Below are 60,948 nucleotides of genomic sequence, written 5' to 3'. Positions count from 1 at the left end.
GGCAGAAAAAAATCTTCAGATGTCAGTCTTGTCCCATCACAGCGTTTAAAGATTAGAAGAACTGCCAGAGATATTTTTATTTAAACCAAGGAACACGGACTCAGGATTAATTATTTTGACACAGAATGAAAGACTCAGGCTTCATTTATTTATTAATTTATACACTCTGAAGAGTTCTTAAAAGAATTTCTAATATCTTTATTTCTTTAAAAATGTTTCATTAGTTTTCTAAATTATGAGAGTTAATATAACTGGAAAAAACCAAAACTCAAAGTCAATAAGGGTATAAAACTCATCTCCCCTCCTTCTGAAACCCCAATCTCACATCTGGGGTAATGGTGGTTAACAGCCTGTCTGTATCCTTCCAGATGTTTTTCTATGAGTACACAAAAATCTGACTGGACTTTACATCCCAGTCTTAGGAGAATCATGTGATCAAAATAAAAGCAAAAAGGACTGAAGGCTGCAAATCGAAACTTTCCCAGATCTGACTCCGAATTCCTGTTTCTAGAGGACCGCACCCATGTGGCTCAGTGCGTCCAGCAGTGCATCCACACCTGCTTTTCTTTTTCGCTCTGAGTTTGGATTAAGAGTAAGGGCCCATAGTTGAGTAGGCTGAGCTCAAAGGTGCCTGAAATTACTACTTTAGCAATTCCTTCTCTTTCAACTAATTCCGCCTCAGAAAGCCTTCTGAAAAATGCAAATAATTCAGGGTGTGGTGTTCTTAATTCCTTAGTCTGATTATCTAAAGGGGATTGCTTTCTTCTTGGAGAGATAAATACCAAGAGACGAGGAGCTTTCAAGTGCGCCTCTGGCCAGGCTTACCTCCCGGCGGAGCGCAAGGGAAACGAGCTGACTGCACTGCACTGGGCCTTTCAAGCCAGGGCAACCCCTCCATCCGGTTGCGCCGGGCTTACCTGGGGCCCTCAAAGTTGTGTCAACAGCAACTCGGACTCACCTAAGAATGCAGTGCTCTGGCGAGCCGGCGGGGGCGCTGGGATAGCAGGGTGCGTCGTGGTCCCCGGAATTCCAGCGGGTGGGTGTGGTTAGCGCCAAGTCCCCGTCCAGCGGGGGGAATGTATGTCACAGTTCAGCCATTAAGGCTGCACCTAGGTATCCGCCCTGTCCCTTGGGCCGCGGCGCGGGTTCGAGGCCCAGCGTCTGGGCACCTTGCGTTTCTGACTTCCCGAGACTCGCCTGGAACCTCGAGGAAACCCTCTGCAGGACACCACAAAGAGAACTAAAACTCCTCTCTCGCCATGTTCTGGGCGGCTTCATAAAACCGAAGATGGCGTGGCAGTGTCAAGTAGGTGTCATTTGGGCACCTAAGAGGTAGCGGCAGCTACTGGATGGGCAGAGAGCAATGGTCAAGTCCCATTTTGGTTCCCCCTAGCTACCCCCATCTTCCATGGTGGAACCCTGGGTTTTGCGGGGGCACATCTGCCTAAGCACTTGGCGGCCGGGGTTCGGTCTAGGACCCGTACAAACTGACTCCGGCCAGAAGACGCCACTGGAGTCCTCACCAGGCCATGTGCTTAGTTTCCCAACGTCAGATGTACTGCAAGAGGGGCGACAATAAGAGGGATTCAGGTTAGACTGGAGTTGGAAAATAGTTCTTTTGAACTTCGAGCCGCCCTTTTTCCCCGAGGGTCTAGTTCTTGGGGTCTCCTTCCCCCAGTTTAAGCCTTTGCTTTCCAGGTGAGGGCCCGGAGGGTCCCCGGATGCCAGGAGGAACACCAGCCTGGGCGGGTCCCGCGCGCCCACCGCCCGACCAACTGGAGCTGTGCCTTCCCCAAACTTGGGGCGCGGGGCGGCGGGCCGGGCGGGGCGGTGACGTGAGGGGCGGTGCCGGGCCTGATTGGCCCGTGGGGCGGGGGCGGGACCAGGACCGGGCCGGGGAGCCCCGAGGCGGCGACGGCGGCGCCGGGACCCGGAGCCGGAGCCGAAGCCGGGAGTGAGGCGCAGCGGCCGCGGCGGCAACAAGTGCCAGAGCTGAGCCGAGCCGGGGCCAAGCCGAGGCGGAGCCGTCCCGCCGCGGACACCACCCGGCCGCCCATCGCGGGCGCAACGCATGGAGCGAGAGCGGCGGCGGTCGCCGGGCTGAGCCGCGCGGAGCGGCCGGGACGTGGATGCAGCCGCGATCTCCCGCCCCCGCCCCGCTGAGCAGGAGCTGCTCCCGGACAAGGTAGGGCCGGGCGGGTGTGCACTCCCTCCGCCTCCCTCCTCCCCAGGCCAGCTCTGCGCCCTCCTAGCTCTCTGGTCCCTGGCTCCCCCTCCTCTGGCCCATCCTCTCTCCCTCCACAGCCCAGTTCCTCGCCGGTTCCGGCTTCGTACTGGCGCCCCAGAGCAGGAAACAGTCTCTAGGTGGCTCCTGCGGCGTTTAGGCGTCCCGGTCCTCCCCCTCGGCCCCCCGCCACCTTCCTTACCCTAGAGGAAGAGGATAACGCAACCCGCGGCAGCCTGTCTTTTGAGCTTCCTGCCCCACTCCACCCCCAACCCCGGGACCCGGGAACATCTCCGCCTCTCCGCTGCACCCCAACTTCCGGGGGAGCGCGCGACGGGGTGATGCAGGCGTTGGGAAGGGGCGTCTGAGGCCTGGCGTCCTCATCTGGGTTGCACAGGCGTTTTGGGGAGGGGGCCCTGCTGGATTTCGCGCTACACCCCCACACCCCACCCTCGCACTGCGCTGCCTCCCGTGCCGCATGGGGAGATCAGGTGTTCTGTGAGCTACAGGGCCGCCAGCAGTCGCTCCCCAGCCCCATCCGCCTGCCACTGCCACCTCAGGGTCCCTAAAGGCTGGTTTCTGTGAAACTTAGGAAGAACCTTTTGCTTTGACCTCTACAAAAATATTCCACACCGCCCGCGTTGAATGATTAACCCGGCTACTTGACCGAAACCTGGGGAGGGGGAGGGGTGGGTGCTGCGGGAGCGTGTCTAGCCGGCCTCTGCGAAACACCTGGAGTGGAGCGTGGACGTGGGGCTGCTCGGGGCGGACTCCTCGAGGGCTGCGGGCGCGGGTCCTGACGGCTGCCCCGGGACGGCAGGCGGACCCTTCTGGAGGCAATAAAACTGAGTCACCTTAATTTCTAGGCCACAGTGCTTTCCACTTAGGGCTGGGGAGCCCCAGAACCCACTGGCTCCCCATCAAGTGGGGAGGAGCAGCCGAGATACTCCCCACAAGTGTCACAGCGTGAAAGCTCATCTCTGAAAATAATATATACGTTTTAAACCTGGGTTGTCGAGGAGGCTCCCTCTCCTTCTTAAAAGGTAGGGGTGGTATGTTTGTCTTTGCTCCCCTGCCCCCCATGGTCTCCTGAACTTCCCCAACTTCGTAGAACGGTAGTTTGGAACAATTATACCATATTCTCTTGCTGCTCCCTTGTTGGAGCCTTGCTGTAGATTTCAGATTGCAAAGCCAGTTGGTGAATATGGGCTTCTACTTGTCGTAACAGATCCTTCCAGTGTAATTTTGCTCCGGGGAGGTAATAGGATGGTTAAAGAGGTGGCCGACAGGGCCAAGAATGGGACTAGGAAGGCGGGGACCCAGCCCAGTCCTAGGGCTCTCAACCCGAGCCATTGCGTGGTCTCCCCCATGTGTTATCTGACAGCTGCCCCAGAGGGAGGATAGGGCTGGGCGGTCACTTCTTCCCACTGCCCTAGTTCCCTCTTCTGTTTCTTTTCATTTATTTATTTTAAAATTTTATTTATTTATTTATATTTTTGGCTGCGTTGGGTCTTTGTTGGGGTGCGCCGGCTTCACATTGAGATGACTTCTCTTGTTTCGGAGCACGAGCTCTAGGCTCGCGGGCTCAGTTGTTGTGGCACGTGGGCTCAGTAGTTGTGGCTCGTGGACTCTAGAGCGCAGGCTCAGTAGTTGTGGCGCACGGGCTTAGTTGCTCCGCGGCATGTGGGATCCTTCCGGACCAGGGCTCGAACCGAAGTTCCCCGCACTGGCAGGCGGACTCCCAACCACTGCGCCACGAGGGAAGTCCTTTCTGTTTTTTTTGAATAGAGGTTATTAAGACTGGTGGAATTTGGGAGAATGTTACAGAGTCCCTGTGCTCTTAAACCAGATTGGATTTTAAGACCAGGGAAGTTCGGGAGCCCTATAGCACTCTACTTGAGTAAACCTTTTCCTACTGCCAAGCCTTTACAAATGTCTTTCCCTTTAGATCTGCCATTCGGAAGTACTTTTTCAGTTTGGGAATACTGCTTTTTCCCTTGGGAATCTTCCTGCAGTAGGGGCTCACTGCTCTTCATTTAGTTTTTGTGCAGATGGCATGTGTATGATGGCAGGCCTAATTCTCCATAAGAGTTCTGAGTTCCCACCTTCACTGTTCACTGGTCTTGATTCCGCCACATACTGTTCTGTGACCTTGGACAAGTTGTTTATCATCCCTGCCTCATTTTCCATGTCTGGTTTTGGGATGGTAGTGTCTTCTCTACAGGATTGTTTTTGAGGACAAATAGGATAATGTTTGCCAAACTCCTAGCTCTGCATCATGGCGGGGGTGGGGGGGGCGGGGGTTAAGAAGTGCTTAATAAGTGATGGTCATTGTGTAATCAATATAGAAGTTCCTCCAGGCACCAACTTCCCCTTACCAAAAACAGTAACCATTTAGATTTGTTGGAGAATGAAATCAGCCAAATTTGGCAGATGGCAGATAGTTTTTAAAATCCAGGGAATGAGGTAATCTTTTGAGGAAAATAAACATAATATGCTTGTAAAAATTATGAATTGTTTTTTTTTCCTGGGTTTCCTGGATGGAGAGTTGAGTATATATAGGTGGCTTGTAATTTTGAAAATTTCCTTGTTTTTAAAAAAAACCCACAATTTAGATTTCTCTAATTCTAAGATACTAAAGGTTTGCTAAAAATAGGAAAGTGGAACTGAGAATTCATGGTGGATTTTTCACTGTACAGTTTGCTCAGATGCATGGCTTAAAAAAAAAAAGAGTTACATTACGAAATGAATGAGAACCCAGAAAAGTTAATCATTTTGCTTTACCCGGTGCATTGCTGGTATAAAGCTAAGATGTTCTGGATACAAATGTGTGGGGCTTTTTCAGCTGATGCAGGGATAAGTGAATCCTTTGTTTCTCAAACTTTGAAACTGTAGGAGAGGAAAACTTTTCTCTTTTTCCCCTCCAAGTTCTTTGGCTGATCTAATAATTAAATTGACATAAGACAGATTAATTGGAGGAAAACAAATTTCATATGTACAAGGATAAAAATATGTGATTCAAAGAAGTGACCAAAGCAGGCAGCTTTCATACCTTTTAGACAAAGAAACAAATACATTTGTGAAGAATTGACGAAACAAAGGGTTTAGGGTGACTGATGAGTGAAGAAGTAACAAGGTTTGTGCAGGCTTCTCAGCGCTGAATTCCCTATCTCTGGTGATAAGAATGCCTTCTACCCTCCTGGTGCAAGGGAGGGTACCTTCCTACGGAAGATTTATCTCTTGTTTTCACGGGGACAAAGGGGGGTCAGAATGTCCTTACACTGGCTGTTTTCTCAAGTAACTTTAATTCAAAATAATCATTGTGTCAAAGTGACATATCTTGGGGTGGCATATTCTGCTTTCCTTCAAAACTTTTAAGTTTTAATGTTTTCTGACAATGCTGGGTTTTTTTGTTTTTGTTTTTGTTTTGTTTTGTTTTCCCCTCTAACCATAATTTAGGAATGCTGAACCAGGGCTGTGAATGTACTTAAAGCACACTCTGTTCTTAACATACTGGGTCAGTGCTTTTCATTCATTCTAGCTTGCTTAATAGCTACAATATTTGACTCTACTTAGGTTGTGTTTTTTTTTTTTTTGACAGTTTTATTGAGCAGTTTGTTAAGGACTTTAAAAATTAATAAATACAAATGGTTACTTTTATAAACATTGAAATTCTTGCATCTGGGATAATATTTGGTTATGTAATCTTGCGCATGCCCAATAGTGGTGCCTAAGTTATCAATGCTGAAAAATTCTCATAAAGGCCTTTTGGTCTTATATGCAAATGCTCAGGAGAAACTAAAATCATTTCAGTCAATTGCCTGGTACTTTTGGTGTGTACAGAATGTTAAAACATGAAGTAAACTGGGCTCTGAATTTGAAGGTTGGGTTTCTTGGCTTGCATACTCAAAAGCACCCAGTAAAGACCATACAACCAACAGGTGTGGATCCAGCTGTCCCTCCCCACTTCCCCAAAGGTGGTAAAACTGTAACTAGGTGCTTGCCAAATTTATCTCCAAATTGTGGATGAATAAATTCTTCTCTCAGGAGAGGCAATTACCGCTTGACTAAGATGTATATGTAGTGTGGGGTGAGGCTTTGAGCGAATTGATGTAATGATTTCATCATCACCAGCTGATGATGAGGCTTTGCTAGTCTGAACAAAGCTTTGGTGGGAAGAACTTGCTACTCAATGGAGAATTTGCTTACTGCTGGGAAAAGTTATTTGAGTTTTCTGTTTGTTACAACTCTGCTTTGAGGTTTTTACACTCACTGTGTTGCCTCTACTGTGAGATTTATGCACTTTGCCCACCAGCTTTGTCTTCTTGCCTTGTCTTAGTTTTTGTAACAAAATTCAAACTGCTTTTGAGGGTCAACATTGTTGATAAAGTTATAATGTATGTCTTGAAATATTTTATGTAGTTTTATTTAGGTACTTCCATAGATAACTCTTAAGAATTTTGTTACAAATTATTTTCTGTGCATCTATGAACATTTCTTTAGAGCAAGGTTTAAAATTATTTTTATTCTGATGTGGCTACAGACAGGAAATTCCCAGTAGCAAGGAAATTGATACTTTCTACTTTTCATTCTGTGGCATTTAAAAATAAGTTTATTGTTCAGTTGCCTTCACTCTGATGTGATTAGGATGTACTTCACTTAACCAGAATGTTTTTAAAAACTGATTATCCAAGAGAATCAATTCTAGAGTGTGGTCAGGTTCTGTCAAATAGTGGTATGATGGTTTAGTGGTTAAAGAACATGAACTTGGAGTCAATCAAATGAGGATTTTTTTTTTTTAAACTTGAGGCGTAGCATACAATAAAATGTGTAAAGTGCATTAATATTAAGCGTGCAGCTCATGAATGTGTGTCCACCACCAGATCAAGAAGAAAACGTTTTCAGTACCCCAGAAGGTCCCTGTGCCCCTTTCCAGTCAGTCTCCAGCCCCTAAAGGGAACCGTTATTCTGACTTGTTATATCATCTTAGATGTGCTGCATATCGTCAGAGATTGGTTTTTCCTGTTCTTGAACTTCATGTAAGTGGCATTTCCAGAATCAGAGTGTGTAGTCTTTTGTGAAGCAGACCTGGATTTGAGTTCCATTTTTGCCACTTACTGTGTGATGGTGGCTACTGTGTGATAAATTACTCTAAGCCTCAGTTTCCTCATTAGTGAAATAGGGGAGATAATCTAGCTCAGATTTGCTAAGAAAATTAATTTGATCATGCACCTAAAATACCTAGCACTGTGCCTGACATACACACTGTGCCTTTGCCCCCCTTTTATTTCTTTAAAAAGATGGTAACTAAAGCAACTGTATCTTCTGTGTTTTGTTTTTTTTTTTTAAAGTGACATAATTTTTTTTTAATTAATTAATTAATTTATTTTTATTTATTTATGGCTGTGTTGGGTCTTCGTTTCTGTGCGAGGGCTTTCTCTAGTTGTGGCAAGCGGGGGCCACTCTTCATTGCGGTGGGCGGGCCTCTGACTATCGCGGCCTCTCTTGTTGCGGAGCACAGGCTCCAGACGCGCAGGCTCAGTAATTGCGGCTCACGGGCCCAGTTGCTCCGCGGCATGTGGGATCTTCCCAGACCAGGGCACGAACCCGTGTCCCCTGCATTGGCAGGCAGACTCTCAACCACTGCGCCACCAGGGAAGCCCTCTTCTGTGTTTTAATATGCTATTTCACTATAAAAGTTGTGTAGGTCTTTTATTGAAAGTTAGAAGCCAAATCTTTGTTGAGTCAACACTTTTTTGATGTAGCATCAGCTTAAATAAGACATATTATTTGTTGATAGTTGATCCCCTGTTATTTTTAATTGACATTTCCTCTGTAAGTCATAAAATGACAGTCATTGAAATGTTCCATTTAGAGCTGATTGGTCACCTGTGTGATGTGAGCTAAGGTGCAGTGATGACAGCTAGTTTACACATGTTTATGAAACCCATGAAAGAGTTTAATTTAGATAAGAGGCATCAGTAAGTACCCAGGATGCCCAGAACAATGTTTTACTACTTTATGTTTTGTAAAATAATTATTTCAGAAGTGAAAACACAGGGTCAGTTGTTAATTACATGCTTCATACAACCCATTTAAAATGTTTTCAGTTTTTACAGTCTTCCTCTATAAGTGGTATTGTATATTCAGTGGTCTCATGTCTCCAGTGTATGTGGGTTTTGTTTTCTTTTTTTTAATACTTTTTATTTTTGGAACCATTTTTTAAATGTAACTTGATGGTACTATGGCATTCTTTCTAAGAGACTTTTTTCTTATGTTTATTTAGGGAAAAAAGTCAAGATAAAGTAAAAGAAAATAAAGTTAATTCCATCTCTTAATACTGTAATTACTGTTAACTGGGTTGAGATCCTTCTAGGTGCTTTTGTCTACATCTGTATACTTCTAGAATGAGACTAAGAAAAACATGTTGCCAACGCTTTAGGCAAATGTAAAGCAGATTGTATGGGCCTTCCTAGAGATACCTGGCTGAGAGGACAGAAGACTTTGAAGGTCTGGGTTCAGATCCATCCCCACATCCCTACTTGTGGCTGTACCATGGAGTCCCCAGGGGCTCCATCAGAGGGACTCCTGTCCTCCAGATTACAGTAGCCAAGGGGGAAAACCTGTCCTTGGACAACTCCGCCCACCCCTCCACCCCACAAGACCTCAAGAAGATATATAACAAAAGGGCCAATTTGTTCATTTAGCCAGCATGCGTTGATTGAGTGCTTAGTGGAAGTGTTGCACTGTGCTTGGCCCCTTGTGTATTCCTAGATGGGTCAGGCACAGTTCTTGCTGTCAAGGAGTTAGCAATCTGGTGGGAACTCTAACCAGGAACTGATGAAAGAGCGGTCTGGTAGAGGTGCAAGAAAAGTGCAGTGTTGGGGGCAGCCAGGAAAGGCTCCTGAGGAAGTTGTGTTTGGGCTTAGCCCTGATGGATGAATAAATAACTTTTAGGGGCAGAGAAAGGAGGGCAGAGGCAGTTGGGGATTGCAGGCTTGTAGCGATGTGTCAGGGGAACAGCAGGTGATCCTGTGGGTTTGGAGGGCATGGTGCTTAGGGAGGGGTAATAGGACACAGTGCAGCCTTGATGACCATGTGAAGAAGTGACACTTGATAGTTACGGAGGTGATGGGGAGCCATGGAAAGTTCTTGTGGAGAGGATGTGGTGACATATATCATGGTCAGGCCTGTGTTTAGGAGGATGACTTGAGCCAGAGAGGTGGACGTGAGGTGAGTGTGATCATGGCTCCAGGTCATTTTACGGCCTCCTAACGGGGCTCTCTGCTTCCTATTTGCCCCACAGCAGTCTATTCTCAGAAAGAAGCTGGGGGGATATTTAAAAACTGAAATTGCTTTACCTACTTCTCTACTCAGAATCCTCCACTGGCCCCTAGTCTCCCTCATGGTAAAGCCAAAGTTCTCTGTCACCTGTCAGGCCCTTGGCTCAGTTCACTGCCTCTCCTACCTCGCCCCCAGCTCAAGTCTCTGCAGCCACGCTGGCCTTTGAGCTATCCAGTCTCTGGCCTTTACACTGGCTGTTCCCTCTTCCTGGAATTGTCTCGCCCCCTTCCGTCCACCTTCCCTCTGAGAAGAGAGGCTTTCTCTGACTGTCCCCATCCTTATCCCCTGTACTGTGCTTTATATTTCCTCTAAGCCCTTAGCAACCTTATGATAATGGACCATATAACTTCATTCTTTGTGGTCTGTTTGAAACATTGCTTAGTTTAAGTAGGTGCTTGATATTTGTTGAATTAGGTCACTTCATCAGTCTTGCTGGGGGAAAACTGAGGGCCCAAACCAGGTCAAGGACGGTACAGGATTAAAATGGAATCTTAAAAAAGAAAAAAAAAACAATGGTTCTGAAGAACCTAGGGGCAGTACAGGAATAAAGACGCAGACGTAGAGAATGGACTTGAGGACAGGGGGAGGGGGAAGGGTAAGCTGGGACGAAGTGAGAGAGTGGCATGGACATATATACACTACCAAATGTAAGATAGATAGCTAGTGGGAAGCAGCTGCATAGCACAAGGAGACCAGCTTGGTGCTTTGTGACCACCTAGAGGGGTGGGATAGGGAGGGTGGGAGGGAGACGCAAGAGGGAGGAGATTGGGGATATATGTATATGTATAGCTGATTCACTTTGTTATACAGCAGAAACTAACACCATTGTAAAGCAATTATACTCCAATAAAGATGTTAAAAAAAATAAAGAGGATGTGGTACATAAAAAAAATAAATAAAGTGTATGTGTGCCTGTGTGTGTGATTTACTTGAAAGAGAGTGAGAGAGAAAAAGATAGTGGATGGGATGAGATTTGGAAACCAATTCAGGGAGGTGTGAAGGAAGTGAGCTACAGATAGGGGTACGTTGGGACATTTCTTAACCTCGGGACCCGGAGGCTGTAGTGTTGTGGAAGGAGGGTCCAGAGGTTGGAGTGTGGGGTGAAGGAAGACCCACCATAGGCTTGAACCCAGAACCGTGGAGAGTGCCCATTTTGGGGGATGGGGCCAGGAGCAAAGGCTGCCAAGATGCAAGAGAACCAGTAGAGAATTGGGGTTAGGGGATGGATGGTCTTGAACTTGGGGTGGGGGTAGGGATGGTGGCCAGCAGTGTTAGGTGCTCTGGGAAGTCAGGAGAGGCAGAGGACTGTGAAGATTCTAGAGGGGTGAAGGGGATTGGGAAGGTCAAGGCACAACAAAGGGGCGTGACAAGACATGGAACCTTTTCAAGAAGTTGTTGGAGAGGGAAAGAGCAGCCTGTGCCTGGAGCTACTGGAGAGGAAGAGCTTTGAGGTGGATGATGAAGTGGAGATCGCCGTTGATTCAGGACCCCAGGGGAGCAGCAGCAAGGGCTGTCCCAGGGGACAGTAATCTTGTGGGGGCTGGGGATTGACTTACTGAAAAGGGAGACTGGTCCATGTGGAGAACTTGAAGTAGATTTTGGTCCCTGAGCTGACATTAAATATCTTTGTAACCATGGCAACCCACTTAGCTTGTTCCCTCCTTATCCCCACCCCCTGCATAATAGGAAAAAACCTGCACAGACAAGCTCATATGTTGATTGTTTGAATCCACTGCAGTCATGAATATGGACCATATTTACGGTCCATGGACCATTAACTTGCTAAGGCTTATAATTTGTGCTTTAGAATTCTGTTGTTGTTTATTTTCTTTGAAAAACACTTAACATCCAAGTGCTTCTTGAAGTGCTTCTTGTTTTTTGAGTCCTGATCAGGGAGTAACACAGTTGTTTAAAAAAAACAAAAACCAACTTCAAGTCTGGGTCTAGATTGTTCAGTGAAAAGCCTGGTGATGTTTTCAGAATCAAATCTATTTGTCTTAACAGTGAAAGGGTCAAAGTGGGTTTGTTACAAATACCATCCTCTATAAATATTTAACCTTTGGGACTAATGACATGTATTTTACATTTATTATTTTATGGCTAAATTTGATGCTTGTTTATAAGGAACTTATGTAGCTTTTATTCTTTAAGTAAATGAGATGCAACCCTTTTATTTTTCTTCTCCCTTCACCACAAAAGGAATTATTTCCTTCAGATGAACTTAAAATATCTCTCATGAATAATCCTATTTTTAACTGACTGCTTCTGTCTTTGAATTTTTTTTCCTCAACGTTCTGATGGATCCTCTTTAGAAAAAAAAAAGCCTCCTTATAATGGAAATTTTTAATCAAGTGCAGATAACAGAGAGTGATATAATGAAGTCTCAGGTAGCCATCTCTGGTTTCAGCATGATGGCCTCTCTTTTTTTTGTCCCTGCCCCACACGTGACTAAGATGCTATGTGAACACCACCCAGAGTGGGAGGACAAGCTCATGCTGGACCTCCAGGTGTGTGTGTGGGAGTCATCAGTGTAGAGGTGGCAGAAGTTCTGGGAGTGATTGGACCCCCCGAGGGAGGAGGGAGTGGGCACAGTGTGCAAATGACACTGAGAGACACAGAGATTGCTGTGGTCCCCGATGTTTCCAAGGAGGTGATAATCTATGATATATGAAGGTGACATTCACAGAGACACTTAAAATTAGGTGATTTAAGAAAACAAATTTAGGGTTACCAGGGGTTAAGGGGGAGGAGGGATAAATTGGGAGATTGGGATTGACATATACACACTACTATATATAAAATAGATAACAAATAAGGACCTACCGTATTGCACAGGGAACTCTACTCAATACTCTGTAATGGCCGATATGGGAAAAGAATCTAAAAAAAGAGCGGATATATGTATATGTATAACTGATTCTCTTTGCTGTACACCTGAAACGTAACACAACATTGTAAATCAACTCCGATAAAAATTTTTAAAAGTAAATAAAATTAGGTGATTTAAACTGCTTGGTAAAAGAGGCCCAATTTCTAAGCTGCTCAGCAGTGTGCTCATATATTGAGCAAACAACATGTTCTCTTTTACTTTGACAACATAAATTTTTCTTGGCAGGTGGCCAGAGAAAGCGATGTTACTATTTCATCCCTTCCTTAAATATGTAGACGTAGAACAGTTTCCCCTTTAATAGAACATTTGGACAAAAAGCCAAAATGTCACTGTTTTGAGGATGTATATTTTAAATCCATGTGATTAATTTTGATATTTAAAAAAAAAATCTAAGAACAGTCCTCAAGCACCCATCTGTAACTTGGTGAAATTGAACAACATTTGAGAAAGGGAGAAGAGGCAGGAAAGGAATCTGGGAGATGGAGGCTGGGAGAGAGGGGAGCCACTCTGCTTGTTTGGTACCCCATCCTGAAGTTGCCACCCCAGGGTCACTTGTCACTAGAGAGGTTGTCTTCTGGGAGGAGGATGGCCTCTGACTCTGGAGAAGAGGTGGTCTCCCAGGGGGACGTATTTTCATCGGATACTCTGTGTGTGAAGAGCAGAGCCTGGTGGTCAGCAGTTGGGGTGCTTTCACCTCACAGTTACAGCCTGTGGGTTGGGGAGCCTCTTGGTCCTGCCTCCCTCCAGGGTGAGGAGAGTGGATCTCAGCTCACCGGGAACTGTTCGGGCTGGGAAGCATTGCTGGGGGTAGGGGGGCGTCTGGGTAACTAGCTCTTGGCAGTCCTTTTGAGGGGCTTCAGTTTGGGGAGTCCCAGGTGCTAGGAGGAGAGGATTAGATACAGTGCACTAGGGGAACCGAGGGTGTCCTTATGGAGAAGGCAGTGGGATTTGAACCTGTACCTTTAAGCGTGGGGGCAGGATTGAGAAGCAAGAGAATGGATGTCTCAGGCTGGGAGAGCCAGCATGAGCGATGGTGTGAGTGAGGACAGCAGTTGTTCTTAAGGGCTCCTGGGCCCCAGGAGGGGGTTTTGAGGGTGGCATACTTAGATCTAGGATGGGGTCTTTGTGAGAGCACTTAATGAGGACAGGGTGCCAAGCGCTCTTCCATCCTGGCTGTGCCATCCATGCAGTTCTCTCTGCCTGTCTTCAAGTTTGGCAGCAGCTGAGATGGACTTGCAGGCCGGGAGCTGCCCATTTGGGTTCCCAGTTCCTGCCCCCTCCCTCCACTGTCCATCTTGGGAACCTCAGACAAGTTTCTGGAAGCAGTTCACTTATCTGTAAAATGAGGAAACCTCAGTAACCACTGTGTGTGTATTCCCTTGGGCCTTTGGCACGATTCCTGGCACATGGACAAATGTTACCGAGTCCAAGCTTGTACAGCTTGCTGCATGACGGGCCAGTAAATCGAGAGATGAATTGTTGGGGCGAGGAGTAGGGGCTATATTCGGAAAGCCAGCAGACTGAGAAGATGGTGGACTGGCGTCCAAAAGAACCATCTTTCCTGGGTTAGGATTCAGGCTGCTTTTATACTAGAAGGGGAGGGGGTGTGGCTGGTAGTTGCAGACTTCTTGGTGTCAGAATCCTTTGTTCTTGCAGCTGTCCATGTAGGTGTCTAAAGGTCATGATGCTCCTGTAAACCTCCAACGAGACAAACGTTTTTCTCTGTTCTGCAGCTTTTTGTATGAATGGGAAAGTGTTATACCTTTAAAGGTCAGAGCCTTGAGAATGGACTGTCCTGTATATTGCAGGCTATAGGCAACATTCTTAACTTGTAGCAAAAGCAATAGAACACAAAGGTTAAAGTAAAAGAAATAGATTCAATATGGAGTCAGATTTCTTCTTCCCTATTACAAAAGCAACTGGTGAATGGGTAGAGGCTGGTGTGCAGTTGTTAATTTTTCTTGCTGTAAGGAGTGTCCCTGGTACCTCCACCCCATTTCTTCATTTCATTTCTTTTTTCCCCCTCTCTCAAGATGTCAGACCTGTTGATTCCTTTTATTTGAATACAGCATTATTTACATCTCTGCACATGCCAATTCTGTACAACTCTGTGATCCTCATGCATGTTTTTGAAAGAGTGAGTCAGGCAGTGATCTCAAAGCTGCTTCTCTAAGAGACTTCAAGTGGCTAAGCAGGGAGTCCTGGCGCCCGAGGCACGGCACTTTATGCTCCTTGGTGTCCCCTTGTGTCCCCTTTGTTGTACCCTTTGTTGTACCCAAGGGCAAATGCTCTTTAAGGAAATTTGTCACTGGAAACCTTCATCCAAATAGCCAAGAAATTGAGACTTCCCAAGGCAATTTATTAAATTATTTAAGAAAAACACAATGAATGTCACTGGTATTAATGCAATCCCAACTTGCAGCATGTTCAAACAATGTTTATTTTGGGAGATATATTTTTATTTTGGAAATAAATGTAAACAAACGTGAACTTTTATTTTGCAAGAGTTGATGGAGGTGCTCTCAAACCCTACATTTCATGGGGACAAGGATTATGAAATTTAATAGAATTGGGAAGGGCATTGGTGATTTGAAAGAGTTTGTAGAGTACCTTTCGGAAGTGACATAGGTGAATCTATGTCGGGGAAAATGACAGATTGAATTTGGCTGCCCAAGTGCTTAACATTAAAGTGATTGTTTTAAAATCTAAAAAAATTTACTTCTCTTTATGGTCATTTACTATAGGCCATGGAATTAAGTGGTGAGGAATGATGTGATTTTGAAAGTCAATCCTGAGCGCCTGCAGCGGCGCGGGTGGTCACGGGCGCGCAGGGGCTCGGTCGCGGGCTGCCAGGCCATGCCGCGCGGAGTTTGCGGCCGGCTCGCCTCAGCGCTGCGGGGGACACGCGCACAGCCGCCCGTGGTCGCCCAAAGGTGTGTGCACGCGTCGGTGTCGCGGCCGTCCCCAGAGCGAGCGGACGCGGGAACCCCGCGCCTTCGACCCAGCGCTGCTGGAGTTCCTGGTGTGCCCGCTCTCCAAGAAGCTGCTCCGATATGAAGCATCAACAAATGAATTGATTAACGAAGAGTTAGGAATAGCCTATCCAATTATTGATGGGATTCCTAATATGATACCACAGGCAGCTAGGATGACACATCAAAATAAGAAGCAAGAAGAAACGGAGCAGCATTAGATCATACTTAAAAACGACAACACACACAACTGAATTTTCTAAATACCATCCACCTTTTAAAAAGTCAGAGTGGCGGGTAATAAGTGGAGGGGAAGAATGTTTCTGTCTCTTCCTACGTTGACTGTCCTTATTCCGTTGGTCTCGTTATCAGGGCTGTTATACTCGGCCTCCGTGGAAGAAAACTTCCCACAGGGCTGCACTAGCACAACCAGCCTGTGCTTTTACAGTCTGCCCTTGCCGATTACCATACCCGTTTATGTGTTCTTCCACCTTTGGACTTGGATGGGTATTAAACTCTTCAGGCATAGTTAATACAACCAGAGCCAAGATGGTATATCCTAATGATAGGCTTGAGTGTCTGTCTCTGAAAACTCAACTACATGGAAATACTGGACACCCACTTAATGTGCAAGAAAGATGCTTTGCCTAGCTTCTGTCAGAGGTTTAGGACTGGGGAGGCTTAAGCTGCAGAGGCTTTTTTATTGTACTTTGGTTCTGCCCTTGTTTTTTGAAAGTTCTTATTTATACCTGGGGTATCAGGAGAAACATTTCAACAAAGTGTCTTGTTGGAAATTAACAGCCCCAGCCATCATCTGATGACTTTATTTCTTATCCCATTCATAATTAAAAGTTACTAATTTGAAATCTTAAACAAACAAAAAAAAAGTCAATCCTAAAACTCTGAGGAGAGTCAACTTTTGATTTTGTTAAATTAGTCTTTTTTTAAAAATAGATTTATTTATTTATTTTTGGCTGCATTGGGTCTTCATTGCTGCGCACAGACTTTCTCTAGTTGTGGCGAGCTGGGGCTACTCTTTGTTGCCGTGCACAGGCTTCTCGTTGCAGTGGCTTCTCTTGTTGCGGCGCACGGGCTTCGTTTCTCCACGGTACGTGGGATCTTCCCAGACCAGGGCTTGAACCCATGTCCCCTGCATTGGCAGGTGGATTCTTAACCACTGCGCCACCAGGGAAGTCCCGTTAAATTAGTCTTTGAGTATTTCATGCATTTTACTGTGTAAAATGACAATAATCTCTTTTCCAGTACCTATGTGAAAATAGTCTTTCTTAATTGGTTTCACCAGCTTTTCTCTATGTGTGACTGTAGACAGAAGTAGCCCACATAGCGAGCCCCAAGTTACCTCCTCCCCGCCCCATCTCTGTCCACCAAGATTGCCAAGCCGTGGCTGATGGCCTGCTTGTTTCCAGAAGCACTTATACAAGGTCAGTTTGATAACTTAGTTTATGTAATATAGTTTATATTATATAATGATAACTTGGTTTCTAGTCCAGTACTGTAATTTATGCTTGAGCACTTTTATTAAGTTTTAATTGCCTTCTTCCTCCTCTCCTCCCATCCCTTGGGCCTTAGTTTGTTTACAGATTTGTTTAATCATATGAGACTGCTTCCTGGGATTTTTTTAGATGATGTCCTGCATTGAGATGACACCCAGTGATGCTGTCCTGATGGGTGAGGGTGAGGCATGGAGGGGAAAGCGCAGGAATTGGAAAAGGCTTATGACAGTTGTGAAGAGGAGTGGCCTGGCCTGACACATAGACAGCCAGGGGCCAGGGAGGGTCTCTGGGGGGCCCGGAAATGTAGTGCCTGTAGTGCCTGTAGTGAATGCCATCATTCAACAATGATTTGTGTGGAGCAAAAGATGAAAAAGGTCAAAGAATAGAAATTTTCCTTTATTTAGTCCTCGTTCCTTTACTGCCTCTCCCCGTTTATGTCCTTCTTGTCCTCAAATGTACTGACTGTCAATATGTTGTCAGGGTGGCAGACGCTAGAGAGACTGAAATGAAATTGAAACGGCCCAGCCCCTGCTCTTGATGGCCACGTGCCCTGTGGGGTGTGTAAGACTTGTTACCGAAGAGGTGTGGTAAGTCAGATAAATATGTGTGAAGTGTTAAAGACAGCAAAGAAGAGGTGTGGTAAGTCAGATAAATATGTGTGAAGTGTTAAAGACAGCAAAAAGGAAGTAATAAAAACCACTGTCTGGGGGCGGGGCGGGTTCAGGGTGGTGCTGCTGCAGTCGGCCTTGCTGGCCTTGTTTTTTATGTTGATGGCTCAGGATTGAAGCTCCGACTATGAGAATGCGACTTTGTCACTGATGATGGTTCTCACTGCGGGACTCCTCCCTACGCTGACCCTGGGCAAGCCTCTGTGCCTCTCTGCATCTTGGTTTCCTCTTCCGTACGGGAGGTGGTTGGAGTAGATGAGCTATAAGGCCCTGGAAAAGAAATTCTTGTAGCTTCTTTTTGGTAATGAACTCGGGACATGGTCTGTGTGTGGAATGCGTGTGCATGTTCCAGAGAAAACAAGTAAAAGGGTGAGAGAAAACAGTTTGTGGCCAACACTTGCTCTTCCATCACCTTTTCTGACACGGCCAGTGTCGCTTCCTCTCAGAACCTGGAGAGCTGGGCTGCAGGCCCACTCGGATCTAACCTCTAGCAGGTGGGAGGACCATCCTGGGATCCCTTCAGCCTCAGGCTGTGGTGCCCCGGGGAAGGGAGGGGGAGAGGAGAGGCAGGGCTTTTTCTGCATAAAAGCTCTTGCCAAAAGGGTTTGCCCAACAGGTTTGTTAGATTGGGCTGGTTGAAGCTGCTGCCATCTCTCATTCCTCAGTGTGGATTAACACCTACCACAGAGCTGCAGGGACTCCACCCGGAGCAGGGGCGGGGCCCGCCTTACCAGACCAGGACCTCTGGGCACCTTAAGACTACCCACTGGTTCCCTTCTGGAGATTCTGTCTACATTATTCCTTTCTCATGCTGCTTAAAAACAAAACGCAACTGCCTGGCTTTCTTTGAAACTGCCTACATCTTCTTGGTATCCACAGATGCGATGATTTCACTTACTAAGTAATTTTTTTTAAGTGCAACTTTATTTGAGGATTCTTGAAATCTTCTTTGAGCAACGAGGTTGTGTGGTAGAAATAGTTTAGACTTGGGGTCAGGGTCCAGGGTCCAAGTGCTGGCTCCACACAGATTAGCTTTGTGACCTCAGAGTAATTGCTTCACATTTTTGAGTTTGTAAAGATTAAATGAGGGTTTCCCTGGTGGCGCAGTGGTTAAGAATCCGCCTGCCAATGCAGGGGACACGGGTTCGAGCCTTGGTTTGGGAAGATCCCACATGCCGCGGAGCAACTAAGCCCATGCGCCACAACTACTGAGCCTGCGCTCTAGAGCTTGCAAGGCCACAACTACTGAGCCCTCGTGCCACAACTACTGAAGGCTGCCGCGCCTAGAGCCCGTGCTCCGCAACAAGAGAAGCCACTGCAATGAGAAGCCCGTGCATTGCAACAAAGAGTAGCCCCCCCCCCCCGCCACAACTAGAGAAAGCCCACGCGCAGCAACGAAGACCCAGTGCGGCCAGAAATAAATTAAAAAAAGATTAAATGAGGTGAGAATATCCCGGTGTGGAAAATGGGCAAAGGGCATGAGGAGTGGGAAGTCAGGAAGGAAGCACATGAATGACGATGGGTCAGTTAAAACAAGCAGAGGTCCTTTTTTTGCGAAGATTAAAAAGAAAGACAGTGTCCACAGTCAACGTGGAGAGTGCTGTGCTCTTGGGTGTGTACAGTGAAAGGATAAATCAGTCTGGCTTTTGTTTTTGGTGGGGGATGGGTGGGACGGGGAATAATTTGATTATATTCTAAATGACTTTAAAAATGTATGTTCTCTTTGTAATTTTTCCAAAGGAAATAATAAGACAATGGACAAAGATGCACATATGAGGCTGTTCATCAGTTTTTCTTTTTCGATTATAGGGAAAATCAGAAACAACTCGTGCTTTTTTTTTTTTTTTTTTTTTTTTTAAGTATTAGGCTGCGCGGAGTCTTAGTTGCGGCACGTGAGCTCTTAGTTGCAGCGCATGAACTCTTAGTTGTGGCATGCGAACTGTTAGTTGCGGCATGCGGAATCTAGTTCCCCAACCAGGGATCCACCCAGGCCTGCTGCATTGGGAGTGCGGAGTCTTACCCACTGGACCACCAGGGAAGTCCCCGACTCGTGGGTTAGTGATTAGTAAGCCAGGCCAAATGCCTGTACTCTGTCAGAGGTGCATTAGAGATCTGATGATAGAAGATGAACCCCTCAGATCATGCTGTCTTCCGCTTGTGAACCTAATCTGCTTTACAGAAGTTAAATCTCTGAACACAATAGCCAACTGTATTTGTAATCAACATGGACATCCAATTTGGAAGTTCTTCATTTTTCCCTATTTCATATTCTTGTGTGATTTAGTCAGTTTTCTGTTTGTTTGTTTTTTTTTTAATAGAGAGGCTGTGAAAGAAAACACATTCCTACAATCCCTCTGGCAGCAGCATTTGTTATGTTAGATGTAGGCATGGTGCACTCCCATCCCGTGGAGAGCCCTTGGGCTCAACAGCGCTTATCTGTTCTCTCCAGTGGCCTCAGCATCCATCTGCCCACAAACTGGCTGTGTTGGTCTCTGCATACAGACACCCTGTACCCACCCCCCCACCTCTTGTCTGCCCTGCTTCTCCTCACATCTCTGAAATCTACCCTGTTTCAGGCCCCACTCAGGTCCCTGCCTCGTCCTCTGCTGTTGACAAATGGACTGTCTAGTATTTATTGCTTGTCTATCAATTCACTGTACAGGACCCATGTTTTATACACGTTTCCCCTAACTCTGGACTTGAGTAACGGTGTTCATGGTTGGAATATGACTTTAGGTTGGTGATATAGAGATCTCTAACTTGTATCAGTTTTTAACTATTGCCTGTCAGCTCCAAATTCACCCTTTGTTGCCTGATCTGTGGAAATGGATCAGAGCCTTCAAATATTTTTCCTCTGCCTTCTCTAAGTTGAGGGCTCTGAAGAGGATGTTGCAGAAGAAAGAGATTTTCCTTCCTGGTTCCCAGAGTCTAGAACCAGGCTTCCTGTAGAGCCTGCTGTTTTTCCTGCGGGTCTGCAGGCCACAGCTCTCTCCAGCATGTGGCTGCTGTGTCCTCTCTCCGGCTCTGGCAGCCGTGGTAGAAGGGGGAGCCTGGGCCCAGCCCAGGTCGCTGCTTCTCTTCAGCCCCGACACGTATACACACTGGGAGCCCCGTGATCCTGGCCGTCTAGTGAGCTGGCCACCTGATCTTTGTCCTGAGCAGTGGCCCTGAGCTGTTCCTGTCCGAGCCATGCACTGACGTGCTAAGCTACTGCAGAGGGAGGCCTCTCCAGTTCCTGTTCCAGCGGCAGCCGGACTCCCTGTGTGTGCACGACTCCTTCCGCACCCTCGTTCTCTCTGCACACCGTCCCAGCAGTCTGCAAGGTTTGTTTCCTGAAACCCTCCTGATGGGGACTCTTGCGTGTTCCAGGCTTTGTGCCTGCATCCCAGAGGGTTGTTCCTGCTCTCCTGGTGACTGGACCATCTCTGGCCTGGGCACCCAGGAACTGCCACCTATACCTACTTCAACAAGCTCTGAACCTTTCTTCCACGCTTGTCCTTTTTTGGGTACTTTTCATCTGGTGCAGGGCATTAGAGTTCTATTCCATCTTTATAGTTACTCAATTATTATATTTTTAAACTTCCCCTGCTTGAATTACTGTGTGGTTTCTGCCTCCTGATTGGACCCAGACTGAAATACATTCCATGTAACCCAACTAAGCAAACGGAAGGATGAATCAAAGAGAACTCTTCTAGGGATTTCTCTGAGGGCTTGTTGACAGCCTTCCAGACTATACTGGTTTGTACATAGGTCCTGGAGCTTGGAGGGGAAACACTTACCAAACCATAGCCATGTACAGGCTCTTAACAAGGGCTTCCAGAACACGTGAAGCTCCCCAAGAAGTGACTGCCTGCATTGCAGCATTTCTTTTCTAAAATGGTTTCCCACCTAGGTAAATAGATGCCCCCAAGCTTCCAGTCTGTACCGGGGCCTGCCTTCCTTTACGCATGTTCACCCTGCTATCATGGCCTTGGTGGGGGTAACACTTGCTGGAGGTCCTCCCCTCACCAGGAAGGAATGTGGAGGCTTCTCTCTGTGGGGATGGGATGAAGGAGAGTTGGCTTGGGTGTGCTGCCAGAGGAGGGATGGAGCCCTCACCTAGAAGCACCGCTGAATCCCACGCTCCTGCATTCCCACACTGGAGGGCCTGGGCTGCCTGCGGGAAATGAGGGGCTGGGCTGGGCTTTTCACCACAGTTTACCTCTTCAAATCTTGCCCGCACCCGCCCAGGTGAGACAGATTTCTTTAAATACATATGTGTCGTTGACTAGCACACATATAAGTGATTTTTCCTGTGTCATCTCTTTGGAGAAAGGGCATGTATATTTAATTAATCTAATTTCTACTGAACATCTGTATTCAGTGAACTTGTCCAGATGACCCAAATACCTTTCTATTCAGCAAATGCTGAATGACTCTCAGATGCCATGTGCTGGGGTAATGGTGGTGCAGGGTGAAGACCTTGATCACAGAGGATGCCCTAACTCCTGGGAGGTGGGCTCTTCAAGAGTGACACTTGACCTAATTTAGGAGTAGAAGCTCTTCAGGAAGGCATGGCAGACAGAGGGCACTCCTCGGGTGGCAGAGTGAAGCTGGGATTTTTCTGGAAGAGAAATGTGTTTGCTGTGGTTGGAGGTTCAAGTGTATATGGTGTGGAGATGGAAGATGTTGGCAGGAGCTGGCGTGCAAGGAAGCACAGATCATCATAAAGGGACCAGAAGGGCATGTGAGTGAGAAGATTGGAGGAATGAGGCTGGTATTTAGGCTGGGGCGTAACCTTGGGCAGGAGAACTCGCAGAAGAGGGGAAGAAGCCATGAAGCCCTAAGCTCCAGGAATGGAGAAGAGAGGCGTTTTAGAAGACAACACAGTTACAGTTAGGCTGTGAGGGAGCCGTGCCATGTTGGTGGTGGTGACCAAACCAGGGAACAGCATGAGAAGGGAATGTATGTACAGGGGCTGAAGACTGAGTAGCTGGGGAACAGGGCATGTTTGGGAGCTGTGGGAAGTAAGGCATTGGGCTCCTGCCAGTGGCAGAGCCTGAATGGGATACAGGACAGGCGAGGAGGAGGGGCAAGTGATGTTACAGAGGTGGGAACACAGATGTGCTGGATGTGGAAAGCAGGGGGGGAGAAGCAATTCAAGGTCCTGCTGGGGAGTGCACATGGGAAGTTGATCCATCGCCGAGGGGGGACCCAGGAAGAGAAACTCCACGCGGCATTTACTATCTGGAGTTAGCTGGGTCAACTTGTGATACTTCTTCTGGAGGTAATGTTTAAGACGATGGATAGATGGGTTTCTAGAGAGAGAATATTTGTGAAAGAGGCAATGAATGACAAAACTTGAGAAGTATGCTTAGTGTTTGGAGGAGGAATCAGAACCCGTGAAGGAAAACTATTGAAAGCCCAATGCACAGTAGACAACACCCTGGTGTGGTAGGTTATATCATCCTCATTTTACAAATGAGGAAACTGGGGCTCAGAGAAGTCAGGCAACTTGCATAAGGTCACACAGCTAGTAGTAGGTAGCATAACCAGAATTTAATTCTGGGCTCTCTGACTTCAGGTATCAGACTAACTATGGCTCTGGAACATTTCCATCCTCAAAACATCTACGAGGCTTGTTTTATAATGACATAATCTTATACAATGAAGATCTAAAATTTTTACCAATTTTACTAAAGGCAGGGGCAGGATGGCCTCTGGGAGGGTTAATTCCCTGTCATTGTTTACTACATTTTCCTCTTTCTCCTTTTCTGAAAATTCTATGCATGTTTATTGAAAGAATGAACTTAGTGATTGATTTTATTTTAAATGATAAATACCATTTGAGAAAATCAGCCACATTGGGTTTTGGGGGAACTATAATCAATGGGGACCAAAACATGTCCTGTAGACACTTTGATGTACAATGTCACCTGTGGGGGCATGTAGGTAAATAGATTCATCATATGTACTTTTCCCTTTAAATTTTGAACATGAAGGGTACTGCTAATGACTATGAAACAAATTCCTTGAATTTAGCTGATAGTTGTTCTAGGACTTAACAGACCAGAAAGCAGTCAGACACATGTTCTCGCTTCATGCCAGCTTCTAGGTGAGATTGTGGGGGGAATCCTGGGGCTCCCCGGCACCAGCCCAGGCAAGAACCGAGGCCAGGCTTCTTGCTCCCATTAAGGAACGAGCTCTAGGTATGGCCCAGCTCTTCTGGTCCCACTGAGCTGCTGCACTCACACCCTTATCACCACCCCACTGTCTGCCCTGAGTGCTGGGAGGTGGCCCCCAGAACCACTTAGCTGCAAGCTGTCCCTGTCTCTTTATCTGAGCAGAATCTGGAAAAGTCTGGCAAGGACCAGGCAACAGATGTTAGAAGCCTGGGAAGTAAGGATTTAGCCACTCTCACCAGGCTTCTGGAGGGAGGATGGGGGAGGTTGGGCAGGCAGAATGACGTACACGTCCCCTGCCCCCGTGGTACGGCAGCAGGCTTGGGCTCTTTATCTCCTGGAGGATTTGTGGGTCCCGTTTGTGCAGGAGAGTGAGCAGGAAGCAGGACGCCCCTGGACACGGAGGCCGCCTGCTCAGACTCCTGTGACCGAATCAGGAACTTGGATTTCTCGCCTCCAAGCCTCAGCCTGACTAGATGGGGTGGCTGGTCATTTCATTTCCTGATTACAGGAAGGTCCTGCCTTTCTTTTATCTTTCACTTTGGTACTGGGGGTGCGGGCAGCAAAGGCAGTCCTGGGCACAGGTTTTGGACTGGGTCCGGGTGTGGTTGCTCTTCTGTCCCTGACTAGCTACTCGTGGCTGTCTGCCTAACAAGCCGGAGCCCCTTGGGGTGCAGGAGTCAGGCTCTGACTCAGAGCTTTGTGAGAATGGCCTCATTCAAATGTCTTCTGGCCAGCACTTCGCTTTCAGAACTGGAGGGAACCTTTTAGGACCATCCTCTTCAGTGGTTCCCAGTCTAGTGTCCAGGAATGAAACATTGGGATTGTTTAGACTGCATATTGGGAAGCGAAATGACTACAGAATAGTCATTCAGTAAATGTTACTTATGACCCTGCCCTACCTCTCATATCTGACTTTGACTGATGGTAGTTTTGAGGGTTCAGATGTATAAACATAAAGCTTTAAAAATTTTTTAAATAAAACAATTTTTAAAATAATCTTTTAAGAAGATTAACCATCGAAAATCAGACCATCATCCTTTTAGTTCCTTACGTCCTAAGCCTGTGCTGCAGTGTTCACTTGTATCATGGTTTAAAACTCAGACGCTAGAGTTTCAGGAGGAGCCGCTTGGGTTTGAATCCTGGCTCTGCCATCTGCCTGCTGTGTGACCTTGGACAAGTTAAATCTCCTCTCTGAGTATCTGCCTCATAGCATCACTGGTGCCTGGCACATAGACAGTGGTACCTAAGTATTTATTAAAATAAAACATAAGTGTTCATATTTTACTATTATTTTGAGGAGGCCTCTCTAATAGATGGCTTCAGGCAGAGAGCACGGGCCCACGGAAAGGTGGGCAGTGATCTAGGGATGGATGTTGTGACAGAGCCTGTGCTGAACACCGCAGGGTCCAGTACAGGGCTGGAGTGTCTGGGACCGGGGGACCATGGCCCAGGCTAGTGATGTGGGGTCTAGAAATGGGGACCTGGCATTAGGATTTGTGTGTGACGTGCCCCAGCCCCCGTCCCAGGCAGTCTAGATGTGAGTGGTAGAGGCTGCTGAAGGGGGAAGATGGTGTGGCAGCATTAAAGAATATGAAAATAACCTATAATCCTACCACCCTGATTAACCCGGTTTTGTTTTTGTGTGGTATCTTATCTGGATTTTCACATAGTTTAAGCATGGCATCTGTACTATTTTATAATCCATTTTCAGCTAACACAAATTTTTGTGTGTGTGTCTCTACCTTTCTAAATATTTTAATTGCAAATTAAAGAAGGAAGTTGTTAAACAAAATCAACTGAAGTGTTTTAGAAATTTTAAGACTGTTCAGTCTCTGTTGGGGAGAGTCAACTCCCAAGTACAAAGTGAAAGCTAAAGTTGTTCTTTGTCTGCATATGGGATTTTCTATTTCTGTTACTCACAGTAAAAATTCTGTGTTTCGCAGTGAGGGTTGTATAACATCTTCCCTAGCTTCAGGGTAGGTTTTCTTACTCAAAATTCTTTTTGAGCAATGTAACTTCCTGCTCAAAAAAGGACACGGAATTGGTTTTATGTCTGTAATGGGAATATTTAGTCAAATATTCAGAGAGCTTTTTCCCACAGATATTTTTATGGAGGTCACTGCTTTATCCTCCTTTCCATGAACTTTGGTTTATCGTAAGAGTCTAGTTCTCATGCGAGGGACTGTGCCTCGGTCACAAATGAAAGTTGACATTTACACTCGATGGAAATGTATAATCGAGAATCTGGGTGGTTTTCCCACCCTTCCTTCTCAGGTTGGTTTGGAAGAAATACTCTTTAGAAATAGTGGTAAGAGTTAGCCCAAGCTGCACGTTTGGGAATTTAGAAAAGGAAGGCTGGCCCCTTGTCAGAAGTGGGGCTGGGAGCTTCTAGGCTCCAATTTCCCTTTCTTTGGAAAGTCTTTGTAACAACCAAATGTACCATGACCCAGTGCCTTGGGTCTTTTCAGCCTTGAGCCAGCCCTTGAAACTTCACTGTTGACCTGGACCGGGTTACAAGAATGTGGCCATGCCTGGTAGAAAAAGGAGGAGATCCAAAAAGCCCTGGATTAGGAGCCAGAAGACTGTGTCATCTTGGCCTTACCTCTTAACTCTGTGGTGACATTTAGGCAGCCCAGTTGTAACCCTCTTGGAGCCTCTGTTTTTCTCCCTGGTGAACTGGTATCCTCTCAGCTTCCCTGAGGGGGCACAGATGAGAAATGGACAGGAAATGTTCTGGAATCCTTTGAAAGTGGAATCCTTGAATCAAGGACTCGAATCCTTGAAACAAGGGGAGGATGGTGTCCCTTTGAGAGCCACAAAGCCCTGTCTTGGCCGAGAATATGGGAGGTCCTGGCTGGGTCTTGATGGCAGAAATAAAAGCCTGAATTGCCGTGATGAAGCTGGAAACCTTGGCCAGGGTCAGCAAGCTTAATGCACTCTTCAAAGTATTCCTGAAAGAAGGATTGGTGCTTTTCGTGATACGAAACTTCACATCATCATTTCAGATGGTTCTGGCTGGATTGCTGGTATCCATAGGTCTGGATGCATAGCTGGCTCATTTATCTGGAATTATATTATTCACCCTGAATCTTTTCCTAGGAAAATTAACTTATAGGTTCACGACCTGCTATGTAAAAGTACTGTGCTTCTCTTTTTTTCTCCCTTAAGCTCTGCTGTTTTACTGTAGAAATTTCAGGAATAGTCTACTGATATCCATACTCCTTTTCTGAGTTGAAAGTTTCTGCCAAGTAGTTAGCTGTTCATAGCGCGTGCTGTTTTCCCTTCCAGACCTTCTTGCTCATTGTAGTCTTTCTCTGTTCACCCTCATCCTTTTCCTTGTCCTCCTTTCAGCCTGTTCACATGAAGGGCAAGACCAGTGATACTGGGTCAAGTGCTACTTCAGCTTTAGGAAAGTTATCCTAATTCAGAGAGAATGGTTTGTTTTTGGAAAGTGTTTTGTCTCGAATCTGGAGGCCAAAAAAAACCAACTTAAAACCAGCCATGATTTATGTGCTAATAAGATGACTAATTCTTTAATTGTATCAGATACCCACACAAATACATTCCAAGTGTCCACTTGAGCTCTCCTGTCCTGGCAAGTTAGGCCCATAACAAAGAGGTTTAGGGTGCCGAAGATGTACTGGCCTTCAGTTTGCATAAAAGGTGTGCTCAGAGGCTCACTTGAAAGGAGCTGACCTAAGGAGGGCGTGGACCATAGACTTATGAATTATTCAGGTTGTGTGTGACTCAGGGCCCTTTAAAACTATAATTAAGGAGTAGGGAATATCTTGTGGGGTTTCCTTTTTTTCCTTACCGCCTTCTTTGGAGGAAGTTTAAGAAGGCCCTTTCTTGGTACCTCTGTAGTGGGATTCTTGAGGAGTGGAGGGTGGGTAGTGGTTGAGAAGTGAGAGGAGAATGGAGTGGTGATGGGAGACTGCTTACCTGGGTGAGCTGAGAGCACCCACGTAACTTTATCGTCTGCCATGTTGTCTAGCTGTGTAGAGGCTTTGGGGAGTGGAAGGTATGGTGGAGGGACTGGTTTTTTTTTTTTTTTTTTTTATAAATTTATTTATTTATTTATTTTTGGCTGTGTCGGGTCTTCGTTTCTGTGCGAGGGCTTTCTCCAGTTGCGGCGAGCGGGGACCACTCTTCATCGCGGTGCGCGGGCCTCTCACTATCGCGGCCTCTCTTGTTGCGGAGCACAGGCTCCAGACGCGCAGGCTCAGTAGTTGTGGCTCACGGGCCTAGTTGCTCCGCAGCATGTGGGATCTTCCCAGACCAGGGCTTGAACCCGTGTCCCCTGCATTGGCAGGCGGACTCTCAACCACTGCGCCACCAGGGAAGCCCGAGGGACTGGTTTTGTAAAAACATCTTTTGCTTATATGCCCTTAACCAAAACTGTGTTTGGCAGTGATAAATACAAGCAACTAGATTTGGATCTACTGGACAGATTTTAAGAGACACAAAACAGTTTGTGAATTCCCATTGATCTAATCTGGGCTGTTCAACATAGTGATAACTTCACAGCATTCTCAGCGTGACAAATACTTCTGCCTTGAGAGTATTTGTTAGAACCCAGTGAATTTTTAAATCTTATAGTAACAAATAAATACATAAACACTACCCTTGATTAAAATACATAATTAAGTTACAAGGGATGTAATGGACAGCACAGGGAATATAGTCAATATTTTATCATAACTTTGTATGGAGTATAATCTATAAAAGTAGCAAATCACTATGTTGTATACCTGAAACTAATATAATGTTGTAAGTCAACTATGCTTCAATTTTAAAAAAACAAATAAACAAGATCCCATGCTCCTCCAGTGATACCAAACTGTTTCCTTTACACCATCCTTTTTGAACTTTCACATTTTGTATTGAAATTTTAGAAGAATCAATGTTTATTAACTGCAGCCCCCCCCCAATAAAAAAACCCACTTTGTTCTAGAGGTCAGAGAAGAGTGGCTACCATTTGACATGGTGGTCTTAGAACCCCCATCACCTTGGCTAGGATTCCAGCTCTGCCCTTAACACAGTTACTTCTTTAAATCTGTTTCCTCAGGTATAAAATGGGAATAAAAGTAATAATACCTACTTCAGAGACTCCCTGTATCAAGATAATGCACCGTGCCTGAGAAGCAATACTTCTTTGGGATTCTTTTCTGAGGATGAATTCTCAACTGTAGAATTAACCTGATAAGAAAATTCTTTTTTTTTTTTTTTAATTTATTTTTGGCTGCATTGGGTCTTCGTTGCTGTGCACAGGTTTTTCTCTAGTTGTGGTGAGCGGGGGCTACTCTTCGTTGCAGTGCGTGGGCTTCTCTTTGCGGTGGCTTCTCTTGCTGCGGAGCACAGGCTCTAGGCGCCTGGGCTTCAGTAGTTGCAGCACGCGGACTTCAGTAGTTACAGCACGTGGGCTCAGTAGTTGCGGCACGCGGGCCCTAGAGCTCGCGGGCTTCAGTACTTGTGGCACATGGGCTCAGTAGTTGTGGCGCACGGGCGTAGTTGCTCCGCAGCATGTGGGATCTTCCCGGACCAGGGCTCAAACCCGTGTCCCCTGCATTGGCAGGCGGATTCTTAACAACTGTGCCACCAGAGAGGTCCCAACCTGATAAGAAAATTCTTTACCGAGTATTGCCATTCCACTTTTTGGGGTTGTCTTTTTTTTTTTTTTAATTTTTTTCTGCCTTTATTTTATTTTATTTATTTATTTTTTTTAAAAAAATTATTTATTTATGGCTGTGTTGGGTCTTCATTTCTGTGTGAGGGCTTTCTCCAGTTGTGGCAAGTGGGGGCCACTCCTCATTGCAGTGCGCAGGCCCCTCACTGTCGTGGCCTCTCTTGTTGCGGAGCACAGGCTCCAGATGCGCAGGCTCAGTAGTTGTGGCTCACGGACCTAGTTGCTCCGCGGCATGTGGGATCCTCCCAGACCAGGGCTCGAACCCGTGCCCCCTGCATTAGCAGGCAGACTCTCAACCACTGCGCCACCAGGGAAGCCCCTGGGGTTGTCTTTTAATGTCAAGCTTATCTAACTGGTTGTTCTTGGGCCATCTGTCTCACCAGTGTTAGAACTCTGCAGTTACAACCCCAGCAAACCATCTCATTACTCTTTCTTTGTTCTGTTGCCCACAGCCTGAAATCTATTCTTGGCCTTTGATATTTCACTAAAATGTCATATTCATTTCTCTTTTTCTTCTTGCTATAAACAGCAGGGATCTTAAGAATACAGTTTGAGTTTTGACAAATGTATACACCCATGAAACCCCATCCAGATCAAGACATACGCAGTATATTTCTATACCCAAGAAGGCCCCTCCTGACTCTCTCCATTCAAAACCCCTACCCCTATCACTCTCAGATTTCTAGGGCCTAGATTAATTTTGCCTTCTTGAACCTAACGTAAATGGAGTTTGAGGTCTGTCTCTCCCTCACTACACTGTTGTTGCTCGTAGCAGTAGTTTTCCTCTTTATTGCTAAGGGTTGTTCCAGTGTATGAATATAGCACAGTTTCATAATCCATTCTTCTGTTGATGACATTTTGGTTGGTCTCAGTTGTGGGCGATTTGGATGAAGCTGGTGTGAAGCTGGTTTCATCTCTCTGAACACTCAGTGTGGTTAGTGTCTCCTCCACCTCCTAACCCTGCAGCCCTGGGCAAGTGTCTTAATCTTTCTGCCTTGGTTTCCTCATCTGTAAAATGGAAGGTCAGGAAACAATTCAAGGTTGTGGCCACCATTTAAAAAAAAATAGAGTAAAATAGGGGATCAGAGTGAATGACATGGAACTGCACATGTTGCAACTCACATAAATACAGTTATGTGTGTGTGCAGGTATGTACATAATAACAAATATAAACTGTATTTGTTTTTATGAATTGTGAGCACATCCGTGTGCAGCACACTGATTTGTATATGTCCTTGTGTAAGCAAGGAAGTTGAAGCACCTGTGAATTATCTAGTTAATTCGTATCTTTGCCCTCCGGTGTCCAAAACAGCCACAGCGTTAAGGGTCATTTATACACAGCTCACTATAGGCCAGCCACTGTTTTAAAAGCTTACATATAAAGGCATATAGCTCTCACAACCGTCCTATGAAGTGGGTTATTATCCCCATTTTATAGATGGAGAAGCTGAGACATTGGTTATACAACTTGCCCAAGGTCACAGAGCTTGAAATAGGATGATAGGGCCATGATTTGAACCCAGGCAGTGCAAGTCTAGAATCTGTGCTCTAAACCGCTATTCCGGGGGACATAAAAGAGGCAAGTGACATGTGAGCAAATGCAATTAATAATAATCTAATCAATACAATGCTCCTCTCTTTTATTTCAGATATGAGAAATGAGTGTTGGACGTCGAAGAATAAAGTTGTTGGGAATCCTGATGATGGTAAATGTCTTCATTTATTTGATTGTGGAAGTCTCCAAAAGCAGTAGCCAAGAAAAAAATGGAAAAGAGGAAGTAATAATACCCAAAGAAAAGTTCTGGAAGATATCTGACCCTCCCAAGGCATATTGGAACAGGGAACAAGAAAAGCTGAACAGGAAGTACAATCCCATTTTGAACATGTTAGCCAACCAGACAGGGGAAGCGTACGGATTTTCCAACATAAGCCATCTGAATTATTGTGAACCTGACCTGAGGGTCACGTCAGTAGTTTCAGGTTTCGACAGTTTGCCAGACAGATTTAAAGACTTTCTGTTGTATTTGAGATGTCGAAATTATTCACTGCTTATAGATCAACCCGATAAGTGTGCAAAGAAGCCCTTCTTATTGCTGGCGATTAAGTCCCTTACTTCACATTTCGACAGAAGGCAAGCGATTCGGGAATCTTGGGGGAAAGAAACCAATGTGGGGAACCAAACAGTGGTGCGAGTCTTCTTACTGGGCCAGACCTCCCCAGAGGACAACCATCCTGACCTTTCAGATATGCTGAAATTTGAGAGTGAGAAACACCAAGACATTCTTATGTGGAACTACAGAGACACCTTCTTTAACTTATCTCTGAAAGAAGTACTCTTTCTCAGGTGGGTGAGCACTTCCTGCCCAAATGCTGAGTTCGTGTTCAAGGGCGATGATGATGTTTTTGTGAACACCCATCACATCCTGAATCACTTGAATAGCTTATCCAAGAACAAAGCCAAAGATTTGTTTATAGGTGATGTGATTCACAATGCTGGACCTCATCGGGATAAGAAACTCAAGTACTACATCCCGGAAGTTGTTTACACGGGCGTCTACCCGCCTTATGCAGGGGGAGGTGGATTCCTGTACTCCGGCCACCTGGCCCTGAGGCTATACAATGTAACTGACCAGGTCCTTCTCTACCCCATCGATGACGTTTATACTGGAATGTGCCTTCAGAAACTTGGCCTCGTTCCAGAGAAACACAAAGGCTTCAGGACATTTGATATAGAAGAGAAAAACAGGAATAACATTTGTTCCTATGTAGGTTTGATGTTGGTACATAGTAGAAAACCTCAAGAGATGATTGATATTTGGTCTCGGTTGCAAAATGCTCATTTAAGTTGCTAAATTATGTACAGAACTAAATTTTGCATAGAAAGATGTATCTCGAATAGTTCCCATGTTGTGTTCTCTCACATTAGAGGTAATTTCTATGAAAAACCATCAAAACTGCCTTTATGAGTAGTATCCATATGAGGGCCTCTAAACCTTTCAATGTAGTACTTTCTGAAGAGGGAAAGCGGAAGATCCTAATTTTTATGTAGGATATGACAGGACGAATGGTTCTGACCCTTCCTGCTGGCTAGTGGTCATTATTTTCTAACTTGTCCCCTGTCCCCCTTGTCATCTGAAATCATGTTTCTGGAATCTGATCGTGTTAAGTTATTTTTGTTTTGCCCTCATATGATGGTAATCCTATTTCCCATTATAATGAGTGAATTATCTGCAATTTAGGTATTCATAAACCTATTGGCTACAAAGACACTGTTATATATGATTCAGTGCTTTTTGTGAAATGGAATTACATTTATTTTCATGAAATTTGGATGAATTTTTTAAATAGTCTGGAAAAATTAACTTCTGTTGAAATTTCCTGCCACCCCAACATTTCCTTGGGTTAATCTAATCAATCAGTTTTGCAAAATGGGAATCACCCTGTGACATTCATCCAGTTTATCTTGTTATGTCTTCTGGTCATAATAAGGAGAAGGCTTAACTATCTTGTATTTGGTTTGCTGGGTGGTGTCGTCATAGTTCTCTCTTTTTTAGTATTTGAAAATAATGAGTATGATTCCATAATCTTCAAACTGAAGATTGAATTGACCCTGGTAACCATATTGTGTTTATGATTTTTCATTGTGGACCAGGAAAGCATGTGTAACTTTTGAACTTTAAGTGAAAAGATTGAAGTTGCAGACCTTTTTATCAGTGGTTTGTCAGTTTAAAACTGCAGAATTCTATTCTTGCCACATGATTCTGTGTTGCTTATACAAAATTATTATCCTGAGTAGTGACTGCTTTCCTGTCTCAGTGTAGAAGTGCCTGTGTTTTTATTTATTGTTCAGATCAAATACCAAAACATTTTCTTAAATATATTTTGTGTAATATTTTATTTGTATACGGTGTTGTTGATGAATTATTTAACTAGAGCATGGTATTTTAAGTAGTAAGTATAACATATGTTAAATAAAGTTAATTGTTATTTTTGAATTAAAAATTTTGGCGGGGGGGATATGAACTAGAACTCTGCCAAACTGTTGCTTATATATACTGTCTTGTAACATGCTTTCTTGAGACATTTTTGTGTTATAGATATGAAGATTCTTACCAGATGTGATACTGGGGACTGTAAGAAGATGGAAATAAAGTCACCATATTTTTAATTGTCACGTGTAATGTGTAATCTATAATCTCTGTTTCCAGCATTTAATTACATTTTCCCCAAAGAGGCCATTTCTTCCCCCCAGAAACTATTACAGTAATATTGAACTATACCTTTTCATCTGTCTTTGTATTTAAAATTCTTAAAAGTGCTTTCCCATGTAGAGTCTGTAGAGAGGAGTATGAATACTTATTTATGCTTCCACTCTCAGTGAGTATAAAGGATTTAACTCTTTATACTCACTGAAAATGGAGTGAGTGGAATGGAGCAGCGTCTTAAAGATTGTATCATCCTAAGCCGTGTCCATTTTGGGGTTTGTATCCATGGTGATGAAACAGAGAGCATCTTTGACCGCTCAAGTTTCTTTCCTAGACTTTTGTTGAGAAGAAACTGCTAACGCTCAATTAAAAACAAGTAGGCATTGGATGAAACTCAAAAAACAGAAGGATTAGTGTCGTGAGAACATGTAGCACACTGTCCTCTCCTAGTGGGAATGTTGAGGCCATACATGTGAGCGAGTATGAGGGCACAGATACTCGATGTGGGTTTGAAGGTTTGTAAGCTTGGTCCTTCTAAAGGGTTCATGTGCCTGCATCTGACCTCTCTCCTCCAGTGGTTGTGGGTAGAGGGTGGTGGCCACATCACCACATCAGGTTTAGAGAAGAGTAATGAAGCTCTCAGAGCATTCATAGGCAACTGGTTCACAAATTGCTTGTGTCCGTGTAACTTGACCATGTGTTCTTAAGTAATAGATTTCTCCTCTGAGGAAGATTTAATTTTTTTCTTGTAGGGAGTCTCCTTCACTGAGATTTCAAGTCTACGGAGAAAGAAGAGATGTAGCAGGTTTTGAAACATGTTTGGGGGACCACGGAGGGCCTTTGGTGAGCCTCCTCTTGACATGTGCCATTATTTGAACATCATTCCTTGGTGCTGACAATGTCTGGTGGGTGAGATGCTCTCCGGCTCTTCTTTATTTGACAGAAGCTCTCATGCAGTCGTTACCTGAGCCCACAACACTGGTCATTGACCTCATGGGATGACCCTTTTCAACAAAGGGATACTAGATGTTACAGCTTTCCACATGCTTGGGCTCAGTGTTGGTACTGACTGATCCCATGCAAGCGCTCTTGGTGTCCATGAGCTGGATTCTCACCTGAGCTTCCATCTCTTGGATGTAAGCATCACAGCCTAATTCATTCTTAGAGAACTGTTCAATAACTGAGGCCTCAGTGGAAACTGCTTTTTGGACCTTTTTTCATGGTTACTCCCAAGTCATGTTGTTTTTGGGTTTGAGGGTTTTTGAGTTTGAGGGTCAAAAAGGCTAAATGAGCATTGCCAGAGTTTGGACTTTTCATAAACCCAACCACACCTTAAGAGGAAAAGGATGAAAGAGACCAGAATGGCATATTTCCATCCCTGACCCTGGTTTCCTTTCTTGAGTTGGTTGAGAGAGAGTGGAAAAGAAGGGCAGGAAGTTTGAGTCTCACTTGAAGTTGAATCCAGAATTAAAGGCACCCAAAGTGTGACCACCTCCTACTTTTCTACTCCTGATTGGTATGGTCTGGAAGTCTGATGTTCTGGGTTATCTTGTTTCCCTTAGATGCAGGAAGGGAGAATGCATTTATGAAGGTAAAGGATGGCTTATTTTCACTTCCAGGAAAGCTGAAATGAAAGAAGCCTTTACTTGGGCCAAAAGTTAACTTTTCTGTGATTTGCGTTAAGAAAAATGTCAGGTGAAGTAAAAAGTCCTGTTTAGAACAGGAAAGTAAATACTTCACGTGCTAGGCTGTCTAGGTTATAGGATAAATTAGTTTTTCCTTTATGTTAATTCTATATTAGTTTTATTTTTTAAATGCTAGGGTCATCTGCCAAGTAATTTTGAAACTGAGCTTTACCTAATTAGGGTTAACAATCTGAAAAATTAAAATATTTATCATAATTTATTTAGGTCTCAATACACTTGAAAGTTTTTTTCCCCCTTAATATCTTTTTTTTTTTATAAATGTATTTATTTTTGGCTACGTTGGGTCTTCATTGCTGTGCGCGGGCTTTCTCTGGTTGCGGCGAGCGGGGGCTGCTCTTCACTGCGGTGTGTGGGCTTCTCATTGCGGTGGCTTCTCTTGCGGAGCACAGGCTCTAGGCGCGCGGGATCCGTAGTTGCGGCTCGCGGGATCTAGAGCGCAGGCTCAGTAGTTGTGGCGCACGGGCTTAGTTGCTCCATGGCATGTGGGATCTTCCCGGACCAGGGCTCGAACCTGTGTCCACTGCATTGACAGGCGGATTCTTAACCACTGCGCCAGCAGGGAAGCCCGCCCTTAATATCTTGAAAGGTAGAGGCCAAGAATGAGGCACTTTTGTCTTTAAGGAGGCCCTAAAATCTTGTTTGTTCACATCACATATGAAATTCCATATTTATTAATTGTAAGATTCAGTACTTTTTATATACCACTAAAAAGCCCAATATGATTTGTATCAATTGTACGATATGCCTCAATTGCGGGGGTGTTAAAAAATGAAATATTACATCTTAGAATAATTGAAGTACTGCATTAGTATGTGTATATGTGTATGTGTGTGTGTGTGTATATGTGTGTGTGTGTGTGTGTGTGTGTGTGTGTGTGTATGCCCTGAAATTGAAAGATGAAGCTTCATTTAGGTTTATTTGAAAGATGGAGCCCTGTTTAGGTTTATTTCCTGCTTCTCTCACTTTAATCTGTGTTTAGGAATTTTCACCCAAGCAACCATAGTAGTGGCTTCTGAGCTTTGGCAGTTGTTTTCTTCCTGTCTGTCGTGCATTGTGAAAGGGAATGTATTGATTTCGCTGAAGCAGCAGAAGTAGAGTTTTTAATTTGATTGTAATCCAAGGGCTTATTTCGAAGTCAGGGGCCAGGCGGTTGAACAATGGTGCTTGCAGCTTCCCGACAGCTGCCCTGTATCAGGGAAATGCTTTCATCCTACGCAAGCAGTAAGCCGGCCACATGAAGAACTTGCATCCTCAGTGTCAGCATGGGCTCACTCATTGCTCTGGAATCCTACCATCCTGTATACAGCCCATCGCTAGCCTGTCTTCAACTAACACTTTCTTCCAGCTCATCATCCAAGCCCTTCCCCAAATTGGCTTTCCTAACCATTCTATTGAAAGGCCATCAGTAACTCTGATCCTGGTACCAACTTCAACCACCTCTTCTTTTAAAATAATTATATCAAAATGAAAAAAATATTATCCTACCCTTGGTTGGGGTTCTTCCAGAAACAGATCTTAAAGAGGGGGATTCCAGCTCAAGTTAGTGTTTTAGGAAGTGCAGGTGCGTGGTCCATGGTGAAGTGATGTTGGGAAGGCAGACAGCCAATAGGAGTGTGTGTTAAGCCAACGGGCACCATGGAACTGGAGCTCAGCCCCTGGGACATCTCTGAAGAACAGTCCAGAAAACTTGTGTCAGAAGGATCCCTCCTCCAGCCTGGGGCGGGGGGTGGTGCGGGGCTGGGCTATTTTTTGTAACAGTTCTATTGGACATTCAAGTGTGCTATGATTTTGAGTAGATTAGGGTTGTGCTGTAACTATCACTACAGTCCATAACAGAAACAATTTAGTTTTCAGTCATAACTGTTCTATTACTTAGCCCTTTACAGAAATTATTTATTTTGGCTATGTCTTTTACTTTTTTAAAAAATTACACGGGACTGAGTGAACTGATGAGGATGAGTATAATTTTTGTGACTTTCTGTTTGAATTAAAAAAAAAAAATTCCACAAGGACTCAGAGGCAAAGAATATACAAATCAATTTTCACTGCAAAGTAAAGGAGCTGTTACAGTGGAGGATTACTGGACTGAATGTCAATATTATCACATAATATGAGTGTGTTTCATGTTTGGTAATTGCAATCATTGTTGCTTTTGTTGTGGTCATCCATGTACAATGCTTGGTGTCAGGCTATTTATCTCTTGTAAAAATAAAATACAGTGTGTGTGTGTGAAAAAAAAAAAAATTTCAAAAGGAATATCTTGTTCTCTGAATACTCCTCTTTCCATAGCCGCCTGTTCTTTGTGGATGCAATGACTTCCTATAAGAAAATAAATTAGACTTTTATTTTGATAATCCATGGATTTTCTAAGGGCTTGGTTATGAAGAGAACATTAAGTGATTATTTGCCATTTTTGTGAATGAAAGATTGAACTGACTTGTGTAAGTTCCTGAGAAGGATTTCTTTTTCAGGGCTATTCACCCAAAAGTCCACTTCCCTGCATTTGGAGTGAGGGTTTGTATGCGTGTGTGTCTTGGTTTAGGCTGATGTCCTTTCAGGGACTGAGCAGGTGGGGAACAGGTAGATTTGACCCCAGAAGCTGGAGCTGCCTTTCCTCTTTTTGCTCTGGGCTTGTTTGGGGTGTTCTGCTTAGCTTCTCCCAACCCACATACTGCATCTCTCTGCTCAGTTTAGGGAACATTTCCTAGCATGTAAGCATCTGAGCTCATGCTCACCCAACTTGTGTAGATATGTGTGTGCACGTGCGTGCGTATGTGTGTGTGTGTGTGTGTGTGTTTGGTGGGGGGCAGTGCTGGTCCAGATGGTGTGCAGCCAGGCCCTCAGTCAAATCACCCCCATTGCCTCCTCGAACCTGGGAGCTTCTGTGGGGCTCCCATGGGAAGGCCAGCCGCGTATCCCCTGCAGCCTTTTCTCGTTCATGTTCTGGACTGTGCTTTCCTTCTGGTTTGTCCATTGATAAAATTCCGTGTGTTTTCCATCTTTCCGAGAGGAAATCTTTCTGTTGCTGGTACTATGTTCGTTGCCAGCGCTGCCTTGGGTTTCTTCATTTTTGTCTCCCTTATTGTCATTTCAAGGTGATTTTAGTAGTGGGAGGAGGCCAGCACTTGTGACCGCGTTCTGTTCTGAACTGGGGTCCCCAGGCTGTCCCTCCTGGTCCCTGACCTCTGCGGCGTTTCACTCCGTGCTCTCCTGCCTGCCCTGTATGACAGGCACTCCTCGTCCATCTGCGCCGCTGCAGAATCCTGTGCTCCTTAATCCTGTCGGCTCCCTGGTCCTGAGCTGCCCACGCTGCTCCCACAGCCTCCTGCCTGGCCTCTCCCTTAGGGTCCTCCTGCTGCGCCGCTCCCCAGTGTTCCCACCACTGAACCCCACTCTTCAGTCTACCTCCAGTGAAGAAACCAGTGGGAAACCTTCCAAGTTCATTTCTCGCCCACCTCTCCTCCTCTGCCGCCCTCCTGCCCTTCACTCAGTTCCTCCTCTGCAGAACCTGCCTACCTGGCTTCTCCCTGAAGGGACAGATCTGCCTTGAAGCCCAGCACACTCTCGGGGTCACACTTGTCTACTTTATAGACTTAGGGTCACAGTCAGACCCCCCAGATGTCCCCCCTGCCCCTACCCCCCATCCTGGGGAAATGGGTCCCTGAGGCCCCAGGTCTGGGGGAGGCCTTACGAAATGGGAGGGGTTCCATTTTATGGTTTCTATGGTAAATTTCCCCCTGACTTAAAAGCACTGTCCCTTGGCTCCTGGTCTCTTTGAATGCTTTTACCTCTAGGGCAGGTAGGGGTGGGGTGCAGACCTTCAGTTCCCCTCCAAGTGGCTCTGGGTTGCCCAGGAGCGTGGTGGATGTTTGAATGCCCTTCCGATCAAGGAAGAAGATTAGTATTCAAGGTCAGTTCCTTTGTTGTCGGGGTCAGAGCACTTGCTACCTTGCCTTGTCCTTGTCGATATCTGCCCTGTGCTCCCCCTCAAAGCACCCTCAACCCTCCTCTGACTGCCTTGGCACAAGGCCTCTCCTTCCCTCCCTTGTTTGTCTTTATTATCCTGGTGGTGACAACGGGAACTGGCCTGAAAGGGCCTGGGCCAGAGCTGTCTCCCCCTGCCCTGTCCTCCACGCTGTCCCCTGTGCTGCAGCTACTGACGGGTGGGGTGGGAGTGAGGGCTGGCCCGGGGAAGGGGGCTCTGGGGCTTGTTCACAGACACCCGACCCTGCCCAGGCAGCACCCCTTCAGCTGCCCAAAATTCCAGAGTGGGTGGGAGGTGGCCAGGCCTTCCTCGCCTCGGTCTGGTCCTACCCAAGCTCTCCCTGGACAAAGGCCTGGCGCTCGCCTCCTTTGAATCAGTGGCCCTCTGGACTCTTCCTCCTCTCGTTCAAGGGTTCAAGGCACTGGACTCAGAATGCCTCTTCCCACTTGTCCCACCTCATTACAAAATGGGATACAGTCATGAGATGTTAACCAATCATCAGATGATTTATTTCCAGTCTGTGGGCAGAGAAGAGCATGGAAACGCAGAATTTTGTTGGCACATAGCAAAGTTAGCCAAGGGGCAGGCTTGGAGGGGCCTAGCAGGAAGTCTTACCGTGCAGAGACCCAGGGGCAGACAACAGGTGCCACGGTCCAGAATGGCAACAAGGCTCAAGTCCTGTCTGTCCTGCCCGTCGGAACCTTGAGGCCCAGCACACCGGAGCGGCAGTCAGTCAGGAGCCAGAGTTGCAGATTCTGTGGCCTCTGGTCTGCTCTTACCCTCCTGGCTGGTGAGATGGGAGAACCCCAGAGAGGCACAAGGGGAGAAGAACCAAGAAAATGATCAAACCTGGGCAATCCCGAACCTCTTAAATAGCGGTAATCTCACATGTATTTTTCCTCTTGTGGGATGTAAGAAATGAGTATTGAGGGCTAAAGTTGTCGGGCTTAGAGTTGGTGGGAAATGCCTTTATTTATTTGATTTCGAAAGCCTCCCAGAGTGAGTCACTGTGGAAGGAATGAAGAAGGAGGGGCTGTGATGCATGGTCAGAAAAGCTAGAGAAACTTCTCACTCATGGAGTCCTGCTGGATTGGAGAACAAGATGAACAGAAGATGCAGCACAACCCCATGGAGAGCCCGCTGGCCCATGAGGCGGGGGAGGGGCGTTTCATGGCCTGTCTTGCTGGTCACACTTCCAGAAATCGCAGAGGTGCTTATTGGAATGAGCTGGCACGGTCCCTGCAACTGAGTACCTGCTCAACAAATAGGAGCTATTATAACAATTTAAAAAAAACTCAGCTGTGGCAGATTTTTAATAACATGGCAAACAAAATATTTTCTGCTTTACTCAAAGTCTGGGCGTTTTTCATTGCTGGTAGACCAACCCTGTAAGTTATTCTTCTGAGATGGGATTGATTTGTTTGGGGAATCTTGCACTTAGAAAACTTGAAATTCAAAAATAATTTTTAAATTTTAATTTTGAATTAATTTTTTGTTTCCAGAAAAGTTGTAGAGCAGAGAGTACCCGTATATGTCCAACCCAACTTTCCCTAATGTTAACATCTTACATAACCACATCACAATGATCAAAATGAACATTAACCAACCAACGACAGGAAATCAGTACTGCTCTAATTCTATTACCTACACTACAGACCTTATGGGGATTTTACTAATTTTTTCCACTAATGTCCATTAGGCTCCTGTTCAAGGTCCCACATTACATGTAGTTATTTTTCCTTGGCCTTCTGCAATCTATTAGTTTCTAAACCTTTCCTGACTTTAATCTTTTTGAAGAGTACTCGTTATTTGTACAGTGTCCTTCAACTTGGGCTTGTCTGATGTTTTCTCACGATTTGCATGAGGTTTTGTATTTTTGGCAAGAATACCACAGAGGTGGTGTTTTGTCCCCAGTGCATCCTGTTGGGGACTCCTGGTGTCAATATGTCCCATTCCTGGCAATTTTAACCTTTGTTTAACCTGGTTTCTCCTCTGTAAGGTACTTTCTCTTTGTAGTTAAGAAATATCTTGGAGGGCATTTGTACATTTAAAACTAACAAATAACTGAGTTAATGCATCTAAAGCACTTAAGGCCTGGCGTGTAGTAAGTGCTCAAGGAATATAGCTGTTGTTTTTTTCATCATCACTTTTATTGCTGCCTCCGTCCCAGTTCTGTCCCTGGTTTTCCTCTGGTGTTGGCTACCTTTACTGTTCCCTTCATTATCCGCTGCATACCCTGCCGATCCAACCTGCACTGGGCACTTCCTCACGTTGGGGTTGGCTTTCTCATTCAAACTGTCTGTGGCCTCAGGAAGGGCACGGAAGAGCTGGAGGCGTCTCGGCACGTGGGGGTCGGGGTGGGGCAAGAGCCTACTGTTACTCCAGGGTGAGGGGAAAGCCTGCTAACAGGAGGAGTGCTCATCTCTCTTTGTGGGATGTGCTTACTTTAGAGGGACCTTGGCTGGGGAGGCCGGCTGGCCCATATCATTCACGGTGGAAGTCTGGACCAGAACCCGAGGACCCACGGTCACACTCCTCATGGACCTGCAGGGACAGGATGAAGGAGAGTCCACCTGGCTGAGGCCTTGAAGCAGGAATGAGCCAGAGGCAGGCCTCCTTCTGTAGAAGGCGGTGGAGTTTTCTCCAGCGAGGCGGTGGGTTGCTGCTCTGAGCCACCTTCAGGGGTCACTCTAAGGGGGAGGGTCAGGGGTGGAGGGAGCCCTGAGCCCTCCCTTCCTGCACAATGCCCAAGTAAAGCAACCCTGGCTCCGCCTAGATGAGAGCAGGGGCTCCTCAGCCAAGGTCAGGAGATGCCAGTGCTCTCAAGGAAGCCTGCTACAAACTGCTTTCCAGGAGGTTCCTTGTCCTTCTAGCACACACCGTTTTGTTTGCAGAATGGCTTTTCTTGGCAGCCTTCTCAGCCTCCCAGACTCTTCCCGTACGTTAGAGCACTCGGGCTCTATTTTGACACAGAGGTGAAGTTTCGCATATTTGAAAATAGCTGCCATGCAGAGGACTGTTGTAGCTCCTGTTTTTGCCTGCAGCACACTTTCCTCCATCTTCCTCCTTCTGGAAGCAGACCGAGCCCCGGGACTGGAGGGTTGGGCACGTGGCCAACCAGGACCCACGGGAGTCCTCCCTGCGCTGGGAGAGGGGTGCTCTTCTTCTTCGGGGCTGATGGAATTGCCCGGCCAGCTCCCTGACTCTCTGCAGGAAGCTTCCCGTCGGCAGAGGAAACAAACAAGGGCGACTCGTGTGGAAGCAGGAAGAGGGGGTGGAGAGGGCGATGGTGACACATGGGAGCGTTTGAGCCCTGGGTCCACGTCCACCGCTGGCCCTTCCCGGCTATGTGAGTCAATGCGTTCCTTTCCTCTCAAGCTCGCCGGGGTTGGGTTTCTTGGTCCTGGCTGACACCATGAAGCCTAGTTCCTTCCCTGAGTTCTAGGTTGAGCCCAGCTGTGGATGCCTCCAGATTCCTACACCAAGGCACCCAATTTCAGGTCGATTTCTCCCAGGAGGCAGCTGGGGATGGGAGTTGATGTACTTGTCTTAGGCCAAAGAATCTGGGTGGAAAGATCTAGGAAGCAGGCAGCAGGGAGTAGGAAGTAATCTCCTTTCTCCCAGCGTGTGTTCAGCGTCGGTGTGGAGATCCCCGGATGAGAGAGTTTACAGCTTCTCTTTCAGGGTCAAGTTTATAGGCTCAGTTTATAAGTGTTAGCTCTGGTGACATGTGAAGAGCCAAAAAAAGAAAAGGAAGAAGCGTGTGTGCGCTCACGTGAGTGTGTGCGTGTGTAAAATCCAGTTCCCTGGGAGAAGATGCTGGTGGGCTGGGAGAAGAGTGGGGAGGGGGAGGTGCTTAGCTGCGTCTACAGCCAGTGCGTGGGGTGCGGGTACCCCCAAGGGGCCTCACAGTCAGGTGAGGGAGACCCTGGCAGCTCCACAGTGGGGTAACGAGCAGCTGGTACCAGCTGTGAGGGGAAGGTGGGTGGGTGCTCATTAGAAGGTTCTGTGCTCCAAGCTGCACAGGGCTCTCCGGGGCCTGAGCGAGCTGGGGCCGGGCAGCATACAGCTGCGGAGGTTGGAACGATGCCCTGCTTTCATAATCGATGTGACCATTCCTGAAAGGGTGCTTGGTGTTGGCAGGCGTGGGGAGGCGAGACCTCTGGGCCTGTTGGAGGGAGTGAGTGCGTTGCCGCTGGGTGCAAAGCGCTCTGGCTGCTGGGAGGGGAGTTCAGTGCGTCTGTGAGATGTGATCCATTGAGCCCAATCCCGGTTTCCTCCTTCAGTTCACACATGAGGCAGGCGAGGCTTAAGAAGTTATGTCAACTCAAGTTCACACAACCAGCAAGTCAGGACCCAGAACTTATACTTGGGGCGTCTGACTCCAAAGTGTAAGGGCTTTACCTCGCTGTGGGACTGTCTCCCTGGGCCTGCCAGAGGAGGACGTGCAAGGCCATCACCGTCCCAGGAAGTGCCACTAGCGCTGTGGCATCTCTGCCCAGGTCCCTGGCCCTGAGCTTGTATTTGCCCTTTGGCCTCTGACCCCACTGTCCAGAGATTTTTTTCCCTCCGTCAGCCACCTAACTCAGGTTTCGTCTTCCGAGAGTCTGACCCCAGCCCCACCCTGGTGCCCCACTGTGAAGAGCCTGGGGTTCTACTCACAGACCCACAGTGTTTGTTGATGAAGATGTGTGGCCCCCGAGAAGATGTGTTAGTCGGTGAAAAAAACTGAGGCTCACAGAGCATGTGACCTTTTCATTTCAAATAGGCAGTAAAAGGTAAGGCAGGTAGTGATTGCCTAGGGCTTAGAGGTGATGGAGGAGGGAAATGGGGAGTGACTATTAAGGAGTATGTGGTTTCTTTAGGTGAAAATGGTCTAAAATTCATTGTGGTGATGGTTGTACAACTCTGAATATACTAAAAACCATTGAATTGTACACTTCAAAAAGGTGAATTGTGTGGTATGTGAGTTATATCTCAGTAAAGTTGCTACTAAAAAAAATTAAATTTCACCACATTTTAAGGGGGAAAAAGGGTAAGGCAGGGCCTCAATTCCAAGTCTTGCACAAAACAGACCAAATCAGTTGAGTCACATTGCTCCCCCAGTACCAGTAACGGACACATTGGGCTTTACGACGGCTACTGCCCACTAGACGTGTCCTTTTAATGTTTCCCCCCAGTTGTCGATACACGCCTTCCCAGTTCTGGAGACAGAGGCCTAAGGCCTCTTCCGATGTTGAAATTCTGTAATTGTGATTCCATGATGCTGTGAGACCCCTGCCTGTCCGTGAGCTGGTTGCTTGGAATCAGGGGTGCAGTCAGGGCAAAGGGCTGTCGGTCTCTGGGCTCAGTCACTTTGCTGCTTTCCCATCAGTCACCCTGTTAGACTAGGTGTGCACCCAGGATGAGACCGGTTCTGTCTTGTCCGTCCCGGAGTCCCTGGTGCCTGCTGTCCTGTTCCTCCACTTTATTGGCTTCAGAGCACTGGTTTCTTTGCACGTAGTCTGCCATCCACACCCACAGGGCAGAGGTGTGTCTTCCTGTTCACCTCTGTACCTGCCCATGACAGGAGCTCAAGGGTTGGGTGTTGAATGAATGAATATGCGAAACATAGTAATATTTGTCCATAGAAGACGTATGTGAGTGAATAGATAAGTTTCCCAAGTGTTTTTCCTAAGATTTTCTTTACTAACCAGATTGATTTAATTTGAGTTTAATATTTGTTCTCTTCCACTCAGTTTTCACATAAAGTAGGTGAAAAGTTCTCTGAGGGCAGGTATCTGTTGTGTTTACCTCTGTATCTTGTCCATAATAGGAGCTTAATAGAGAGTTGTTGAATGAATGAATAGATGAACATGGTAATATTTGTTGAAGGAAGAAAAGGTAGTATAACAAGCAAAATGTCCCCAGAGAGGAAAGGGGGAAAGAGCAGGGGAGTGTTTGTTCCACATAGTTGCTGACTCTTTTTTTTTTTTTTTTTTTTTTGTTTTTTAATTGAAGTGTAATTGATTTACAATGTTGTGTTAGTTTCTGGTGTACAGCAAAATGATTCAGTTTTATATATATATATATTCTTTTCCATTAGTTTCATTACACGATACTGAATATAGTTCCCTGTGCTATAAGTAGGACCTTTTGTTTCTCTATTTTATATATAGTAGTTTGTATCTGCTAATTCCAAACTCCTAATTTATCCCTCCCTCACCCTCTTTCCCCTTTGGTAACCATAAATTTGTTTTCTATGTCTGTGAGTCTGTTTCTGTTTTGTAAATAAGTTCATTTGTATCATATTTTAGATTCCACATTGTAAGTGATATCAGGTGGTATTTGTCTTTCTCTTTCCACACAGTTGCTAAATCTATTTTTTATTTTACTTTATTTTGGTGGGGGGCGTCACCTGATTTTTTTTCCCCAGTTTTGTTGAGATATAATTGATGTACAGCACTGTATAAGTTTAAGGTGTACAGCATAATGATTTGATTTACATGCATCATGAAATGATGACCACAATAAGTTTAGTGAGCATCCATCATCTCATATATATACAAAATAAAAGAAAAAGAAAAAACATATTTGTTCCTTGTGATGAAAACTCTTAGGATTTATTTTCTTAGCAATTTTCATATGTAACATACAGCAGTGTTAATTATAAAAATCATGTTGTACATGACATCCCTAGTACTTATTTATCTTATAACTGGAAGTTTATGTCTTTTGACACCTTCATCCAATTCCGTGTTCCCCTACCCTCTGCTTCTGGTAACTACAAATCTGATCTCTTTTTCTATGAGTTTATTTGTGTGTTTGTTTTTTGAAGTGTAATTGACCTACAGCACTATATTTGTTCCTGGTGCACAACATAGTGATTCACTATTTCTATACATTACATAAGTCTAGTTACCATCTTTCACCATATAAAGTTATTACATTATTATTGACTATATTCCCCATACTGTACATTTCATCCACATGACTCATTTTTTTGTAATTGGAAGTTTGTACTTCTTGATCTCCCTCACCTATTTCACTCCTCTCCCCTCTGGCTAACTCTTTATTATGTCCTTTCTCTCTGTCCTATCCTGTCCCCTTACATGGGCTCAGATTGCCTACACAAGGATAACCTGAAGATAGTAAATACCTGGCCACAAGTGGCAGTCACTTACCTCAAGGACTACCTGGATCACTTCTTGTCCAGTCCTCCAACTCCCATTTGCCTCTGCTCTTAGCTTTGATATCTGTCCCAGTCCTGCATTTAATGACTCATTTTGAGACCTGAATCTCAGCCTGAGACATCTGACTGGAGTCTGGCATTCAATCTCCAGCCCTGCCTATGGTCACAGTGGATGAGACACTCCTAATTTCTGCCCCACCCTGTAGGCCAACCAGCCAGGTTGTATCCTGTCCAGTGTCCCTGCCAGTGGAGGGAGATAGAAAATTAATCTGGAGATGAGCTTCTTCTTGGAGGAGACTCCAAGTGTCTAAACTTAGTGACTTGCTTCTAATCAATAGAATACGGCAAAGATACTGAGTGTCACTTTCATGATTAGGTTATAAATGATTTCCTGTTAGCAAACTCTCTCTTTTGGTAGTTTTAATGGAGGAAGTTGTCATGTTGGAAAGGCCTATGTGGCAAGAAACTGAGAGTGGCCTCTGGCCATCTGCCAACTGGGAAATGAGGCCTTAAATCTAACAGCCCTGAAGGAAGTGAATCCTGCCAACAACCACATGAATGGGCTTAGAGCTGGCTCATTCCCCAGTTGAGCCTCCAGATGAGACTGCAGACCTGAGGCCAACACACCTTGGTTGCAGCATGGATTCCTCACCCTCAGAAACTGTGAGATAATAAGTGTATGTGAAAGCACTAAGATTTGGTATAATTTGTAACTCAGTTGGAGATAACTAATACATTGTGTCTGTTTTGTTTTATGCTCTCCACCAAGGTATAAATTTACTATGAAGCTAGTGAAATTTAAGTTTCTGGGCCCCTCACTTGCATCATCCCTTTGCACAGCCCTGGGAGAGCCCTTAGCAATGTGTTCACATGGTCATATGTTTTTGTAAAGTTTACAGGAAATATTTTAACTGCAGTTAGTTAGGGTTGGTGCTTCTTGCTACTTCAGCCTTCCTCTTGAGTCTGGTGGTGTGGCAATGGGGGAGGACATTTTGAGGATCTGACTAAGGGGAAGTTGATTTGAGATACATTTAGTGGGACTTGGGAATGTCCATGTGTGTGGCTTGCAGTCGCTTCTGTGTCAAGTCATGTTGCTAGCAAAGTTTCACATGCTGGTACTTGGCAGAGTTAGGATTCAATCCAAGGTTCATCTCATGGATTTAACACTAGACTAGGTTGATTTTCATCTTCTCAGTGATTCATCAGTGGCTTTGATTTCTTAACTTAAAGTCATGAGACTCTGCCTTTAGATATTTGCTACATTTGACACTTTTTCCACCTTCCCACCTGGTCTAACACCCTAGTCTTATCACCCATTGACACCATCCCTGTGCCCTTTGCTTGATCCATGGAACTTCTCTTTTTGCTGGGCCTACCTGTGCTCATACTTCTCCCTCAGCCTGAAATGGCTTCTCCCAAGCACGCCTATATAGAGTCTTCTTAAGTTTTTGCTGTCTTGATATGAAATACTGATATAACATAAAACTCATATTAAGCCACTGTGAGGATATTGGTGTCAAAATGGGTGATGAGTGTAGTCAATTCCAAGAATAAGATGAGTCACCGAACAAGAAAACTTGAAAGTCCCTGAAATTAGATACAGCTCCTATATAAAAGGAACTTGATAGTTTTCCCCAAATTTGGGAAAAATCCTAACAATATACATGGTATTACAAATAATGAATTGTGAAGCTGAAAGACTTTTCTAAACCATCAATGAAAAGCCAGTTTTGATCAAACATGCTAGAAGAAAGACTGAGTGATCCTTCTGTTCTCTCTGTAAAAAATCATTTCACAAAATTGTTGTTCTGTGAAGTATGCTCAGAGTGTGCAGATCAAAAAATATAGGGGAAAAAGTATGATAGAGGTGTCTCAGGCAGTTTATAAAAATATGTTAATTTGGGGGGTTTATGATTCTTTTATTTCTAAGCTATACACAAATTTTTAATTTGTTGCAATTTGCTTCCTTATTTCAAGACAAATTTTTTGTGTGTATTTGGTGTTTTCTGTTCTTTCTTTTAAGAGGGTCACAAAATTGCACCAGCTTCAGGGTCCAGAAAGCCTGGAACTACTCCTGTTCCTATCAAGTAGGAGAGAAAATTCCTTGATGCAAAGATTGGGAGGGACTTCCCCGGTGGCAGTGCAGTGGTTAAGAATCCACCTGCCAATGCAGGGGACATGGGTTTGAGCCCTGCTCTGGGAAGATCTCACATGCCATGGAGCAACTAAGCCCATGCGCCACAACTACTGAGCCTGTGCTCTAGAGCCTGAGAGCCACAACTACTGAGCCCATGAGCCACAACTACTGAGCCCACGTGCCACAACTACTGAAGCCCGCGTGCCTAGAGCCCGTGCTCTGCAACAAAGAGAAGCCACCACAATGAGAAGCCTGCACACTGCAACGAAGAGTAGCCCCTGCTCACCACAACTAGAGAAAGCCCGCACACAGCAATGAAGACCCAACGCAGCAAAAAAAAAAAGATTGGTATTCCTTCTTCTTACTTTCCCCCCTCAGAGACCAGCTGTATCTTACATATCTTTAGAAGAGCAATATTTTTTTTTCTAAATTTAATTCAGCTAAAAATGCTTCGGTTTTGAGGAGCGCAGGCAAAAGGAACACGTGATTAAATGGGTCTTCTGTCCGAAATGTGGTTGGGTGGAGCAGGAAGTAGGGAAGTTCTCTATAAACTGAGAAGATGGCAGAATCAGAATCTCAGGTGGAAGTTATATTCAGAGACACTTCAGTTAATTGTGAGAAACACCTTTTTAATAGTTGACCATATATTGAGGACCCTACCTGGACAGGCAGGTGGATTCCATGACACCTGAAGTCTCCTCATTCAATACCTGGATGCTGAGGGTGGCAGTTCAGGCCTGACTAGGGGAGCTGGTACCTGGAGACTGGACTTGGCTTTGGGGCAGGGCGCACCCTGGGGCACAGGCCCTGTTGTAAGTCTAGTCCAGCAGGTAGACCTCTGGGCCCATGAATGGTGTCAAGGAGACCTTATTAGGAGTGGTGGAGGGGTGTTTGGAGCTTTGGAACAGGAATCTGGTATGGGAATGTGGGGAGGGCTGAGCAGGTCACTATGACAGACCTGGGGCTCCAGGCAAATCAGAAGGCCAGCCCGGGGGAGGGGATAGTACTGAAGGAAGCAAAATCAAACGCCAGACTCTGGGGGAGTCAGATGGAACCCCCTGGTTCGAGATCAGCTCACAGGCCTGACTTGTGGTCTTGTTGGCAATAGGAGTATCTGCTGACACTTAGGAGTCTTTCCAGCTCTTTGCCTCCTGTCAGCTGCACGAGCGAGTAACCACAGTGAAATATCTCATAATACGTCGTTTAAATATAGCTCAGAATTCTGAAATCTCATTTACTGGTTGATCTACTCTACAGTTCTCTCTTCCTTAACGTAAAGGCAGCTACTTGAGACCATCAGAAACAATCGACTTAAGAGGAAGACAATGTCCTTAATCTGCTCCTTGTCATTATGCTGCCTCTCAGGCTTTTCAAGCTGGCTGAGAAATATCAAAAGGAAGCTCTTGAGAAAGGCTTGGGGCCTCAGTCATTTCCTGACTGTCAGTCCCAACATAGATTGCAGATCACAGGTTGAGAAAGCCTCCCTTAGCAGGGCTGTATTCCTTAACATCTCAAAAGAAAATCGACTAAACAAAGACAATAACAATGATTTGTGGGGTTTATAACATATGTAAAAGTAAAATGCATGAAAACAATTGCATAAAGGCTGGGAGCGGGGAGATGGGAGTATACTACTGTAAAGTACTTATATGATACATGAAATGATATAATATCACTTGAAGGTAGATTGTCATAAGTTAGCAACCATTAAAGAAACAGAGTTATAGCTAATAAACCAATAAAGGAGATAAAATAGAATCATAAAATATGCTCAATTAATCTACAGGTAGGCAGAAAAAGGAAACAAAGGACATATAGGACCAATAGAAAACAAATAGCAAAATGATAGACTCAAAGCCTCATTACATCAATAATCGCATTAAATGAAAATGGCCTAAACACCCCCAATCGAAAGATAAAGAATGTCAGATTGATTATCAAAACAAGACCGAACTATATGCTGCCTGCATGAAACATTCTTAAATATCAAGATAATAGGGTAAAAGTAAAAATGGATGGAAAAAGATGTACATGCAAGCACTAGTCAAAAGAAAGCTGGGGTGGCTAAATTAATATTAGACAAAGTTGATTTCATAGAAATAAAGTCACTTCATAATGACAAAGGGGTCAATTCGTCAAGAAGATGTAAAAATCCTAAATATTTATGTACTTAACAGATCTTCAAAACACATGAAGCAAAAACAGGTAGAACAGCAAAGAGAAACAGACAAATCCACAATTATGGTTGGAGGTTTCAATACTCTTCCTTCAATAATTGATAGGACATGAAGATAGAACATATCAGAAGTTTCTTAACATGTATCTCATATGTATAGGAAGAGTAACTCAGGGAAGAGTACCTCAAAGAGGTGGCTAGAACTTGAGCTTAAGTACCATTTTCAGCTAAAACAAAGGAAGAAGAGTGTGGGAGAAGCAAGTTATGGGGAAGTGACCAGGAAAGGTACAGTAAATAAGGGTAAGATTTATTATGCAGATTTAAGTCTGTGCCTTCTTCACTGATAAGTCCCCTGTGATCTATAGTCCACCCTCTTTCCTGGTACAGAGAGGGAGACACCCGTACAAATGGAGAGTTCCTTTATAAATGTAAATTTCCCTTATGAAAGGGTAACTTCTACTCTGTTTTCAGTGCTTCTCCTCTGTCTGCTTTTTCTCAAAATAATGAGCTCAAAATAATCCTTAAACCAAAGAGGCATATTTAGGGTGGCATATTCTACTCTCTCACAGTGGCCCTTGTTCTGGACCTCAGTCAGCTCCCCTATTACACACTAGTCACTGTGCTCAAACTTTACAAACATGACTTCATTAAAAACAAGCCAACAAACAAGCAAATGATGCCTCAGACCTGCCTTCAGAGAGCCAATAATCTACCTGAGAGACGGGTCTTTCATCAACTCCCTATAAAACAAAGAGGAAGAATATCAGAATTATGACAGCAGATTCTAAAAAGAGCCATTAATCCTGTCAGAGGATTTGGGAGGGATTCACAAAAAAGGCAGCTACCTTGAAGGATTTTGATAAGCAAGGTGTACAGCATGCTTGGATGGAGGATGAGGGGGAGCAAAGATCCACAGATGATGATGATTATTTTTTTGATCCACAGATTATTAAAAGCACCAGTTAACACTGGAAAACCACATTGTAGATGCCTGCTATGGAACTGGAGATTCCAGGATTTTTGTAATTATTGGTGTGGTTGAACAGATTTTCCCATGTTCATGGTCTGCTCATCTGTTTACATTTTATATATTTGGTCTTGGATTTAGAACTTGTCCTTAGATCTTGGCCCCAGAGCCTAATGTTCTTCTGTTTCCGTGAATCACAAAAAGGCTTTCCTTTCATTGTCTTGGAAAGAAAATGCTTGCTCAGTAGAGGTGCAGAATCTGCTTTGATTTTAGACCCTCCTGATGGCTATTTGGACATTTGACCATTCTACTCTTATTTGTTTCAAGATAATTTGAAAAGAAGAGAAAGGAATTCTTGAGCCACAAAACCCAAATCATGGTTTCTCACAATTTGCTCCAGATGGGGCAGGAGGTTCTGAATCACAGCAACATGTAAAAGGTGTTATATAGAGCCATTATTTTTTCATTCAAGAGTTATTTTTGTTACCAACTACACATTTAATGAAATACTGGCCAACTATTGACTGTGTATCTTAAAAAGCAGAGAGCACAGGTTTCAGAATCAAGCTGACTTGGGCTGGAATCTTGGCTGTCTATTTATTAGTTGTGAACCCAGGGTTATGTAATTTAGCTTCTCTGAGGCTCAGTTTTCTCATCTGAGAAATGGGTCTAACTAAAATATAACCAAGCCTTCCCGGGCAGCTCAGATCTGGCCTCACCAAATAATGACACATTAGAAAAAGAAGGGGAAAAACCCCCATAAATCTGACTACAAAGGGATTAAAGAATAATCTACTGTGTTTCTTTGAAATTAGGACATATTTTCAACCCATGGGAACTTGTAATTGATAGCTTTCCTTCCTTGCACGTGAATGATGTATCTTGCCATTGATTGCATCTTATAGTCAGTGGTCTTAGATTAGATGAGACCTAGCAGATTTTGTACTGAGGTTTTCCTGGAGCTCTGGAAAAAGGAATAGGTTATACTTCATGTACCAGAACTTTAAAAAAATCCTCTCCAAATATCATTCTTTCCCCCAAATTCTCCTCCCCTCTGTAGTGACCTGACACTTTCCTCTTTTATCGCTATAGCCGTCTCTCCCACCGAGCAGCCCCTCCCAGGCTTCTCCTAGCCCCTCATCCCTGTCCTTACTTTCTCCTTACCCTCTGCTTCCCCCCTTAATCTCCAGCTCCCTACAGTCCCTCAGAGTCTCCATCATTTTATTCCAATTTAGCCCTCTCTCTTGGCTTCTCCATTTCCTGTCCCCAATAGCACCTCATCAAGGAAAAGAAAGAGTCCTCCCAGTAATCTACCTACTTGGAAGGCGAAGAGCAAGGAGGCAATTATGAATACTTAACATTTAATTTTTTGTGTGTGGTTTCATATATAATAATACTATCTACCTCATGAGACTTTGTGAGGATTAGAAGAGATAGAGAATGTAAACACTTGGCAAGTTGCTGGCATGTGTTAATAATTTAATCATTGTTAGCTATCATTATTTACTCTTGTTCTATAAATGATTGTACAATCAACATTGTAACCACACACAAAAGAAAAAAGACCAAAGGGTAAGGAATCACCCATTGTCTTACCATTACGTATTTTCCTGATAGTGATCATAAAAATGCCATGCTGAAATTTGACTTTTATGCTTTTCTAGTGACAGAGCATTCTTATGAATCACAGTCTATACATGGAGATATAATAGGGTAGAAAGAAAGTCATTTTGCATTTTTAATGCATTTTAACATGTAGTATTCTATGATATTTTTAGATCACCACAGAGAGGAACTTACTGTCATCTTCCTGTAGCTAGCATGAGTTTCTTTTTCTCAGAAGAAGGCCATTTGGCAGACACTTTTGAAATTCAAAGGAATACTACTACCTACTGTTCTTTTTTTAAAATTTATTTACTTATTTATTTATTTGGTTATGCTGGGTCTTAGTTGTGGCTCGAGGTCTCCTTTACTTGCGGCTCTCAGGCTCCTTAGTTGCGGCAGGCAGGCTCCTTAGTTGTGGCATGCAAACTCTCAGTTGCGGCATGCATGTGGGATCTAGTTCCCTGACCAGGGATCGAACCCCAGCCTCTGCGTTGGGAGCGCAGGGTCTTAACCACTGTTCCACCAGGGAAGTCCCTACTACCTACTATTCTAATGAAGTACCTGAAGAGGTCTATAAAAAACTTCAGAAACTAGGGTAATAATTTTTAAGATGTTTTCCTATTTCTAGTCATGGAGTTTAAAATGCAACCCGTGGTCTTGGTTGTCATTTCACATAATGTGATTGGGAATTGAAGAGACTGCCTCAAAGGCTGAGACCCTGCTATAGACTGAATTGTGCCCCCCACCAAATTCATAGGTTAAAGCCCTAACCCCCAGTGTGATGGTATTTGGAGATGGGGCCTTTGGGACGTGATTAGGGTTAGAGGAGGTCATGAGGTTGGGACCCTCATCGTGGGATTAGTGCCCTTGTAAGAGACACCAGAGAGCTCTCTTTCCCTGTGTGCACAAAAACAAGAGAGCACATAGTGAGGTGGTGGCTGCTGACAGGCCAAGAGAAGGAGCTCAGAATGAACCCTACCTTGCCAACACCTTGATCTTGACCTTCCCAGCCTCCAGAACTGTGAGAAAAATTCTGTTTGTTTAAGCCACCCAGCCTATGGTATTCTGTTATGGCAGCCCAAGTAAACTAATACAGTCTGGTATCCTCCCATAGTCAAAGTCAGCATAAAGGTTAACGCTGAGATTTCTTAGGCCAGTCTCTCCAAGAAAAGGGAAATAAGTCTCTTTGTGAAAGTTGAGACAATGTAAGAACTAAAGAACATATACGTAATACAGGCATATCTCAGAGATATTGCAGGTTGGGCTATAAGCCACCACAATAAAGTGAGTCACATGATTTTTTTTTTGTTTCCCAGTGCATAAAAAAATTATGTTTAAGCTATATTGTGGTCTATTAAGCGTGCAATAGCATTATATCTTTAAAAAGTACATACCTTAATTTAGAAATTCTTATTACTAATAAATGTTGACTATCATCTGAGCCTTCATGGAGTTGTAGTAGTAACATCAGAGGTGACTGATCACAGATCACCATAACAAACATAATAATAATGAAAAAGTTTGAAAGATTGAGAGAATTATCAAAATGTGACATAGAGACCCGAAGTGAGCCAATGCTGTTGGAAAAATGGCACAGACAGGGTTGCCACAAACCTTCAGTTTGTAAAAAACACACTATCTGCGAAGCGCAATAAAACAATAAAACGAGGTGTGCCTGTATTGCAAATGAAGCCGTGATGAAACTCAAAACTCAAAATTAGTTTCATTTTAAGAAATTGCAACAGGCTGCTCAAATGTTCCTTGATTTCTTTGCTGGCTAAAGGATGGATATGATGAGTTCATACCCAACACAGGATATACTGCTGTCTCAGCAGGTTTCACGCTGCTGTTTGGGTACTGACCACTTCAGCAGCTGCTCAGAGCTTCTCCTGAGGACCCTGTCATTTTATGGTTCAGCTAAGAGCCCTTAGACCATGTGCCTGGGGTAGGACACAAATGACCTATGCCCTGAGGATTTCCTCGGCCTTGAGGACAACTAGGTTCTTCCCTAAAGGCAATTCTTTTTTTTTTTTTTTTTAAGATTTATTTATTTATTTTTTATTTATTGATTGATTTATTGCTATGTTGGGTCTTCGTTTCTGTGCTAGGGCTTTCTCCAGTTGAGGCAAGCGGGGGCCACTCTTCATCGTGGTGCGCGGGCCTCTCAGTATCGTGGCCTCTCTTGTTGCGGAGCACAGGCTCCAGACGCGCAGGCTCAGTAGTTGTGGCTCACGGGCCCAGTTGCTCCGCGGCATGTGGGATCTTCCCGGACCAGGGCTCGAACCCGTGTCTCCTGCATTGGCAGGCAGATTCTCAACCACTGTGCCACCAGGGAAGCCCGGCAATTCTTTTTTTTTCCTTTAATATTTTATTGTTTTAAAAATATTTATTTGGCTGTGCTGGGTCTTAGTTGCGGTATGTGGGATCTAGTTCCCTGACCAGGGATTGAACCCGGGCCCCCTGCATTGGGAGTGTGGAGTCTTAACCACTGGACCACTAGGGAAGTCCCCTAAAGGCAATTCTTAACTCAGCTCTTTTTTGGGCTCTGAGAGAGAGAATATATAATAAGTATGGTAAATTAAAGAGTAATTTCCCTGAGAGCCATGTGACAGAAAAAATTTCCTCTTCCCTTCTTCCATTTTGCTATTTATTTGTGTGGTGGGAGATGAAAATTTTGCTTTTTAGAACAAGAACCAACTGCTGCTACCTTCCCGTTCTAGAGAAATGTCTTATTTTGTCTGAGGGGAAATGGTTCTCAGTCTGGGTGAGTCCCTGGCTGGTCTCGGTGTTCAAGGTGGGCACTCAGATCCAGGCCAAATGCACGGGGCTACGTCTTCCCCAGTGAGGCGGGAAGGATTTTGAATTCCTAGAGGCAGCCCTGGAGCAGGGGCTGAGGGGCAGGGAAGAGAAGGGAGGGAAGGCGGAGAGGTTTAGAGAAAGGGGAATGGAGGACTTAATGTCCAGATAGCACAGAGTGAGGCCTGAGAAGGGGAAGCCAGTGAAACACTCGAAAGGGTAGGAATACTCAAAGGTTCAAATAGCAGATGTGCACATAGTGGCTGGCAGTGCTGCAAAGCGGCCCCCTCTCCAGCCTTTATAAAGGTGTGCCACACACAGCTGCCTTGGGCCAGTGATGGCTCTGCAAAATCAACAGGGAGCTGGGTTCCAGGGGTAGGATCCAGAGAAGGGGACAGCCGCAGTGCATGACATAGGCATTCAGTGGGAATAGGAAACTAGAATGAGGTGTTCACGAGAGGGAAAACTCTAGGAAGTCACAGATTGAACCATTGAGGTGCAAAGGTTAAGGACAGGGCCACTCCCTGAGGTGGAGGACTTCCCAGCCCACATCGGAGTCAGGTGTAGTCAGGATGTGGTTTTACTTTTGGGCTCTGGGAGAGTCCCAGCCAGAGTCCAGAGGAGGGAGGACACAGCCAGGACCAGTTTTTACAGTCCTGCTCACCGTCTGAGGAAGAGTCGAGCCCCAAATCTCAAAGCAGAGTCCCAACCTGAGTGGTAGACTTGGACACTCTCGTGGTCTAACATTGGAAGTACCAGAGAGCCTGGAGTTGGCAGCTGGTCACATGGTCCTGTCTGTGTGGATGGTGAGGGGCTAGGAAGGAAACCCAGGTGGGTCACTGTGGCCTTCTGCAGCAACTACTTGTTATCTTTGGGGACAAGGCAAGGTGTGAAGTAGATAAAATCTTAACTGTGATAAGATCAGAAGCCAGAATGTTTTGATACTTCTTAAATTTCTTCTGTTTATTCTCTTTCTTTCATGTTTAGCAAAATCATTATGAAAGCCTGCTACAGCTGGGCTAAGAATGTCAAAGTATAATTTTCAAAAAGTTAAAAACATAGCTCTCATACAAGCATACAGTGAGCCCTTGTCAAATATTTATCTAGCTCACGAAGGAGGGAACCAGCATGATGACAAAGCTAGTTCAAAGGAGAATAAACTGAAGTATATACAGCCAGTGAAAAGAAGAATGCTAAAATAAGATGGCTGAGTTAGATATGAAACAGGTTAATGTCCTTATAGGGCAATCAAACTGTCACCTTTGGGCCTATCTTTTCTACCAGACAGATGTCATTTACATCTTTACAGGGGTAAAAGTCATTTGCAAAACATATCACTCTTTTACACATTAAGCAACTTCACAGAGCCTGGCCTAATCAGTTGTAAGTTGTGGGTCAAACATCCTTTAGAAAATCAGATGACTCACAGGCAGGTTGTTACACAGAGTCATGTGGTTTTAAAAGGTCATACAGTAATCATTCTGCTGAATTTCCAATTTTTGGATAACTTTTCTTAAGGGGAAGCAGGGCCCTAGACCATTGTCCTCACTTAGACGACTAAAGAGGAGGAGCAGAGTCTTGGTGCCCTTATGATGGGGTTGAAGTGATTCAGGAAGGGAAGTCCAGAGGTGGCTGAAACTCCAGGAAGATGAGGAAATGACTATCTAGCCCTCCCCTCCTGGGGATTCTTTTATTTCTAAAACCGGACCTTTCTGCTACTGATCCTATAAAGGTACTGCTGGTCTTTATATCCACCAAGACCCTCTGTGCCACCACTTGGGAATCCTTGACCTAGCACTGGGTTCAACACGTTATGGGTAACCCAAGCATTGCCCTATGTACTAGGGGTGGGGGATTTAAATGCTAAAGCCTCTTTGAGGACAATTTGGCAGTATCTATCTATCGACATTTTTTTAAAATTGTGATAAAATATATGGAACTTACCATTTTAACCATTCTTAAGTGTACAGTTCAATGCTATTAAGTCCATTCACATTGTTGTGCAACCATTACCACTATCCATCTCCAGCATTCTTTTAATCTTCCCAAACTGGAATTTTAACAATAACTTCCTATTCCCCCTCCCCCCAGCTCCTGGTAATCACCGTTCTCATTTCTGTCTCTATAAATTTGACTACTCTAGGTGCCTCATGTAAGTGGAACTGTACAATATTTGTCTTTTTGTATCTGGCTTATTTCACTTAGCATAATGTCTTTAAGGTCTGTCTGTGTCATATCATGTGTTGGAATTTCACTCCCTTTCAAGGCTGAATAATATCCCATTTTCTGTATATGCCACATTTTGTTTATCTACTTATCCACTGATGTCTATCCACATTTTCAGCGAACAAACTTTTTTGACCCAACAAGTCTATTGCAAGGACTTTGACCTGTGAATATACTTGCATATATACACATAGATGGATATACCAGAGTGTTAGTGGAGAACCCTCTGGTTTGCTACCCAATAAACATTTCAGCCTTTTAGCTTCCCAATAGGACCTTGAGTTGGTTCAGGTACCAGGATGCACTGTACTCAGGGAAGGCATGTCCTTCCCCAGCACTGGGGGATGAATCTCGATTGATATGAGCCAGTAATAGTAATTCTATTCCCCTTTGCCAATGATTCTTTATGGATGGGCATGTTCCAGCCAATGACGTGTGAGGGGGAGTCTGCAGAAGGGCTTCTGGGACAAGTTTTCCTCCCGGAGAAAATGAGATGTATAAGGAGAAATTGACTTCTCTTTGAACAGAGTTGGAAGATGATATGATGTCTGGACCTGTGGCAGGCCTCTTACTTCCAAACCCGGGGCACAAAATGCCACACTCTGAGGATGGCAAGAGAAATACGGAAGGCATCTGGTCCCTTAATGGCATTGTTGGGCCTCTGAATTAACCCACCCTGGGACCACCTAGCTCTAGATCTCTTGCTATGTAAAATAATAAATCCTTATGGTTTAAACTACTTTTAGTTCTGTATTTGGTTACTTTCATCCTAAAACACTCTGATACAGTGTGGATTGCAGCATTGTTTGTAATAGCAAACACCCTAAATGTTAATCAATTGAGCATTCATTAAATAAGTGACAAAGCATCCACACAATGGAATGCTACACAGTTGTAAAAAGGAAGTAGATTTATATGCAGATATGGAACAAGCTCTAAGAGATAGTGGGAATAACAAAGTGCAAATGCATGTCTGTGTTAAAAAAATATATGGACATAGATATATACGTACAGATATGTGTTTGTGTAATTTATACAAATGTATGCAACAAATTGTTAATAATGTATCACTGGGGGTGCCAGGATGGAAGGGAAACACACTTTTTATAATTATTAAGAGTTTGTATTTTTATACCAAGATCATGTATTACTTTTTCAATTAAAAAAAAAACAACCAACAGTTCAAAACCACCACCACCGCAGCCACATTAATAGCACTTCAGTGTATAAGCTGACAACTCCGGGCACTGTCTTTGGACTTGACCCAGCCACTGATTCAGTTTAAGCTGATAGAAGGCGTAGCTTCAGAAGGTAGAGCTAGGACTTTCAAAAGAGGCACATTGTGGGCAGAGTCCGGTCTAAGCAAATTCAACACTAAACATAGATTTGATTGAGTCCCTGATTTGCCTTTCGTAACTATTGCTGGGGCTGATATTCAGCTGGGACACATTGGCATGGGCATATCTATTATTTATGGCTGGCATCCATTCTGACTGGGCCAGTGTTCTTTCAGATTGTTTTGTGTCCATAATGGACCAGTTATTAAATATTTTGAATATCATCTCTGACCTGCCCCACTCAACGTGGCTTTTCCCTAGCTCTTCTTGTAGCTTTAACTGTCTGAATATACCCTCAACTCCTGGTTTCTAAGCTTATCTCCTGATAGTGAATATTATTTAGGATTTAGTTAGCAGCAGATAACAGAATATCAACTAAAATAGCTTTGACAATACAGAAATTATTTTATATAACAAGTCTGGGAGTAGGTAGTTTAAGGGTGAATTTGGTGGCTCAGTGATGTCATTGAAGACCTCGAGTCTTCTCATCTTTTCTTTCTGCCATCTCAGCATGTCGTCAGTGTCTCCCCTCTAGGTCACAAGATAGCTGCTGTAGCACCAAGTATTGCCTTCATATGATAGCATCCTAACAGGAAGGTTAAGAAGGAGGACATAGGGGTTTTTTTCCTCTTGTGATTCTCTCTCTCTCTTATTTTTAACCAAAGAGTAAAATCTTCCTTAACAGTCACCAGCAGACTTCCACTTATGTTCTATTGGCCAGAACTGGGTCTTGTACCCACCCTTAGGCCAATTGCTGACAAAGAGGAAGAGCTTTGGACAAATTATAATTAATCTTCTTCAATTGGGCATACCTACCCTGAATCAAAAGGGGTTTTTGTTAATAGGAAAGAAGAGGAAATGGCAGCTGAGTAAGCAGTCAGCTATGACTGCCACTCATAGTTCTTTTGTTGGTGTTCTTTTAAAATTGGAATTCTGTCTATAGTTGGTTCCTCTTTTTTCTTGTTTAAAAATAATATCTGTTTCTTATTATAAAAGTAATATACGCTGATTGCTCACTGGAGAGACTATAGGATACATAGAAGAAAATAAAAATCAATAGGTGTATATATATATATATATATGTATGGCTACATATATAGATAGATATTACACAGAATTGAGACTGTAATATATATAATTTAGTTTAGAATCCTGTCTTCACTTACCATTTTATG

General features: G+C 44.7%; 2 protein-coding genes across 3 annotated transcripts; both read left to right on the top strand.

The window, feature by feature from the left end:
* Positions 1-1,920: 1,920 nt before the first annotated feature.
* On the top strand, positions 1,921-33,630 carry B3GNT2 (UDP-GlcNAc:betaGal beta-1,3-N-acetylglucosaminyltransferase 2). 2 transcript variants are annotated; one of them, XM_036872742.1, is made up of 3 exons: positions 1,921-2,185; positions 16,734-16,872; positions 31,112-33,630. In XM_036872742.1, the coding sequence occupies exon 3, from the start codon at positions 31,121-31,123 to the stop codon at positions 32,312-32,314; it is 1,194 nt and encodes a 397-aa protein (XP_036728637.1). In that variant the 5' UTR covers positions 1,921-2,185; positions 16,734-16,872; positions 31,112-31,120; the 3' UTR covers positions 32,315-33,630. The 2 variants fall into 2 exon arrangements, with proteins under 2 accessions (XP_036728637.1, XP_036728636.1); XM_036872741.1 differs by lacking the exon at positions 16,734-16,872 and having other exon boundaries at positions 1,922-2,185.
* Positions 15,651-16,361, top strand: LOC118905853 (phosphatidylinositol N-acetylglucosaminyltransferase subunit Y-like). The gene has a single exon (XM_036872744.1). The coding sequence runs from the start codon at positions 15,748-15,750 to the stop codon at positions 15,961-15,963; it is 216 nt and encodes a 71-aa protein (XP_036728639.1). The 5' UTR covers positions 15,651-15,747; the 3' UTR covers positions 15,964-16,361.
* Positions 33,631-60,948: the final 27,318 nt, after the last annotated feature.

The sequence above is a fragment of the Balaenoptera musculus genome, chromosome 13 (assembly GCF_009873245.2).
Source record: "Balaenoptera musculus isolate JJ_BM4_2016_0621 chromosome 13, mBalMus1.pri.v3, whole genome shotgun sequence".
In the NCBI taxonomy this organism is placed as follows: Eukaryota; Metazoa; Chordata; class Mammalia; order Artiodactyla; family Balaenopteridae; genus Balaenoptera; species Balaenoptera musculus.
Note: the sequence above shows the minus strand (reverse complement) of the source record. Positions and strands in the feature narration are given on the sequence as shown.

What these genes read in the sequence shown, in the direction of transcription:
- LOC118905853 (XM_036872744.1), top strand. Translation starts at nt 15,748, where the DNA reads ATGTTTCTGTCTCTTCCTACGTTGACTGTCCTTATTCCGTTGGTCTCG.
- B3GNT2 (XM_036872742.1), top strand. Translation starts at nt 31,121, where the DNA reads ATGAGTGTTGGACGTCGAAGAATAAAGTTGTTGGGAATCCTGATGATG.